Below are 57,040 nucleotides of genomic sequence, written 5' to 3'. Positions count from 1 at the left end.
TATCATGGCACTATAATGCCAAAATGTATGCTGGTCACCAGCACCAAAACACAACATATGCTGGTCACCAGCTATGCTGGTCTATGCTGTTTTTTTTTTTTTTTTTTAGCAGGGACGGTCGGGGTCTTTTTCTTTCCAGCCAGTGTTAGGAAGAGGCGGAGGAGGGGCTGGGCGGGTATAATGTTTTTATTTATTTATTTTTTTTTTAGCCGTGCTGTTTGGGGAATGATTGGTGAAAAGTCGGTTAATTTCGATTATTGTGGTGTTTTGTTTAATGTTATATCATTTCCAGGATAGACTTTGTCTAGTTTAAAAAGTATTTATATGCGATGTGAGCAGGAAGTGAATACACAAATACACACGTTAAGCAGAGCTGCTGCTGTTAATGACATGACACGGGGGGCTTTTTTAGTAATGGCGGCTCCATGCGGTACTCGACATTAAGTATCAGATGGAAAATCACTGACTGCATGTTCCGTGACTTTTCCTGGATAAATCCTGTGATTATGGTAAGCAGAATAAAATGGAGCATAAACTATGATTTTGGAGATATTTTTTTTTTATTTAGTTGTTTATTTCTTTTTATCTACAGTCTACGAGGCAAGATGGAGGACTACCGTGCTTACTAAACCTTCTGCTGTTAACCACATGTGTTCATCTTTCATCAGCAGGTGAGTTTAGAGACATACAGGAATAAATATTTAGAAGTCTGTATGATTTTGATGTTTATTAGACAGTAAGTTAGTCTTTGTAAATCACTTATCTCATACTACTATCACTTCTGTTCGCCTGGTGATCAAAGAAACACATCCTTAGGACAGTATTTAACATTTCACCTTGTTGAGATGTGATGATTTATACATTTTATGAATACCGTTTAATACGTTTAATTACATTTAAGTTTATTCCACTAGTCATAACTTCATAATCTTCAAATGTAGGACTATTAAAAATACAGTAAAATAAATAATCAGACAGTTGTACAGTTATTATAATTTACAGTAAACAGGATACAGAAACACTGGGAGGAGTTTAACTTCATCACTGTCTCGGTCAGCAAACCAGCTCTCGGGTTCAGTTTTTTTCATCAGCTTATTGTGTGCTTATTAATAAACAGGGCATGAATTATTTAAAGTGTAAAACTGCAGACGGTAAATGCAAAGCCTGGGTGTGGTGTCCACGTTTTATAACACTGAATTCAGAATGTTTGAACCAAATTAAACTATTGCTGTTGTAAGTATTTACTATTTTTTTAATCAAAGTATAATATAAATATATTGAATCTTTCCTTTTCCAGTGGATTTATAATATCTTTAGGCATAAAATAAGGTACAGTTTGCCAACTTTGATTTCAAGTTCAACATTCCATTGGGGAAAATATTATGAATAAATTATATATATTACATATTTAATAAATAACACATTAAAATAAGTAATTAAGTGTCTAAAAAAAACTAGCTCTATTTTATGCAAATTAAGTTTGTCTACTTTCTCAAATAGCCGAATCCATACTTCATAAGTATATTAAGTATTTTTTTTTAATTCAGAAATGTTTTTTTTTTTTTTTTTTTTACCTTTTAGTGCTCCGTGTTTATTAACTACATATACAGTGCCAGTCAAAAGTTTGGACACACCTTCTAATTCAATGTTTTTATTTTGTGATTTTATTTTCTATGTTCTAGAACAATACTGGAGATTTCAAAACAATGAATTAATAAAGAACAGGTAATATTCCACATATGGAACAGGGAATTAGATAATTAAGTAACGACAAGCACAGTCAGTTGTTAATTTAAAAAATGACATGAAAGCCAGCTGTTCTGGAATAGTACTTACAAGAACAGTATTGTGTCAAGTGCATTTGCAAAACCCATCAAGAACCATGATGAAACTGTCTCTCATGAAGACCCTCCTAGGAAAGCAAGACCAAAACTTAGCTCTGCTGCAGAGAAGTTCTTTTAGAGTTACAGTTACATGTAGGTATTTGGCAGCAGCTGTTATCCAGAGCGACTTTTTGTCGTATAATAGATCCTTCCACAGGTTACTAGGTTGCTACAGTACCTTGCAAAAGTATTCATTTGTCATGTTACAACCTCAAATGTATTGTACTGGGATTTTATGCGATAGACCAATACAAAGTGGCACATAATTGTGAAGTGGCATGAAAATGATTTTTTTTTTTTACAAATAACATGCATTTGTATTCAGCCCGCTTTAATCTGACACCGCTAACTAAATCTAAATAACCAATTACCTTCAGGAGTTAACTAATTAGTAAATAGAATCCAGCTGTGTTTTATTTAATCTCAGTATAAACACAGCTGTTCTGTAAAGCCCTCAGAGGCTCCATGGATCAGAATTGTTTTCCAGCACATCCCACAGACGATCTGGAGAATTTTGGGGCCGATTCAACACCTCAAACTCGTTGTGGTCCTTATCCTGCTGAAAGAGACCAACGACATCAGGGTTTCCATGAAGGGGTGTAACTTATCCTGTGACAATGTTTAGGTAGGTGGTATGTGTCAATGCCACATCCACATGAATTGCAGGACCCAAGGGTTCCCAGCAGAACATCGTCCAGGGCATCACACTGTCTCCATTGGCTCACCTTCTTCATATAGTGCAATCTGGTGCCATCTCTTCCTTCACACTGCTCCAAATAAAACAAACTGTGACGCACTGTGAATCTTTTTCTATTAGAACCAGCTTTCACTTTTCTAGCAATTCGAACTATAGGTCTCCTGTAGGTCCATCACTGACTAGGCCACCAGATCATAATTATACCAAGGGGCCGTGTGAACAAATGAGACTGGGCATGTCATCATGGCTGGAGAATTTATACATCTTAATTTTTTGCACGGTTATTTTCATTTTTCATATTGTGTCTCTCTGTCAGTCAGGTGTTGGTGACATCATGCTGAGTTTTTCAGAATATATGCAACTTTATAGTTTTATATGTTATTAATCTCTGAAACTAATGTATACTTTGACAGACACACACTCTCTGCAGTACCTCTACACTGTCAATGGGCAATCCACTGCTGTTGGCCTGGTGGATGGAGAGCAGTTTGTGTATTATGACGGCAAAATAAGGAAGCTGATCCCAAAGACGGAGTGGATGAAAAAGATTGAAAATGATAATCCACGTTACTGGAAAAGTGAGATAGAGTCTATGATTGAGCAGCAAGACAGGTTCCAGGTCATTGTGGATCGAACAAAGAAGGGAAGACTTAATCCCACTGAAGGTAAAACACATGTCATCATATCATCATGACTAGGTAATGTTATATTGTAGGCTAATGTTTTAAAGAAATGAAATAGTTAGCAATGCCACTGTCTTTATACAGTATTTTGTAAAAAATTTAAAAAATGTAAATTAAGGCCTTGTTTACACCTAGCTGGGTATTTTTAAAAACTGAGATTTTTATCTGTGGTTTTGGCCTTTCGTCTACACACAAAAGCAATTTTTGTTGTTAAAAATGGAGCTTTTGGAAAACTCCTTCCAAAGTGAAGGAGTGAACTCTGTTTTCAGTGGTGTTGTGTGTACACGAGGAAACAGAGATTTTTGCTTATTGTAACATCACCTGTGCTGATGATGTAATTGTCTGTGTGCTCGTCTCTTTATTTGACGTCAACTTTGTTTATGAGGATATTTTGTGCCATAGTGGACATACGTATAGTAAACTAGTGACTGTGTTAACGTTACTGGACTTTTTACATGCGTGTACATACTGTACAATACAGGCCAAAAGTTTGGACACACCTTCACTCATTCAATGTGTTTTCTTTATTTTCATGACCATTTACATTGGTAGATTCTCACTGAAGAAATCAAAACTATGACTGAACACATGTGGAGTTATGTACTTAACAAAAAATAGGTGAAATAGCTGAAAACATGTTTTATATTCTAGTTTCTTTAAAGTAGCCACCCTTTGCTCTGATTACTGCTTTGCACACTCTTGGCATTCTCTTGATGACCTTCAAGAGAGAGTCACCTGAAATGGTTTTCCAACAGTCTTGAAGGAGTTCCCAGAGGTGTTTAGCACTTGTTAGCCCCTTTGCCTTCACTCTGCGGTCCAGCTCACCCCAAACCATCTCGATTGGGTTCAGGTCCGGGGACTGTGGAGACCTTTTTTTGTTAAGTACATAACTCCACATGTGTTTATTCAGAGTTTTGATGCCTTCAGTGAGAATCTACCAATGTAAATGGTCATGAAAATAAAGAAAACACATTGACAGATAGATGAGAAGGTGTGTCCAAACTTTTGGCCTCTACTGTATACGCGCAATTACTCACACATTACGGTAACAAACGGAGGTGTCTGAATGTACTACAAAGCTCACTACTGCTACACTAAACTCTGCGGTTTTGGACGAGACCCATTGGACTTCTACTAAGCACAACCGTTAATGATTTGTCTGGGCTTTTGATTGGCCCCTTAACAGGGTGTTTTGCGTTTTCAAGTGGACAAAGATATTTTTTAAACGTAGGTCGTGTGGACAGAATTATTTTAAAAAGACGAAGTAGAAAAACGTGTGGACATGACCATGAGCTGTGTCTCTCATGGGAAGAATGAAGTATAACATAGTTAACCAGGAAGAATGAATAACAAAACAGTTTTACTGAATTTTTTTGTAAGAGAAGGAGGTGGAGGTGTGTGTAAGCATGCGTGTGTGAAGGGAGAGGAGGAGGAGGAGGTGTGTGTGTGTGTGTGTGTGTGTGTGTGTGTGTGTGAAGGTGAGGGGAGGAGGTGTGTGTGCGTGTCTGTGTGTATTGCTTTATGATGGTTTGGAGCTACACATACATCTCCAGAGCTCCCAGTGATCCAGTTGGCTCAGTTGTGATCATGTGACGCTTGGCATCAAAACAAGAAGCGCATGCGTGATACATGATACTCAGTACTCATAAGCCAAGACTTGTTTGTTTTCCTACTCAAAATTTATTCCAAATATTTGCTCATCTTGCGGAACACTCGCAAACCGTGAGTGAGTGGAATTTGGTTAAGATTTAAAATTTATGCAAATTTAAGTAGAGCCCCTAAGCACTGCAGGTCTTCAGAAAGACCTCAAACTCCAGAAGGTTAAAATTAATCCTCGTCCTGGGAGCTGACTTGTGTTTTTTTTAAAGTAGAGGGGTAAATTATTTGCATTTGAATGTTATTTTAAAGCACACACAGTAACACTAAAACAACAATCACCTCTAATAGAGAATTAAGAGGCGCTGATTATACTGCATCAATATAGTTACAGTAATTTAGTTACACTACCCCCTGCAACCACCTTACAGTCACTAATCTTTTTTAAATTGCATCCCCTACGCAGCAGATAGTCCACCTGAGTACATCTTCTACCACTCTTGTATGTCACCATGTGTTCCTCTTTGTTTTCAAAATATGCATGCGAAATCTACAATAATCCGTCCTTCCTCATTCAGCTCTTGGACCTCATACCTACCCATCACATTTTCATCACCTTTGTTACCTTTTCCAACATGACCATTTAAGGTCAGATCTTTCTTCTTTGGGGACAATCACTACAACTTTGTCTAACTCACTCCAATTCAATTCAATTCAATTTTATTTGTATAGCGCTTTTAGCAATTTTCATTGCCGCAAAGCAGCTTTACATAGTCAAAAGAATTATTTAGGTTTGTATGAAATGTGAATTTGTATGAATCAAAATGGTCAGTTTGTCCCTGGTGAGCAAGCCGAGGGCGACAGTGGCAAGGAAAAACTCCCTGAGATGGTAATAGGAAGAAACCTTGAGAGGAACCAGACTCAACAGGGAACCCATCCTCATTTGGGTGAAACAGAAAGCAGTAAATGATCTGCATTTATACAGTGTGTAGGGTGGGAGGCAGTTCAGCTATAATAGCTGATGTTAATTGATGTTAATATGGAGTCCAGGTAGTTATTGAAGACCCAGGTAGACTTGTAAGAAGTTCCAGTCATGAACTATTGAACTGTCAAGTCCCCAGAGAAACAGTTGCCAACACCAGTCAAGGCCAGAACCATTTTCTAGGTAGAGAGAATCATTCCCAGACACCAGACGCATCCCAGAGAGACACACGGGGCATCCATGTGACGAGATCTTCAGCCAGAAGCGGGGCACCAGGATGGGTCAGACAGGTCCGGAGGGCAGAGGGAGTCTGGATCACTGGCAGCTCAGGAACGACATGTGTAGCTCGACAGAGAGAGAGAAAGAGTGAAAGGGGGGGACAGGAGGAGAGAGGAAAAAGAAAGAGGGGGGGAAAGAGAAGAAGAGGAGAGATGGCAGTTAGGTATGGTCACAGTCACACAATGTATAATGTGAATGTATATTAACTGTAGAGTGCAAGCAGAGACTCCGGCAGGACTAACTATGACAGCATAACTAAAAGGGAGAGCCAGAAGGAAACACAAACATGAGGGCTTCCTGACATGTAAAGCAAACAATCACCTCACCGTCAGCAAACCTGAGTGATCAATGAGAGTGAGAAAGACAGCATCCAAACATACCAGTTCACCATAATACTCTACGTCCATGAGTCCCCCTGATCTGCTTCTTTACCTATGGCAAATCTATTTATAAAAATGCTCGGCTAAATAAATAGGTTTTTAGCCTGGACTTAAACACTGAGACTGTGTCTGAGTCCCGAACACTATTTGGAAGACTATTCCATAACTTTGGGGCTTTGTAAGAAAAAGCTCTGCCCCCAGCTGTATTTTTCATAATACGCGGTACTGACAAGCAGCCTGCATCCTTTGATCGAAGTAGGCGTGGCGGATCGTAAGACACTAGCAGTTCGCTCAGGTACTGCGGCGCGAGACCATTTAATGCTTTATATGTGAAGAGTAGTATTTTAAAATCAATGCGAAATTTCACAGGGAGCCAATGGAGTGAAGATAAGATAGGGGTGATGTGCTCATATCTTCTGGTTCTGGTGAGGACTCTCGCTGCTGCATTCTGGACTAGCTGAAGCTTATTTATGCATCTAGCTGAACAACCAGACAGTAAGGCATTACAATAGTCCAACCTAGAGGTGATAAAAGCATGAACTAGTTTTTCTGCGTCATTTAGCGACAATAAATTTCTTATTCTGGCAATATTTCTGAGGTGAAAGAATGCTATCCTGGTAATATTATCTACATGTGCTTCAAATGAAAGGCTGGAATCAATAATCACACCAAGGTCTTTCACTGTTGCATTTGATGGAACAGAAAGGCCATCTAAAGTTACGGTGTGATCTAAAATTTTACTCCTAGCTGTATGCGGTCCTATGACTAGAACTTCTGTCTTATCCGGATTTAGCAGAAGGAAGTTAATTAGCATCCAATTTCTTATGTCCTGCACACATTGCTCAATTTTAGTAAGCTGTTTTTTCTCATCAGGTTTTGCTGAGACATATAACTGTGTATCGTCAGCATAACAATGAAAACTAATACCATGCTTACGGATTATGTTGCCCAGAGGAAGCATGTAAAGGGAAAAAAGCAGTGGACCTAAAACTGAACCCTGCGGAACGCCAAACTCCACTAGAGAACATGCAGAATAATCACCATTTAAGTCTACATACTGATAACGATGGGTCAGATAGGATCTGAGCCAGGAGAGGGCTGTACCCTTAATTCCCACTACATTTTCTAATCTGTGAAGAAGAATAGCGTGATCAACAGTGTCAAAAGCTGCACTGAGGTCAAGTAATACAAGCATAGTTACACAACCCTGATCAGAGGCCAATAGAATGTCATTTACTACTTTAATGAGCGCTGTCTCTGTACTGTGATGAGGCCTAAATCCTGACTGATACAGTTCATGTATGCCATTTCTATGTAGATATGAGCATAGCTGCTCTGCTACTATCTTTTCCAGGATCTTAGAGATAAAGGGGAGGTTTGATATTGGTCTGTAACTGGACAGCTGACAGGGGTCGAGGTCAGGTTTCTTAATTATTGGTTTGATAACTGCTAATTTAAAAGATTTTGGAACATATCCAATGCTGAGTGAAGAATTAATTATTCTCAACAGGGGTTCTATTATTGCTGGTACTATCTGTTTAAGAAAATGTGTCGGTACAGGATCTAATATACAGGTTGATGAATTTGAAGAAGAGATGAGTGAAATTAGTTCATTCTCTTCAAGGGGAGTAAAGTATTCTAGGTTCTGGTCTGACATGGCTAGATTAACATCTGCATCAATTACATTGTTCGGTTTCAAAACCTCAATTTTATGCCTAATATTTACAATTATATTATTAAAAAAGTTCATGAAGTCCTTACTATTGCATGATGTTGTTGTGGAGATTTCTGCAGTGGTCTTCTTTCTGGTTAATTTGGCTACAGCATTAAATAAGAATCTAGGCTTATTTTTGTTATTTTCTATAAGAGTGGAGAGATATGTTGATCTAGCTACACTAAGAGCTTTTCTATAGTTCAGGATGCTCTCCTTCCATGCTATTTGAAATACTAGTAATTTAGTTTGACGCCATTTACGTTCTAATTTCCGAGCGGTCTGTTTTAAAGTGCGCGTGTGATCGTTATACCAGGGAGCAAGTTTTTTATCTCTAATAATTTTTCTTTTGACTGGAGCTACATTATCTAGGGTATAGCGAAATGTCGACTCTAAATATTCAGTCGCCTGATCGAGTTCTGTGGGGTCAGACGGTGATCTAATCGAAGTTGGGAACTCTGGGAGATTACTGATAAAACTCTGTTTGGTAGTTGATGTGAATGTACGTTTCATACGGTAGCGCGGCGCTGTGTGTACATTATTATTGTGACACACTTGAATTGAGACAAGATAGTGATCTGAGATAACTTCAGATAGTGGTATTGTGAATAAATTTCTTATACTTAATCCGAATAATATTATTAAATCTAAAGTGTGACCTGCTTTATGAGTGGGTCCTACTACACACTGATTTACTCCTACCGAGTCCAGTATAGACATAAATGCAGTTCTCAGAGGGTCTTCTGGGTTTTCAAAATGAATATTAAAATCTCCAGCAATTAACACTTTGTCTACAGAAACGACTAGGTTTGAGAGGAAATCTGCAAATTCACTAAGAAATTCCGAGTACGGCCCTGGAGGTCTGTAAATGACAATTAGCGGGATCGACTGAGCTGACTTAATATAGTTAAATACACTTATGTTACTATAAAGAATTTCAAATGAATTAAATTTGTGTCCGTGTTTTTGTACAATAGTCAAATTATCATTGTGAATAACTGCGACGCCTCCTCCTCTACCAGTTAACCGAGGCTGGTGTATGTAGCTGTATCCAGGAGGACTAGCTTCATTTAGAGCTACATACTCGTCCTGTTTAATCCAGGTTTTTGTTAAACAGAGTATATCAAACTCCTGATCTGTGATAATTTCATTAACTATAACTGCTTTAGATGCAAGAGATCTAATATTTAACAGTCCTAGCTTCAGATCAGAGGTGCCGGCTGCGCATTCAGTCTGATCCAAGTTTGTGGTCTTTATGCTAATTAAATTACTAAAACAGACTTTCTGAGTCTTTCTAAATTTGATTTTAGCTCGGGGAACAGACACAGTCTCAATAGAGTGAACCCTGAGTGACGACTCTATGCAGCTAGCAGACGGTTGGGTTAGCCTGTCTGTCTGCTCCCTGGCCTGGGCTCTGGATTGTCACAGATTAACTAGGCCTTTTCTGAGACTATGAGCTATACTACAGGAAATGAGAGCAGCACCTTCCCGAGTGAGATGGACACCGTCCCGCCCTAACAGGCCAGCTTTGCCCTCAAAGGTCTTCCAATTATCAATAAAGCCCACGTTGTTTTCGGAGCACCACCTGGACATCCAGCGGTTCAGCGACCATAACCTGCTGTAAGTTATGTCACCACGTCTCATTGGGATGGGACCAGAGCATACTACTCCATCGGACATCGCCTTCGCTAATTTAAACACCTCTATAAAGTTATTCTTACTAACCTCTGACTGACGAAGGCGTATATCGTTAGCTCCAGCATGTACTACTATCTTGGAGAACCTGTGCTGTCCTAGAGCCCTAAGATTACCTGCTATGTCCGGTGCTCTGGCTCCCGGGATACACCTAACCACTGCCGCTGGCGCCCCTAAAGGTCTAGCTAATTTCACGTGCCTCAGTATAGAGTCTCCTATAACCAGAGCTCTTTCAGGTTTCTCAGTGGGTGCATCACTGAGGAGAGCAAACCTGTTGGACACGTGAAGCGCAGAAGAGGTGTGCTCCGGTGGGCTAGCCTTAGCGTTAGCTTTGGCTGAACGAGTATGCCGCCGAGTCGTCACCCACTCGCCCCGCTGTGAGGGCTCTAATGCCGGAGTCAGGGGCTGGTTATCTCCGCCTGTGGCACCCAGACTGTCCGCTACAGGAATAACACTGCTCTTACACTCTCTAACCCTCTCTAAAGTCTGGATGCGCTCCTCTAACGCTGATATCTTCTCCGTCAGAGTGCTCACTAACATACACCTATCACAAATAAAATTACCGCTAACGACGGAGGAAGAATGTCTAAACATCCTGCACTCTACACACTGAACAAGCTGAATATTGGACATGATAACGTACCTGAGTCGGAGTTGTAGTTGTTTGGAGCTGAATTCCGTTTGTTGTTTTTAGAAAAAGAAACTCGCGCATTCTCCAAAAAGCGCAGAAAAAGGCGAAGCCAAATAGTGTGAGATGTAAAAACTAGTTGCTATTAATATTATTATTGTATAAATGAAAAAAGTATGTAATTTAAACGCTAACACAAACGCAAACTTTCGCGGCAACGATACGAAAACTCCAGAAATCTTCTTTATCCTTCACATCACATCCCACCTGTAGAGCGTATGCACTGATGACATTTATCCCTCAGTATTAGACCTACATCATTTCTCTTATTATCTACACTCTAGTGAAGCAGTTTGAACCCACCTCCAGTGTACTTAGTCTGGCTTCCCTTCCACTTGGTCTCTTGTACACACAGTCAATATACACTACCGTTCAAAAGTTTTAGAACACTTGCAAATTTCTTTGTTTTTGTTTAGTGATTTATTTTCTACATTCTACAACAATACTGGGGATTTCAAAACGTTAAAGTAACACATATGGGATTAGGTAATTACATAACAACAACAAAAACAGCAGTTAGTTGTTATTTTAAGACACAGAGGTCAGCCTTTCTGTAATAGTTCTTGCAAGAACAGTATTGTCAAGTGCATTTGCAAAATCCATCAAGCACCATAATGAAACTGGCTCTCATGAAGGCCATCCCAGGAGGGCGAGACCAAAACCTACCTCTGCCGCAGACGAGAAGTTCATTTAGAGTTATCAGCCTGAAAAAATGACCAATTAACAGCACCTCAGATTAGAGGCGTTATGAAGTCTTTACAGAGCAGAAGTAGCAGAAACATCTCAATATCAACTGTTCAAAGGAGATTAATGCATTTTTTGGACGCCTTCAGCATTCCTTTACAATGTAGAAAGAAATAAAAACCAGGAACGATCATGGAGTTAGAAAGTGACTTAAAACTTTTAAACGGTAGTGTATCTACCTTTCTCTGCTCCATCATATCAGCTAGCTCTCTCTCCCTTTACCAGTCTTTAAAAGTTCCTTTTTTAACCTCTATGCTCTTACCCTCCCTTATTTCTCTCTCTCTCTAAACACGTCTGCCCCTCTCTTTAATTATTAATATAATAATAATAATAATAATAATAATAAGCATTATTATTATATTGTCTATTTTGGAAGAAAAAGTCCTGAATGAGAAGTGAATCTTAACCCTTACAACCCAAGTGGCACAGATCCGTGCCGCCAACAAAGCACAAGAAAATGCCTATTAAAAATAGATATATAATATGTAGATGTGTGTGCTTATATCGAAGCCTTGCTGGTGTGTGTTAACTTGGAGGCTTCAGACTTTTGCATTTAGATATGTCCGGTAGAAGAAAAGTTATTATTACTTTTATAACATGTAATTTTTAGCTGGGATATTTAAATGAAGTTTCAGAAATGTAGAACTCTGAAAATGAGCTTATTATTAAAGCTTACATATTTTACTCCTTATTGAATGTGTTAAAATAATAATAATAATAATAAAAAAACAATGTTAACTTTCCAGCCATGCATAATCTTTTTGTTTTACTTTTTATGTAAAAGTGCTGCCCTTAAATTTCACTTAGTCGCCAAACCTTTTTTTTTTTTTTTTGATCTCCCATCATTCAAAGTGATTACTACATCTCTTTTTTTTTCCGGCCACATTTCTTCCTTGAAGATGAAGATGTATTTTTCCAGGTTTTAATAATGCATATTTCAGTTCTTAGCCAAATTTTGGTAGTTTCAGCAATCTTAGTTGTTTTCTTTGCTTCACGTACTGTAGGGGAATCATTTAACCTTTCTAAAACAGAGTATCATCTTTGCCACAACCACAGGATATGTCTTCTGACATGGTTGTTTATGAAATGAGAAGCCCCTCAGTGCTTTAGTTAGGGTTAAATAACTTCTTGCCGCTGAACCGTATTAATCACTGAAGTAATTTTACAATAGAAGCCTCTTAACTATTTGCTTAATTAAATCCAGGTGGTGACTGTTTTTTCTTTTTTCGACCAGTCAGTTTATATGCTAAATTAAAGAAGAAAAAATTGAGGTATTTTTTTCTAGTATGCATTCACACTAAAGACCACTCTAGACTCCCCACTTTTTCATGAATAGTGAGCTAACTGGGTCAGTTTGTGTGTAACAAATGCGAGTGTCATTAAAATGTCATTGAAAATAAAATAAAAAAGATTTTGAATGGGTGGGTGAACACGTTTTAGGCCGGTTTGGGATCAGCTTGGTCATTTTTCAAACATCATCCATGAAACTCATCCATGAAACGCATCCTAACCTAAGTGTTCATTAATGCACAAACAAGCTCACTCCTATATTCACTAAAAGGGACCTATTTCTTTTTCAGTGCATGTGTATATTTGGGTATCTGGAGTGTCTACCAGCCCACAAACTGTAAAATGAAACAATTAGGGCAGTTTTAGTACCTGACCTCTGTTAGAAACGAGCCCTTCAGATTTTAAGCTGCTTTCTACGTGACATTGAGCTGTTTTTTTGCTCGCTCATGTTATATTTGGTAACACTGTTCTGTTAGAACGAGTAATAAATATTTGAATTGAGTGTAAATGGAAAAGAAACTTATCTAAACCTTTGTGTGCAGGAGATCATACAGTACAGAGGATGTGCGGCTGTGAGCTCGATGCTGACGGCAACAAAAAAGAATACATACAGTACAGTTATGATGGAGAAGATTTCATCAGTCTGAATCTGACAACTGGAACCTGGACTGCAGTTAATGATAAAGCCGAGAGTTTTATAAACGACTGGGATCCTGAAGGCATTGAGGCTAAATACTGGAAAGACTTCCTGGAGACTGACTGTATTGATCGATTACAGAAGTTCATGTCTTACGGCAGCAAGACTCTGGAGAGGAAAGGTATCATTAATATTATAAAAAAATTAATTCATTTATTTGTATTATTTTTAATAGTAACTGCAGCTGCAGATAGACACACACTGACAAACTGATGGTGTACACTAGGGCTGGGCAATATGAGAAATATTATATATTTGTTTTAATATTGATCAATACTGACATTTATATTTTATAAAAAATTTTCAGAGACTGGTTTCTGGTCTTCCAACGTATCGATATCATTGAAAGAGCGACTTCTGACAATGTACAGACTTTAATTTATAAAAAATACACACATACTCGGGAATTTATCTACCATTTGTCAATAATTCACTTATTAATTTCTTGACAAACATCTCGTTAATGAGATCATTTGTACTGTTATTTGCTTTTAAGCCTAATATAAAGCTTTTAGAGAGGCAGGCCAGAACAAACACGTGCAGGGACAGCAGGATAGGAGGTAAAATGCTCTTTTATAAAAGGAAAAAACAGGGTGAATCACTCAGTGAGGGGAATGGAAGAATGAGGATAGGATGAGCAGGTTAAACACGATGCAGTTTCTGGGCCTTAGATGATGACAGCGGTCAGTTGAGGCAGGTCACCGGGCTGGGCAGGCTGAGACTGAATAGTGAGGAAACAGAGGAGGTGTTTGAGCCTCAGTGAAGGGCCCTTCTCAGAGGTTTGCTCTGGAGTCTGTAGGGAGCTGATGACACCAGGACGGTGGATAATAATCCGCTGCCAGATATGGTGGGATAAGCTACTCCACCCTTCCTGTGTGCACAGCCGTGACGAATATGCATTGTGTCTGTTTACTCTCTGTCGAGCAAGGACCTGCGGATGGTAAGAGATGCTGGCTAAAGGCTTGCCATCACAGCACCACCCCCTGAGCTTCAAGCTTGTACCGAGCAATGAGACGAGAGCATGGCCACGCTCTGCTCTGGCTCTGTGCAGGATTAAGAACGAGTAGTCCTGCAGTGAGGCATCTGAAGTACTGTACCAGAGGCATCTAAATGTACTGAATGGTTAGAGTTGGGGTTCTGTAGAATGGAGTAACTGGTGAGGTGGGTCTTCAGTCACTGGAATGACATTTCCATCTCCATGGTCTCCTGCACCTTTTCAGGCTGTCAGTTTCTAAGAAGGTACTGCCACAGAGGAATTGGGCACAAAACTGTGATCGTAACTTGCTAGCCCCAAAACTGTTTTTGTTGTGGACTGTGGGTGGATGTGGACTGCTTCCATTCTTTTTCTTACTATGATTTGTACGTACTGTGCTACAGTCAGTCCCAGGTGACACTTGTTTGGTTAGCCCAACTTTTCTGAGCGCTTTGAGGACCTTCAGAGGTAGTGGGAGTGGTCTTCCTAACTCCTTCAGTGGATGACGGCAGGTGGTTGCAGAGCACGATGTCAGTGAGATGTTCCATATGGTCCTGAACTACAGTATAAGGAGGACAAGTCTGATTTTTGCTTGTATGTCTTGGACGTACTCCACTTCAACAATGGAGTGCTGAATGCAAGTTGCCTTCTCTTCCTCTTGGTTGACCGAGTCACTGGCAGATGGTGAGAGAGGCTGACTTTAGGCCTTCTAGATAAATACGTCTGAATACAAAAGGCCTATACGCAGTACGTACAAAACTACTTCTGATTGGCTTTTCCTTCTCTATCAGCTGGCAATATCGACCGCATAACGCATACTATAATTTGTATAGCGCTTTTAAAATGGTCATTGTCTCAAAGCAGCTTTACAAAATCAAAGGAAAATGGTAAGAAATTAAAATTACATATAATTATATACAAATGAAAATAAATTATATAAGGGAAGCAATGTAAATAAAGGTGTTTTACTTATAAATATTATAAACAAATATTATAGTATTCATTTTTTATTTAATGAAGCATTAGTATATACCAGTTTTGTTTGTCCATTGTGTGTTTTTATTTACTTATCTAATTATCCATATAGCTCATTGTTAGACTACATCGACTAAAATTCTAATCGGACAAATCGGTCGCTTTACCTATTAACCTTTAATTACAAAGCTTCCGTTAAGCGGTCGATAGTAGTGCCACTTGATTGGAGGAGAAACAACCAATCAGAAGTAGTGTGTGGATGTCTGTGATTGGCTGGTTTTGTGGCAGTTTTTAAACACTGGACAATGTTGAGCGAGCGTACAGGCAGAGTCGAGCGCGCACAGAAAATAAACGTTGTACGCGCGTGCAGGCAGAGTCGAGCGCGCACAGAATCGAGAAGTCATGCGGAGAACATGTTAAGCGAGCAGTGGAGACATTGCACGCGCATAGAGTGCTTTGTCTGCTCTCAAAATTTCAAACCACGCGCTCAGAATTGTGGCAGGAATATAACGCCATATCTTAGTCCCTACAGCACACATGTGCACACACTGTACTTATTTCCACAGTACATTAATAAATCTGACAGTGTTATAATAGTGATTTCTGTGTGTCTCTGCAGTTGTTCCCGAGGTGTCAGTGTTCCATAAACACTATCCTTCTCCAGAGGTGGTGTGTCTCGCTACTGGTTTCTTCCCCAAACCCCTAAACATCACCTGGCAGAAGGACGGAGAGGACGTTCATGAGGACGTGGAGCTCAGAGAGACGTTACCCAACCAGGATGGAAGCTTCCAGAAGAGAAGCATTCTGAAAGTCCCAGCTAAGAAGCTGCAGAAACACACCTACACCTGCGTGGTTCAGCACAGCAGCTTGGAGAAGGAGTTAGTGCGAGAAGTACCAAAAGGTCCTAATAAACTAGAGCTGTAGAGAGTGAAAGCTGATTTCTTGCTGCAGCAGATAATAAAGACTCTGTGCTAATTTAACAGGTGGAGGATCAGATGGAGGATCAGGTGGAGCACCCATTGCTATCATCGTTGCTGTAGTCGCGGCTCTCATCGCTCTTGTTGCCGTTGTTGCTGGAATTGTGGTCTGGAAGAAGAAGAAATCTGGTTTGTGGACGTCAGGAACATTCACAGAACAGAACACACTTTTTAGTAGATAATATTAAATGAGCCTTTGATACTCTAATGATATTTAAAATTAATACAGTATTCAGTCATAATCAGAAAGTAAAGTTCTCCATAGCAAAAACACATTTTGAATTTCTGAGAGGCCATAAGATCAGATCTTAAGCAGGAAAAGCGAGCTGCTTTTTAAAAGAGGGATGATAATGTCAGTTTACTGTTTAGTCAATTGATCATTGAGTTTCTATTTATTTATTTATTTATTTTCCCCTCCTGATTTTCTCCCTAATTTAGTCGCGTCCAATTCCTCCCCGTCACTAGGGGGCTCCACATTAAGGCTACTACCACCATTCAGTCGGGAGGGCCGAAGTTTATCACTATCACAGGTTTCCTCCGAACCACGTGACGCCAGCCGACCGCATCTTCTTGCTTATGCAACTGCTCACTTTTCCACAGTTGTGGGCGGTGTAACACACTAGAAAGACAGCGCTATCCGCTCCTTCCGCTTGCGTGAGCTCAGAGATGCCCTTGATTGGCTGCAGAGCCGTGATTAATGTAGGAGCACTAAGTACCACTTATCTCTTCCCTCTGAGAGAGCTCGGCCAAACCGCTCTCTCTAGACCTCCGGCTGTGAGAGGTTGTGTTGTATTTTGGGGCCTCCTCTGCTCTATCTTACAAAATAAATAATCGGAAGTGTTTAAAAGGTAGATTTGGGCGGATCTGATGAAGTTTCCAGGATGAAAATTAGCCCCACATCATCTCTGCTGACAATCATTTATCTTTTTCTGAAGCAGGGCTCTGATCATACGTCTAGCTCTGTCATGAAAAATAAGATGAAAACGCATCATTATGCTGACGACAAAATGCAGTTCGGCTGATTAGAATCCGTGTGACTCTAATGACCTGCCTTAATTTAACCCACAGACACAGATTATCAAAATTAAACACATACACACACACCACCTTTAACATACCATCTATACACTTTAATGTGGAGGCTTCCGCTATTAACGGGACTGATTTTATTTTTTATTTATTTTTTAATCCCTGTGTAAATCCAAACTTAAACTAATAATGATTTGTATGTTTTATTTCCTCTGAAGGAGATTCTTCAACCACAAGCTTATAAAGTATGACTGTGTGTCTTCCTGCTGAACTGAGAGAGTAAGACATGATGTAGTTTACAGTCTAATATGGGATAAAAAAGTTTGTGTGGAGTAAAAAATCCTGAACTAACATTCAGTCTCAGCTCAGAGCTCATCCTGTTTCTGTCTGTCTGTTTTTCTAGGAGAGATGAGGATGGAGTTTAGGACCACGCATATGAGACTATGGAATACAATAGTGTTGTTTTAATTATCAAAATGATGACCAAAGAAACTGAATGGTTGGACGTCTGCGAGACAGACTTTTCTAAACCTGCTGCACTGCTTTTTATTTAAAATGTACAGTTGTGTTCAAAATAATAGCAGTAACCAGATTGTTTTTAGGAGAAATTATATAATGTTCATGGTAAATATTTTACTTGTACTGTAGGTGTAGTGGAGTCATAGAAAACCAACAGACCCAACAGTCATGACTTGCACACCTGATTTGGCGTGTTCAAAATAATAGCAGTGTGGAGTTCAATTAGAGAGGTCAATTATTCTGTGAAAAACAGGCGTCAAACAATTTCCTCTTATTTAAGGATAAATGCAGAAAAGGTTGTCCTGTGCATTTCCCTCTGAAAATCAGAGTAAAATGGGTCGTTCCAGACATTGTTCAGAAGAACAGCGTACTGTACTTTGATTCAAAAGTTGATTAGAGATGGAAAAAACATACAAAGAAGTGCAGAAAATGATAGATTGCTCTGCTAAAATGATACCAAATAATTTTTAAGCTTTAAAATGGAAACCAAAACCAGAAAGACGTGGAAGAAAACGGAAAAATACCATTCGAATGGATTGAAGAATAACAAAATTGGCAAAGACTCAGCCAATGATCAGCTCCAGCAGGTCAAAGATCACCTTAAGTTACCATGTAAGAACTGTTACTATTAGAAGATGACTATGTGAAGCCAAACTAAAACACATTGACTGGCCTAAAGAGAAATGGTGTAATATTTTGTGGACTGATGAAAGCAAGATTGTCCATTTTGGGTCTAGAGGCTGCAGACAGTTTGTCAGGCCCCCAAACACTGAATTCAAGCCACAGTACCACGTCTGTGAAGACGGTGAAGCATGGAGGCACAAGCATCATGATATGGAGATGCTTCTTGAACTATGGTGTTGGGCCTACTGTATTTATTACATTTCAGGGATCATGGATCAATTTAAGTACATCAGAATACTTAAAGAGGTCACGTTGCTTTATGCTGAAGAGGAAATGCCCTTAAAATAGGTGTTTCAACAAGACAACAACCCCCAACACACCAGTAAGTGAGCAGCATCTTGGTTCCAGTCCAATAAGATTGACGTTATGGAGTGTCCAGCCCAATCCCCTGACCCTAATCCAATAGAAAACCTGTGGCCCGACATTAAAAATGCTGTTTCCAAGATAAAACCAAGAAATGCAAAGAAATTGTGGCGTGTAGTACAATTGTCACAGATGTGAAGCAGTTCTCAGAAACCATAGTTACAACTAAATATTAGTTCAGAGATGCACAAGAAAGATTAAACTTTAAGATGTAAAGATGAATGATGACACTGCTATTTTTTTTGAACAGACTAATATTTGTTTGGGTTGTGTTTAGAAAAACTAATGTTTTTCTTCACTTTCTGTAAACTAATAACACATTTAGCACATTTTTCTTCATGTTGTGATTCAGAATAGAACATGCAGGGAGTCCAATGCGTTTGTGTGATTTAAAAGCTATTATATTTATATGGAGCTTTACCCACTTTTTTAACACACTGCTATTATTTTGAACACAGCTGTACGACCACAGATTAGTCTGACAACACCCCTTAATAATGTGTCTTCTTTCCTATTATTCCCTGTTACCTTTTAGGCCTTGTTCACACGGGCCTAAAATTTTTGGATAAACGAACGTGCTCTGAATGTCCCAGACGTTTATGTTGCGTTTTGTAGTGGCGATCGATTGACTTCTACACCGGCGTTCGTTTGTCTCTGTCTAACATTAGCCTGCAGCCCAAATTTAATTTTAATTTGTGTTAATTAACCTGTGGGGGCAGTGTGTCGGGAACTGGATATGAAAACCCGCCGCTACAGGGTTCACACTGACTGCACAACGTCGGATTAAAGGAAGTTTTTTTTGGTTTATGAAGGAATGCGAAAATTTCCGTGTACGTTTTTTAACAGTTCATTTTTATTTTGCCCTATGTATAGCATGTAGGATCATGGGATATACTGTATCCGGTCCTCCAAAGCGTAAAATGAATGCGAACTAGAAGCGGTTTCCTTGCGTTTGTTGGGTTTTAACGTGCAGCCGGACAAACGCATGTCACCAAAGCCCGTGTGAACACTCTCATTGACTTCTATGTGTAGAAAACACTCGTCGCTTGTTTCGTGCTCACCGGATGCTACGAACGCAAAAGAAAAACGCTCCATTTTAACGCCCATGTGAACAAGGCCTTATAGTGCCTTGTCCAGCATTCCAATCCTTTTCCTATTTATTAAAAAATATATATTTTTATTGCTTTTAATTGAATTGAAGATGCACTTATCTCAGTGTTTTTATGTTAAATGTTCTTGAAGTTTATCTGGACATGTATTATCCTCCTGACCTGCTGTTATCAAAGAAAAGCTGCCTAAATACAATGTGTTTAAAGTGTTAACCTTAACCAGACGTATAATGATAATGTATTTAAAGTGATAATGTTGGTACTAGTTTAATATTAAGTATTAATAAGTACATGCAAAACTCACTACATGCTCTGTTAAGGATATCATATTCCGTGTCCTGAGGCAACATTTTGGTCTCAGTTTGTTTACAAACCTGTCACTTAACAGAGGTTTTAAAAAATGCTCAAGAGAAAAGTGTCTGTATCCACAGAAATTAATACTTTTGTGTTTTTTGTGTATGCTGTTGTTTACTGCCTATAGTATTTTGCCCCAGTATGGATGTGATTGCTTACACTCACCACACTCCGTGTGACTGACTTCCCTGCAGACTGAAAAGACTTGACTGATGTTTCGTGTTAAACATGATGTATGCAGAAGAAAATGTCTTAGATTACAAAATGCATAGTGGACAATAAAAAAAACTTTGTTTAGAATTTTCTGATTCAACTCTTTTTGTCATTTCTTGGCTGCCATTTATTGATTGGTTTATCCAAGATGCACACAGACTGACAGAGAAACTTTAACCTTTTTACAGAATATTAATTATAGGCCTGAAAAATCAAGGAAGACAACTAAAGAGCCCTAAATTATTTCCTTGATGAAGAAAATATCTAGGCAAGTTGAGAACACACTGTAGAAGGTCTGCAATCAAGAACATCATGCAGATAAATACAGAGGGTTTAATTCCCGCAAGGTGCATATCATTGTAAACAGTCATTATGGGCAGATTAGAGCCCGTCCAGTTCTGGAACATTAACTTCTACCAGAAACATGGTCATGTATGAACTAACTCTCTCTCACTCATTCTTTATAGTGCTGATCCTGTACAGAAAGGGGGATATACAGTACTGAAATGTACAAACCTGGTTTTCATCTGTGTTTTTTTTTTTAAATAAGGACAATCTAATTATTTTGATTCATAAACATTTTTTTTTACATTTCATAACTTTTTGATTCTGTAAATCTGCTTAGTGACAATGACAATTGTTAAAAGTCCTATGAATTAAATTTCTCCTGAAAGAAAACAACATACACACTATTAGCATTTACATTTAGCATTAGCATTGACATACAGAATGCATAATGTGACTGTTCCAAGTGTGTACAGTACACAGTTCTTCACAGTTGAACACACTCTCCTTTAACAGTCCCCACAAGAAGGTATCGAGTAAGATCTGGGAAATGGGACGGGTACGGAAAGGAATATGTTCTACCACCTGTTTTAAACTCATGAAAGTCCCCTTTCATGACCACTTCCATATGAGCAGAAATAATACTCGACTATGAATACGTTTTCCCTTCGTTTCCATTTCCAACCACATCTGCACCACACAACTTCCTCTTTTAATTCAACTTAAAATTCATTTTAGACACTCTTTTTTTTTTAAACCTAACACAGTTGATGCAGATTTGTTCAGCTTTACATCCATGATGCAAATCTTCTGTTCCACCACATCCCAAAGGTGCTTTATTGGATTGTGGTCTGGTGACTGTGGAGGAGTACAGTGACCTCATTGTCACGATCAAGAAAACAGTTCGAGATTATTTTAGGTTTAGCATTATCTTGAGCATTTAGATGAGCCTTGTTTGCCAATGGGCAACTAGAGGCGCGCCACAGACACAGACAGGAGGTGAGGTCTTACAGGAAAAGGGAAGCTTTATTCAACAATAAGCAAAGGAAGGGATTTTTAAGGAGAGAGAAAGAAAGTAAGGAGAGGAGTGAGCACATATCAAAGAAGCTCTTTGGAGTGACCTTGGAGTGAAAAAAAAGATTTGGGAAACATTTCTCACGAGAGGGAGAGACAGATTTTCAGACTTTTACCATGAATTTAAGGCTACAAATAATCTGACATCCACATACTAAAGCTGTTTCAATGTCTTCCCCAGTCTCCTATTCACCCTCTGTCTACTTTATGGAATGTTTCCCCATGAGGAGTTTGGTTTCGCACTGATGATGTGTAGTGCGCTGTCTCTTTGTGTGTTATTAGTGTGTACATATGATTGGATATATGAGTGACCGGCATAACAGAGAAAAATACAGTTTTTAAACTTAATCCAAAATGTCTCGGAGGCCCTCTAGAGGCCACCTGCAGTACTCATGATTTATTTTGTATAGTGTTTAGTTGTATTTAAAAGCTAAAAAAGACTCAGATATTATTTATTTATGATAATAGCACTTTATACGAGTTATTTTGTCCATGACTCTCCTGCTCTTTCCAGCACAGACCTGAAGATCTTCACACTTAAGCAGTTAATCATCCAGTCAAATCCAGCTCTTGTTCTTGTAACCTCCTCTAATATACCCTCAGCAGGAAATTCTTTGCTCATTGTGAGATTTATTCAGTTGTAAGAGGCCATGCTATACTTCCAGCAGAGGGGAACAGAGGTGCAGAGTGAAAGAGCACATTTGATTGCACTGATTTTGATGCACTGCAGTACTTCAAGCAGCTGGTGGCCCACCAGATACTGACTGGTACTTTTGATTTTGAGCCTCCCTTCATTCAGGGACACATTGTCAAACATGTTTAGTTCATGTCTTATGGTGTTGACACTTTTAGTGTTCATACAAATATTTACACATTAAGTTTATTAAGTAAAAACAGTTAAAAGTCAGAGGACGTTTTTTTTTTTGCTGAGTATATTTATTTTCCTTTTATATACATTTTATATGAAATAAAGTGTATGTAAAGGCAGTTTGACTCTGTTCTGTGTTTAAGCACTGTAATGTTCTTTCTGCTCTCCATGTGCTGTATTTTATTAGAGTAAATCACTTTACCAGAGGTGGAAAGTAGCGAATTACATTTACTCGCGTTACTGTAATTGAGTAGTTTTTTGTGTGCATTTCTATTTTTTAAAGTATTTAAAATCTGTAATTTTACTTTGTGTTGGTTTTCACTTGGGCCTGCCGCACAAAAACCTTGTTGTCTGTGAATGTTTTTAGCACACAGCCAATTACCCATGAGTTTTGTGGTGCAGAATCATCAGTAACCAACACAATATCCCCAAGCTTTAGATTTTTCACTAAGCTTGGCCATTTTTGTCTTTCTCGCAAGTCTGGTAGGTACTCCTTGACCCAGCGCTTCCAAAATAGGTCAGCCATATACTGGACTTGGCGCTACCTACGTCTGAAATATCAGGATGTGAATATTCAGGATGTGGCACTGAATAAGTGAACAGTCATTCTGTATTCTTCTGTTTCCTGAGCTGTGGCATCTTTAGGCCCCCAAAGAAACCTTAACAGGACTTTATCCTTAGCACTTTTGTGGGTGTGGGATGTACCAGATTTTACCAGGATTTCCTTCCTTTTCACTTGCAGGAACTTTTTCAGCATGACCTTTTATTAACCTGTCAATGCAGTAATGTCCATCAACAAGGTCTATGGACAGTGATACTGACTCCATAAACTGCCTATCCTTTATAGACATTAAACATTTTTCAGCTTGCTTACACTCAGGAAAATTGTAACTCATTTGCTGTCTAACTAGGTTCTCCAGACTTACTACTGAAATCCTGTTTGCCATGGGCCACCCTGTGCTTCTGTAAGTTTGGATGTTCTTTCTCTCTAACAGTCAATTTACAATTCAGCAAATCCCCCTTTCTAACGTCACCGTTAGCCGCCGCATATCTGACATGGCAAGCGACGTTAAAGAGCAATTGCTAGTTAACATCATGCAAAGCCAGTACTATGCCCTACAGCTTGATGAGACAACTGATGTTGCAGGGCTAGCACAGTTGCTTACCTATGTCAGATATGTAAAAAATGCTTTTCTTTTCTGTCGGCCCCTTCCAGAGCAAACAACCGGCTAGGCCTTGTTTAAAGTTCTGGATGGACATGTCATGGGATAAATGTATAGGTATTTGCATGGACGGGGCCCGCTCAATGACTGGGAGGGTTAACGACCTCGTCACTCGTGTCCAGAATTTAGCTCCAGTAGCCAAGTGGACCCACTGTATGATTCATCGCGAATCTCTCGCATTAAAGAAAATGCCTGAGTGTCTTGAGACAGTTTTAAAGCAGGCAGTGCAAATTGTCAATTTCATTAAAGCATGCCCATTAAACGCACACTTGTTTTCCTTGCTGTGTCAGGAATTGGGAGCCAAACATGAGCAGCTTCTTTTTCATACTGAGGTAAACTCAGGCTCTCCAGAGGTCGGGTTTTACATCGTTCCGAAGTGAAGACATTTCTTGTAAATGTTAAGTCCGACCTGGCGTGCTACCTGGATGACCCATCTAGGTTAGCGCAGTTCTCATACCTTGTAGACATTTTCGATAGGCTGAATTTCAACTACGCTGACTGTGTGCAAGAGACAGGGATAAATATCTCTCCTTTGATTGACACAGTTGCTCAGCATGTAGAGGGACTAAAACAACAATCCGGCTGTTATTTCGCTGAGGATTTCAGTTCATTTGCTTAGGTCAGAGATCTCTTTATCTGCCCAGGAAAAGACCTTCCAGTTGACATGCCAGAGCAGTTAGTCGAATTAAAGTGGGACACGAGACTGTGAGACTTATACAGCTTTCCTTGTCTGCTGTCGTTTTAGTTGAGCGTGATGCCTGAATATCCTCAATTATCTGACGCCACCGTAAAATTACTTTTTCCATTCGCCTCAACTCATCTGTGCGTGGCCGGGTTTTCAAAATTGATGGCTTTGAAAAGACTGTGTAGAAACCTCAGGAGGGGTGGTCTTGAAGGTGTGGAAGGTCAGAGAACAGAAAACATAACAGTGTGGCAATGGAACCATCATTCAATGAGATAAACCGGCCTGAGGAGGAGTTGTGCGAGTTGGAAGTGTGACAGTCCCATTATTCCAAAATATAATGAGTTTAAGGAGAGAAAGTGTGTTTCCAGATCGGTTTTTATGCCAAAAGAGCTTGTTTATGAAATACAGATAATTGTTCAGAATTTACTATTTACTAATTAACTTTTCAACACAGAAAAACATACTGTAAATGGTGTTCAACAGTATTAAACAGTTTATAGTCAAGAAAGAAAATAACATTATCAGTGAGATTAACTCGTAAGTACTGTTTTGTGTGTCTCTAGTGTCTATGTTTAGCTTCCTGCATGTTTAGCTTCCTGCATGTTTAGGACATTGCATGTTTAGGTCCTTGTAGGTTTCGTCATTTGTCTGTTTAGCCATGAGTGAGTGAGTGCTTAGCCCAGGCAGGTTTAGCTGCTAGCAGGTTTAGCCACTAGTATGAATTAGTCGCTAGTATGGATTAGCTGCTAGTATGGATTAGCCTTATGTGTGCTTAGCCTTTTGTGTGTTCGTTCTCCCCAAGTAGGTTTAGTTATTAACCAGATTAGATACTAACCTGGTTAGTCCATCATCCATGTCTACCATTTCCAGATTAGCTACTAACTAGTAAATAAAGACTCTTATTACCATCATCCACCCTTCGCCTAAGCCTGCCCATTTAGCCCACAGCAAGTAACATCAGCCATTACCACCAATACATGACACTGACTGAATTATTTTTTATCAATAAACTTAAGTTCAAAGTCTAAGCTCTTCTTGAGCCTTTAGCTAAACAAAAGCAAACAGTTTAAAATCATTGTTAAAGAATGTTACAGGTCATATTGAGAGTTTAAGCTTTTTTATGGTTTAGAAATAAGACAAATTACACCTTGTGTTAAACGAGCAGACGGAATCAATAAAATAAGAGTGTTTTTGAGAAACCCTCAAGGAGAAAAGCACCAAATAACAGTAAATGTTTATAAAAAGCTTCTTGAAGTTAATAACACCTGTACATCTGAGTAGGGTAAATTTTTGGTTAATAAAAGCAAATTAAAGTATGGCTTTTACTATTTTGGTTATAATTAATTTTGTCTGCATAGTGCTAAAGGCAATACTTTATTGGGAATAAGTAACTGCAAAATCAAAATTCACTGAACACATTTCACCAAATAGAACATACAGTAAAAGTACCCAGGTTCATAGCGTGTCAATTAACTGCAATGAAAGCTCTGGCATTGTAACATCTGTGCCACCTCAGTCTGCATTGTAACATCTGTGCCATCTCAGTTCGCCAAGCGATGGACTTGGCGGCAGCGGTGTGGAGCGGTGGCGGGATCATGACCGCTGATTACGACCAGTTCCTCAAAAGCCTTTCGCGTGGTGTTCGATCATCCAGATCACGGGAGATCCGGGGAGCAACAACTGCTAAGGCTGAAGCAAGGTAACCAAACCATCGCGGATTATGCTGTGAAGCTTCGAATCCTGGTCGTGGAGAGTGGCTGGTGTGACAAGAGCTTGTTGGCCAGGTTCAGAGACAGGCTACAACCTAAAATTCAATTAGAACTGTCCTGTTGCGATACCGGCCTGTCACTCAACGACAGCATCAACCTGGCCATTAAGCTGGATCAGCACCTCCGTGACCAACGAAAGCACTTCCCCACAAGAGGCGCCGCGGGAAGAGCCGATTACAGTTGGGGGGGGTCGCACAGAGTCAGCAATTGTCCACTGTTTGCATGCGTGTTTGTCTTATTATAATCACACTGTGTCTGTTTTCCCCCTGATAGATTCCGGGTCGGCTGGCAACTTCATCTCATCTGCTCTCCTTTTTGCGCTAAGAGCTCCTGTGTCAAAGCTTCCATACCTGATCCCAGTTAAAGCTCTTAAAACCTTCCCCCCTTGAACACATTTCCGCGCCCCCTACGTTTAACTTTCCCAGGTCATACCAAGGAGCTAAAATTTTTTGTGCTACCAGTCAGTCGTGCTGGGTCTCCCATGGCTCAGCTATCATAATCCTAATTTTGATTGAGCACAATTACGCATCACATCCTAGGCTCCTAGTTGGGCTAAACTCTGTACACCATCGGCGTTGATGGTCCAAACAACAACAATTGAAAGTCCAAGCGCCCTAATATCAGTAATATAATATATGATATAATATATGATATTATAATATGATATAATATATGATATTATATTATGTATAATATTATACATAATATAAGATGTATTAAGCGTTAGGGCAGCAGCACGACTTCCCCTTCACCGTCCGTGGGACTGAACGATTGAGCTCCTGCCGGGGAAAACACTGCCCTGCTCGTGTATTTATCCATTGTCCGTAGTGGAAACGCGTGCCATGGAGGACTACGTAAGTGAGGATCTCCAGCAGGGGCTCATCCACATCCCCAGCTTCAGCAGGATTTATTTATTTTTTTTAAAAAGGCGGGGGACTTAGGCCATGTATTGATTATCGCAGTGTAAACGCAATAATAGTAAAATACAAGCACCCACTGCCACTGGTACCGGCCGCTATCGACCAACTCCGAGGCGCTTCCATCTTTACTAAACTCGATCTTCGCAACGCTTACAATCTCGTTCGTGTTTGTAAGGGCAATGAATGGAAGACTGCGTTTAGCACCAATTTTTTTTTCCCATAAGAAATAATGGAAACTCAAATTATTCGTTTTACAGCCCAAAAAAATAAATATATACAAATAATTAATACAAAATATAAAGTAAAAATAAAACAAATTAACCTTCACTTTACCTTTAAAAAAAGTAAAAATAAATACCGACAGATAAGTGTTTCCCTAGTGTGACTAGTGATGTTCCTTGCTAACTTTTCCAATAAAACAGTCTCTCTGTTAAACACACACACACACACACACACAAACACACACACACATTAATGGAGAGACTGTTTTATCGGAAAAAGCAGAGAGAGAGTGTGTGTGTTGTCATGAGTGAAGGAGCTCGGTGTCAAATTACACACACACACACACACACACACACACACACACTCTCTGCCTTACATAGAAACTCTGCTCTGTTGCGATTCTTTTTCAAAAGTAAAATGAAACAAGATAGGCTGATACAAAGAGGGAGAGAAAAAATGGCTCTTTACCCTCTAATGAGATTTGATTTTGCTTTATACACGCACTCACACATGCGCGCTGTACAAACACGCTTAAAAACACAAAATAAAATCCGTTTCACACACGCACACATGGTCACAGTGTGTGTGGCCAACAGTACACGCGTTCATGGATGTTAATTATACCAGTAAGAGACGAGCACTAAGACCCAGCAGGAGAGACAATTATCTACAATTCCGCAGCGCAAGAGAGAGAAAAACCACTGAGTCAGTTGTGAGCATGTGACGCTCGACGTCAAAACTAGAAGCGCATGTGTGATACATGATACTCAGTGCTCATAAACCAAGACAATGCTCGTTTTTCAAGTAAAAAATGATTAAAAACCTTTGCTCATCTTGCGACACACTCGCAAACCACGTTACTCGTAATCCGAGGTTCCACTGTATTAAAAAAGTAACTATACATTTTTGATACTGGTTTCTGGCAGGGCAGGAAAAATGTTTAACTTCAGCGAAGAATACAGTCTTTGCAGCTGCATGGGCCTTTTCAATTTTGAGCCATATCTTTTATCTCCTTTTGAGAAATCTTCCTTGAACTTGAAGCATCAGTCTTTTAAACATGGCAAGTTGTAGACACTTTAGGATCCGTGCACTGTGGATCCACCACTTCAGACATGAGTCTTGCAGGACAAGGGTATTTTTATTAGGAAAATAAGGGAAATGGGGAATTAAGCAGGAAGGAAGGGAAGAAGGAAAAGTATTATGGTTGTGCGTGTGCAAGCCTGAAGCAGTGGCATGCAGGCACAGTCTAGCTGGCATGCAGGCACAAGGCTGGCAAGTGATGGCAGTGGGAAAGTGGCCTAAAGCAGGCACCAGTTTACTCAGGCTCCTCAGCAGCATTTTTTTTTTACAGTAGTGGCAATTTGGCCCTGTCCAGGTGAATAAATGGCTGCGTACAATCCACCTGCCTTTAAAGTCCCTCCGCACATGCCAATTTTTCTTTCGAACCAAGAACTGAGCTCCATGCCTTCCTTTTAAAAAGCGGCGATTGTGATGATATCCTACCATCTTTGCAAAATTTAATGGCTTCTGAAGGGGAGTCCACATGTCAAGTGAGCTCCCTGGAGTGTGTAAGGAGTAAAAAAATATTTCACAGGAGAATCCCTGACAACAAGCAAAGAGAAGGAAATAATATAAAGGGAACGTAGGGTAAAAAAAAATCACTAACGCAGACTGCATTTGAGCTTGCAGAAGCGCAGATTTTTGTTTTTCAAGTAGTGGCTTGAATGTATGTTAGTGTGCTTTGCGTGAAGGGCTGCAAAAACAACTGCTTCCCACATTATTCGAAACAAGCTCAGGGGCTTAACTATCAGATAGACAATCACTGATCGCATGTTCTGTGACTTGTACTGGACAAACCTTGTGATTATGGTAAGCAGAACAAAATGGAGCATAAAAAATAATTTTGGAGATATTTTTCATTTAGTTGTTTATTTCTTTTGTTGACAGTCTACAGGACAAGATGAAGGACTACAGTGCTGTAGTAAACCTTTTGCTTGCTGTCACATGTGTTTTTCATTTTTCATGGGCAGGTAAGATAGAGACATACATTAATATATAATTGGAAAGCTGTATTATTTTAATGTTTACCAGACAGTAAGTGAGTCTCTGTAAATCACTTATCTTATACTAAAATGAGTATATATATATATATATATATATATATATATATATATATATATATATATATATATATATATATAGTTTTACAGTTTCCTTTACAGTATATTAAAACATTGTATAAATATATTAAATACTTCTTTCTCCAGTGGATTTATGGTACAGTTTGCCAACTTTGATTTCAAGTTCAACATTCCATTGGGAAAATATTATTAATAAATTCATATTTAATCAATAACACTTAAATATAAATAAGTGTCTGAAAAGATAACTCTGTCTCATACAAATAACACACCATTTGACATATTTCAGAGTTTGTCTATTTACTTAAATAGCAGATTCCACACTCCATATATATTTGTTGTTATTTAGCAAAAAAACGTTTTTACCAAAAAAAAAAAAAAAAAATTGTGCTGCCTATTTATCAACTACTGTACATATACAGTACTAGTCAAAATTTTGGACACACCTTCTAATTCAGTGTTTTTATTTTGTAATTTTATTTTCTATGTTAAACAATTATATAACACATATGGAATAGGTTATTAGGTAATCAAGTAACAACAAGGACTGTCTGTTGTTATTTTGACTGTTCTGGAGCAGTTTTTGCAACAGTATTGTCAAGTGCATTTACAAAACCCATCAGGCACCATGATGAAACTGTCTCTCATAAAGACCTTCCCAGGAAAGCAAGACCAAAACTTAGCTCTGCTGCAGAGGAGAAGTTCATTTACAGTAACAGTTACATTTAGGTATTTGGCAGGAGCTGTTATCCAGAGCGACTTACAATTGTAGTTTAAAGGTTCTGTTATAGAATAGATCTTTCCACAGGTTACTAGATTACTACATTGCCTTGCAAACTTATTGTCACGTTACAATCCCAAATGTAAATATTATGTTGGGATTTTATGCGAGAGACAAACACAAAGTGGTACATACAGTAGTTGTGAAGTAGACGGAAAATGATAAAAGGTTTTGGATTTTCTTTAACAAACAAAAATCTGAAAAGTGCCACCTGCATTTGTGTTCAGACTGCTTTAGTGTGATACCGCTAACTAAAATCCAGTGATACCAATTACCTTCAGAAGTCACCCCATTAGTAAATAGAGTAGAGATGTGTGTAATTTAATCATGTATTTATATCTCAGTATAAATACAGCTGTTCTGGGAAGCCCTCAGATGTTCCATGGATCAGACTTGTTTTCCAGCACATTCCACAGACAGATTAGGGTCTGGAGAATTTGCGGGCCAATTCAACACCTCAAACTTGTTGTGGTCCTCAAACACCCATTATCCTACCTCTAATGAATCACCTTCTTCATATAGTGCATCCTGGTGCTATCTCATCATTCACACTGCTTCATATGCAGAAACCTGTGATACATTGTGTTCTCCTTTTCTATCAGAACCAGTATTCACTTATCTAGCTATTCAAACTACAATAGCTCTCCTGTAGGACCAGACTACATGGTTCACCTTTTACTTCTCACGTGCATCACTGACTGGGCCACCAGATCATCATTATACCAAGGGGCACTGTGAACAAATGAGACTGGGCATGTCATCATGGCTGTAGAATGTATACGCCCTTATTTTTTGCACAATCATTTTAATTTTTCATATTGTGTCTCTGTGTCAGTAAGGTGTTGGTGACATCATGCTAAGCTTTTCAGAATATATGCAATTTTATAGTTTTATATGTGATTAGTCTCTAACCTATGTGAATCTTACAGGAAGTCACTCTCTGCAGTACCTCTACACTGTCAATGGGCAATTCATTGCTGTTGGTCTGGTGGATGGAGAGCAGTTTGTGTACTTTGACAGCAACGTCAGGAAGATGATCCCAAAGACAGAGTGGATGAAAAAGATTGAAAATGAAGATAAACGTTACTGGAACAGTGAGACAGAGTCTATGATGGAGCAGCTAGACAGGTTCAAGGTCATTGTGAATCGAGAAAAGAAGAGAAGATTTAATCCCACTGAAGGTAAAACACATTCAGAGCTTTCAGCATTAATACACATTTTTTCATAATACCCTCATGAATTATATACTTATACTTTTCATTGATTTCTCTGTGAGGCAGAGGCAGTAGACTCACTGTGCTGTTTTGACAAGACTGATTAGACACAGTTAATATTATGTCATCATGACTAAGTTATGTAATATTGTAGGCTAATCTTTTAAAGTAATTAAATAATTTCCAGAAGAATGGAGTATAATATAGTGAGTAAACCAGGAAGAATGAAAAACAAAACAGTTTTACAGAATTTTGCTGTATTTGTTAAAAAGGGCCATGGGCCATGAGACACAGTAAGTTTTTAAAAATGCATATACCTAAATAATAAACGCCCTAGAACATGTTAATGTATCCTAACATAGTATGTTTGACATTGAAGTAGTTGACTGCGTACTGTATGTATAATTTTACATAGTTGCCCAGGTCATGCAGTTTTTAGATCACTTATTTTCATAACTTTAAAGCACAGGTGACCTGCTTTTCTGAGCGATTACCTTCAGCAAGCTGAAATTGTAAAAATTTATTACTACTAATAGTAATAATGATAATGACTTTTTTTTTCTTCTTCTATCGGCTGCTCCCATTAGGGGTCGCCACAACGGACAACTTCTTTCCACCTAACTCCCCTACTTCTAACTTCTGTTCCCATATAACTTTAACCTCCTACATGTCCTCCCTCACCAGATTCATATACATTCCTTTTCTCTTCCTGCCTGGCAGCTCCATCAGATATACCCCTCATCCCTCCTCTGTACACGTCCAAACCATCTCAATCTGGCCTTACTAACTTTTTCCCTGTCCTACATGCACTGTCCACTGACTAACACTGTTAAGCTCACTCCAGAAATCTTCTTTCTCCTTCACAGAAGGATAAAGCTCCTGTGGAGCATATGCACTGATGACATTTATACCTCAGTATTAGAAATGGATTTATTATTTGCACCATAGTAAAGCAGTTTAAACCCACCTCCAATGTTCTTAGTCTTGTCTCCCTTACACTTGGTTTCTTGTACACACTGTATATCTAGCTTTCTTTGCTCCATCATATCAACTAGCTCTCTATATTTACCAGTCATAGTTCGAACATTCAAAGTTCCTATATTATACTCTGCAATTCTACCATTACTTATTTCCCTCTCTCTCTCTGGACACGTCTGCCCCCTCTTTTTAATTATTATTATTATTATTATTATTATTATTATTATTATTATTTTGTCTATTTTAGAAGAGAAAGTCCTGAATGAGGAGTTAATCTTAACTCTTACAAACCAAGCAGCACAGATCCGTGCCGGCAACAAAGCACAGGACAATTACTATTTAAAAAAATGTGTGCTCATATCACACTTGCGTCTTGCTAGTGTGTATTAACTAGCAGACTTTAGACTTTAAACTGTGTATTTGGGTTTTCAAATATGTTAGGTAAAGAAAAAAGTTATCATTACTTTTATAATGTAGAACTCTGAAAATTATTTTATTATTATTTTATTTATTATTTTGTTATTATAAGGATTTATTATTATTAGTTTTGGGTCATAGAAATAACCGAACACAACCACAATGTGGTTGTGTATCTTGTGTGATTTTCCTCTGCAGAGAACTCTTAACTATTTTCTTAGTTACATCCAGTGGGGACTTTTTTTTCGTAGTATTCATTCACCCTAGAAATTACACTACACACTTTTGGATCGGTTTGCATCTAATGAATGTGAGTGTCGTTAAAATGCCATTAAAATTATTATTTGAATTTGTACATGAACATGTTTTAGGCTGGTTTGGGATTATTTGGGTATATTAATATTATGTATATGTGGGTATCTGGTGTGCCTACCAGCCCACAAACTGTGAAATAAAACATTTAGGGCAGTTTTTATTAGCTGACCTCTGATAGAAACGGGCCCTTTAGATTTTAAGTTGCTTTCTACGTAAAATTGAGCTGTTCTTTTGCTTGCTCAAGTTGTCTTTGAGAGCTCTCTCATTGTTGTTATAACAAGCAATAATTATTTGAATTGAGTTTAAATGGAAAGAAAATTCATCTAAAACTTTTGTGTGCAGGAGATCATACAGTACAGAGGATGCATGGCTGTGAGCTCGATGCTGATGGCACCACTGGAGGATACATACAGTACGGTTATGATGGAGAAGATTTCATCAGTCTGAATCTGAGAACTGGAACCTGGACTGCAGCTAATGATAAAGCCGAGAGATTTATAAACCACTGGGATCCTAAAGGTGCTGAGGCTAAATACTGGAAAGACTTCCTGGAGACTGACTGTATTGATCGATTAAAGATGTTTATGTCTTACGGCAGTCAGACTCTGAAGAGGAAAGGTATTATTATTATTATTATTATTATTATTATTATTATTATTATTATTAACAGTAACTGGAGCTGCAGTTACTAGGGCTGGGCAATATGACAAAAAATTATATATATTTTTTATATGGATCAATACTGACCATTGATATTATATTTTATTTACATTTTTCTAAGACTGTAACATAAAGATATCATTGAAAAAGTGACTTCTGACCAACACAAAAACTTTTATTTATATATTTGTATTTACATTTTTTCATTAATATATACAGTTGAAACCAGATATTTACATACATTTTAGAAAAAAGCACAAAAACATTTTTTCCTTACTGTCAAACATTAAATCAGGGTAAACTTTTTCTGTTTTAGATAAATAAATATTAACATATTTTTTTGCATTTGTTAAATATCAGAATCGAGCAAGGAAGAATTTAATGTATTTTTTTTTTTGATCACTTTCATCAAAGTCACTAGTATACATACACTTCCTTAGAATTTGGTAGAATTGCCCTGAACCTGTTTCACTTGGTCCAAACATTTCGAGTATCCTTCCACAAGCTTTCTACAATCATGTGCTGGAATTCTGGCCCACTCCTCTTGACAGAACTTGTGTAACTGGATCAGGTTTGTAGGCCTTCTTTGCCCGCACTTGTCTTTTCAGTGCTCCCCACAAATTTTTTATGAGATTGAGATCAGGGCTTTGTGACGGCCACTCCAATACCTTGACTTTGTTGTCCTCAGGCCACTTTGCAATTAATTTGGAGGTATGATTGCGGTCATTGTCCATTTGGAAGACCCATATTTGCCCAAGCTTTAACTTCCTGGCTGATATCTTTAGATGTTGCTTTTATATATCAACATTGTTTTCTTTTCTCATGATGCCATCTGTCTTCTGCAGCAAAGCAGCACCACAACATGACACTACCACCCCCATACTTCACAGTTGAGATGGTGTTCTTCAAAGCTTCGCCCTTTTCCCTTCAAGTATACTGTGGCGTGGGCGGGGCGGCGGCTGACGACCAGCATGTCTTGCGGGGATGTCGGTGTGTTCACCATGATGGGGAAAGGTGTTTGGGTTAGTGACTTCGGCCCTGTTGTGTGTGTGTTGAGGTGTGTGACGTGTGAAATGTGCTCCAGTTCAGGCTGATGCTGAATTGGATGTAGGCTCCTGAGTGAAGGTGCTGCTTATGCCATATCTGCTGTGTGCTAAATAAAGTACTTCCAGCCATTGCATTGGGCAGCAAATAAGCTCACTCGTCTCTCCAGCATTCTTTCCGGCGTAAAAACGCTACATTGGTGTCAGAAGTGGGATGGAGAATAACGGGTTCGAGCGCACAACGGAGGACCTTCAGAAAATCCAAGCGGGCCGCCGAGTAGCGGAGCGACTACTCGCGCAGAAGAAGCGCTTTCCTGACGGAGCTAGCGCGAGCACACCACGTCAGCCAACGCGGAGCGGGAAGAAGAAAATCCCGGCGCTGGATCTCGGGGCGGAGGCTGGCGCAAGATACAGCTCCGTGCGCCGTTAGCCGGCAAAGCGTCCTGCCGCTGCGCGAGGCCGAGCGCGCTGAGCTCATATCGGCGGTACATCACGGCGGACGAGCCGAGCGACCGCCCGCAGCTCAGTGGCGCTCGGTTCGTGAACCTAGCCGGGGACAGGGCTACCCGTCGCGGTTAGGCAACGAGCAGCGCTCCGACGTTTCGCGGCGAGGCCGAGGCACGGGACAGCGTACACCAGCAGCCGCTAAACTAGCGCCAGGAGGACGCTTGGGAAGCCGCGCTGGGCTTTACATTAACTGTGTGCTGGATGGCGTCTTACTGCGGGCGCTCGTGGACACCGGCTCCACTGTTTCGCTGCTGCGCTCTGGAGTACTGGGGCAAAGCAAGCGTGTTCGCCGACGGCCTGATCCTGCCTTCAGCATCCGCACCGTTGCTGGGGGCTGCGTCAAGGTACGGGCGTGTCGCACAGCGCGAGTCCAGGTGGGTGGTCGAACTTTTACACACGAGTTCTTAGTGGGGAATGTCGAGGAGCACCAGCCGCACGCCGATGAAACATCGAACTCTGTGGAGGCCGGACCGCCTCAGGACTATGTTCGCGTTTATCCCTCACCTGCCAAAGGACGCCGGCGTTCCCACCGCCAGCGCCGACCGCCTCCACGCCTCTTTATGGTGGTTTAGAAGTAATGGCTTTTTCCTCCCTTAATAACCTTTCAGCTCATGGTGGTACAGGACTCGTTTTACTGTGGATAATGACAACTACCACGTCTTACCAGTTTCATCCAGAATTTTTACAAGGTCTTTTGCTGTTTTCCTGGGGTTGATTCACACATTTTAGAACAAAAAAACGCTCTTCTCTGAGACTCTGTCTCCTCCTGAGCGGTATGATTGTTGTACATTCCCATGTTTTTTATACTTGCGTATTATCATCTGAATGGATGAACGTGGGACTTTCAGTCATCTAGAAATTTTACCTAAGGATGAGCCACACTTGTGGAGGTCCACAATTCTTTTTCTGATGTCTTGGTTGATTTCTCTTGATTTTTCCATGATGTCAAATAAAGAGGCTCTGTGTTTGAGGTGTGCTTTTATATGCATCCACAGGTGTGTCACCAATTAACCCAAATGGAATCAATTAACCTATCAAAAGCTTCTTAAACTCAGAATGCAATCATTCTTTTTGTTTAAAGACAAAATAAACTTAGTGTATGTGTACTACTGACTTGATGAAAGTAATAAAAAAACATTTAACATTTAACAAATGCTAAAAATATGTTATAATTTATTGATCTAAAACAGAAAAAGTGTACTCTGACTTAATGTTTGACAGTAAAGAAAAAAAAGTTTTTTTCTTTAAAGTGTATGTAAATATCTGGTTTCTAATGTATATATAGTGGAACCTTGGATTACAAACATAATTCGTTCCAGAAGCGGGCTTGTATATCAAAACACTTGTAAACCAAAACGAGTTTTCCCAAAAGAAATAATATAAACTCAAATTATTTGTCATACAGCCCCCAAAAAATAAATACATAAAATAATTAATACAAAATATAAAGTAAAAATAAAACAAATTAATCTGCACTTTACTTTTGAAAAAATCGATACAGAGCAGTGTTTCTGGGTAGAGCAGAAAATGTGTGTGTATGAAGGCGAGAGGAGAAGGGGAGTCTCCAATGAGACTTGCTTTTGCTTTACACATGCTCACACACATTTCTTATAATAAACAGAACATGCGTGCTGTACACACACGCATACAAACACAAAATAAAAGATGCTTTACACAAGCACACACATGGTCACCGTCACCCTTGGCTTACTCATCAGAGACATTTCATTCATTCATCTCATTATTACCTAGACACATTTTTCTTACACATACACAATTTATTATTATTATAATTTATTTATTTATTTATATTTTTTTTTTAAATTGAAATTGAAAAAAATAAATTTCTTTCATGTTTGTGAGGCTGCTTTGAGACAATGACCATTGTTAAAAGCGCTATATAAATAAAATTGAATTGAATTAAATAGAATTGAATTATAGTAAACTGTACACACATACATGGATGTTGATTATATCAGTAAGAGATGCGCACTAAGACCGGGCAGGGGAGATGATTATCCACAATTCCGCAGCACAATAGAGAGAAAAACCATTGACTCACTGCTGCTGATTTTATTCTAGCTATATGTGTATACAGTATATACAGGTAAAACTAATATATGAGAGATTACATGTAAAGCAAGATAGTTCAAGCTCATGGTGTACAGCTCATGAAAACCCCAAATTCACAATCTCAGAAAATTTGAATATTACATGCAATCAATAAAACATGGATTGTACATAGAACAATATTGGACCTCTGAAAAGTGTAAGTATGCATATGTACTCAGTACTTGGTTTGGGCCCCTTTTGCAGCAATTACTGCCTCAATGCGGTGTGGCATGAAAGCTATTAGTCTGTGGCACTGCGGTGTTATGGAAGACCAGAATGTTTCAATGGTGGCATTCAGCTCTTCTGCATTGTTCGGTCTCATGTCTTTCATTTTTCTCTTGGCAATACCCCATATACTCTATATAAGGTTCAGTTTGCTGGCCAATCAAGCACAGTAATCCCATGGTCATTGAACCAGGTTTTGGTGCTTTTGGCAGTGTGGGCAGGTGCCAAGTCCTGTGGAAACTTCACACTGGACTTTAAGCATCTTGCAGTGTATGCCTCTCCATTCTTTCTCCAGACTCTGGGCCCTTGGTTTCCAAATGAGATGCAAAAGTTGCTCTCATCAGAAAAGAGGACTTTGGACCACTGAGCAACAGACCTGGGGCCAGATGTACAAAGACTTGCGTTGAATTCATACTAAAACATTGCGTACGGACAAAGCTGTAAATGTGCGTACGCAGTAAAAGAATCTGATGTATGAAACACTGCGCACGCGGAATCCCACGCATATTCTCTTTGTACATCCGAATTAACGTGAAATTGAGCGCACAGGCACGAGCGCAAAACCCCTCCCTGCCTCCTCCTCCGTATAAATATGTTAATGACTCCACTTTGGCAAAACCAAACGAAAAAGCAATGGCAAAAGAAAGTAAGAAGAGAAACTTCACAGAATGTGAATTGGAGGTGCTCCTATCGGAGGTAGACCGGAGAAAAACTTTGTTATTTGCAAGTTTGTCCTCCGGAATTAATAACAAAATTAAAAAAAAACTTGAGCTGGAATAATATCTTTAAATACATCACTCACCAAGAAGCCACCCATCGCGCACCCTGCCACCCTGGAGCCTCATCCCAACCATGCTGTTTGTGAGGATGAATGAATCATGGGTTGACCCAGGCCACCTTGCCACAATATTTGTTAGGCGCATTTGAGCATCACATATTATTTTCACATTTATTGAATGGAAATGTTTCCGATTCACGTATGCAAATTCGTCTTCAGATGGTGCCTTTATAGTAATGTGCGTGCAGTCGATCGCTCTGATTACATTAGGAAAACCGGCGATCGCTGCAAATTGCGCTTTAATGTTTGGCTGGTCAACTGCATGGTATGGAAACCTTATATACCTGCTAGACATGCGGATGATCCCGTCCCATACAGCTGGCATTGCACGGCTCAAAGTCGACTGGCTTAACCCTGAGCGGTCTGCCAGTTCCCTTTGGAAACAACCAGTTGCCAGGAAACCAAGTGTTGTCAGCACCTGTAAGGGAACGGGTAATGCGTGGCTCCTCGCTGTCTCTCTTTCCTAATTTGGACCCAACTCAGCACAGAGCTCCAAGAGGATAGCTCTTGGAAATCTGAAACGGCTAATAAGCCAGTCATCATCGTGGGCCAGAAAATCACTGTGATCCCTAAAAACGCGTCCCTTCGGACAATGTCCTCTAATAAGGCCAATGTCCTCTAATAAGGCCAACACTGCCATTGCCATAGACTAAGGGTTGTATACATTTGCAAATGCTTTTATATGTTCTAAATCACATAATTGGTAGAAAAATATTGTGTCAATTAACCCATTTTATCAATTATAAATTAATAGCAATGTTTTTCATGTGTTGGTGCGATACTTTGTAGTGTGCAATTTAACATAATTGCCTCTAGGAGTCGCCAACAGAAATAAAACAAACAGACACAAGAAATACACGTACACCAGACATGAAGTTGGCGTGGAAGAACGCACATTCTCACGTTAATTTCACTCTTAGTAAATCCAACCGTGAGCGTGAAAACTGGCGTAAGCAAAGTTTTTGTGCATACGCAGCGTTGATACATGAGGCCCCAGCTCTGCCGGCTTGACTAGATGAATACGACATTTGAAGCCCTTGTTCAGGATCTGTCTGTGTGTGGTGTAAGCCATAAACAGCTCAATTATGACAAATCATGGTTTAAACTATTTTGCTTTGCATAAAATGAGTCTATCTCATATAATTTAAGCATTTCTTTTACATTTATTTTAATATATAAATACTAAGATTGAGATCATTTGAGCCTAGGATAAAGCTTTTAGCAGGGCAGGCCAAAACACAAATGCACAAGGACAACAGGATAAAAGGTAAAATATGCTTTTATCAAAGGAAAAAACAAACAGTGAATCACTCAGTGAAGCTTCAGGAAGGGGGATTAAATAAGCAGGTTAAACAGGGTGCAGTTTCTGGGCATTAAATGATAGCATCGGCAAGTTGAGGCAGTCCACTTGGCTGGGCTGGCTGAGACTGAATAGTGAGGAAGCAGAGGAGGTGTTTGAGCTTTGGTAAAGCGCCCTTCTCAGAGGTTTGCTCTGAAGTCTATAGGAGTAAATACACAGAGAGAGATCTGTAAGTCATGTACAGTACCAAGAACATACCTTCGAGCTTGTACCGAGCAATGAGAAGAGAGCATAACGTCTGGAGAGGCCATCTGCATGGCCATGTTGTGCTCTGGCTCTGTGCAGGATTAAGAATAAGAATGTAGTCCTGTCCTGAGAGAAACCAGCAGGGCATGCGAGGCTTGTTATTTTTAACCCTTTCCATACTAGGGGAAACGGGGTCGGTAAGCAGTGTGAAGTGTCATCCTGCTTAACCCCTCTACAGTCCATTTTATGTCAAGGCCTCCACACTTAGTGGAAGCATATTTCTGTTCTGCTGGTTCTTCCTACTCACATACACTCACATCCTACAGTACTTTACCATTAAAATCTTGGGAAAGGATGGCTCTGAGCTAGTTTTCTGAGACATTGAATGTACTGCACCAGAAAGAGACAATTAAAGTTGGGGTTATGTAGAATGCGGGAACTGGTAAAGTGGGTCTTCAGTCACTGGAATGAGGTTTCCATTTCCGTGGTCCACTGCATCTTTTTGGGCTATCCATTCTTAAACAGGTACTGCCACAAAGAATTTAGGTACAAAACTGTGATCGTAACTCGCTAGCCCCTAAAACACTTTTGTTGTGGACTGTGGGTGGATGTGAACTGCTTCCACTCTTTTTTATTACTGTGCTTTGTACTGGTACTGTCGTCAGTTCCAGATGACACTTCTTTGGTTGGCCCAACATTTCTGAGCTTTTTGAGGACATTTTAGAGGTGGTGGAAGTGGTCTTCCCAACTGCATTAATGGATGACCACGTCATCTGGATAGGCTGCAGAGTACGCAAGTGGTGGCAGGGCACAATATCAGTTAGACATTTCATATGGTCCTGAACTATAGGGAGTACATGTCTAATTTTAGCTTGTATGTATTTAGAACAGAATACTGAATGTGAGTTACCTTCTCGTCTCTTGGTTGAGCGAGTCACTGTTGATGAGATGCTGACTGTGGGCCTACTAGATAAATATGTCTAATACAAAGTGACACATTTAATAGTTATATATCACAGGTTAAGTTGCAGATGCAATATTTGTCAAAATAATCGTAGTATGATTTTTTTCATCAAATTATGCAGCACAATGTATAATTTGGGAATGCCACGAGTTGAAATAGTATTCAAAAGTCTGATGCGGAAAGCCCAAAGAAAGATTGCTGGTTATTTAAGTACAAATAACATTTATTAACATTTTTGTTCAGAATTCCTAACATTTATCTGGTCAAACTTGCTTTATTCGCCTTAACAAAACAGGACAAAACAGGCAAGCTTGCCTTGTGACTAAAAGCTGTGACAACTCTCACAGATTTCTTTATCAGGACAGTAAACATTAAAATTTAGGGATTTAATACTGTGTAAAAATTGCAACCCAAATGAGGCTTTATCACTTTTCTCTCCAAGTGAGGAGAAAAAAATAACAAAATTAAAATTGTCCCTGTCACATACACAACATATGCAGTATGATCTGCAGCAAAATTATGTTGTCCTAAATTATAAAACATTAATCTACATAGATTGAAAATACTGCACTAAAATACAATTAAACTAAAGATAATGTAAAGGATTGCAGTAAAAAAAATTATTTTAAGCTGGAAATTGTTACAATATTAAAAAGAATTAAATAGAAATTTTAATTACACAGTTACAAAATAAAAAAAATGTAAACTGTAAAGTTTAATAGTATAAAAATATAAATGTCTGGAAAAATATATATATAATAAAAATATAAAAATATAGTGTAGGCATGACAGCAGCAGTATGATTCGAAACAGGGAGTGTAAAATAATATGAGATGTTTGTCATCACTCTGATTGTTCAAGCGCAAGTTAGTTTTCATTTTATGTGCAAATGAGCAGTGAGCAAACTGCAAAATGTTTTGTGTATTGTATGAAAAAAGTAAATCGATTAATATTGTCCTTTGTGGAGTTCTGGTTGAGGGCATGAACAGCCAGTGGGAAGAAGCTCCTCCTTAGACTCTCCATGCTGGCCTTCAGGGAGTGGAACTGCTTTTAACTAAGAGCAACAGAGAGAAGGGTAGCTGAGATCCTTCACTATCTTTGTGGTCCTTGTGCTGAAGTACAGTCCTGGCCAAAATTGTTGGCATCCCTGAAATTTTTCCGAAAAATAAATAAATAAATAAATAAAGTATTTCTCACATACTGTACTGCATTAACTATACATATAAACTATACACATGTTTATTCTCTTTGTGTGTATTGGAACAAAACAAAAAAAGAGAGGGAAAAAAAAGCTAATTTGACATAATGTCACACAAAACTCCAAAAATGGACCATTAACTAAATATTTGGTTGTACACCCTTTGGAAAAAATAACTCGCTCGAAATCATTCGCTTCCTATAACCATCAATAAGCTTCTTACACCTCTCATCCAGAATTTTGGACCAATCTTTCTTTGCAAACTGCTCCACAGGTCTCTCATATTGGAAGGGCGCCTTTTCCCAACAGCAATTTTAAGATCTTTTCACAGGTGTTCAATAGGATTTAGATCTGGACTCATTGCTGGCTACTTCAGAACTCTCCAGCGCTTTGTTGCCATCTATTTCTGGGTGCTTTTTGAAGTATGTTTGGGGTCATTGTTCTGCTGGAAGACCAAAGATCTTAGACGCAAACCCAGCTTTCTGACACTGGGTCCTGTGACCCAAAATCCTTTGGTAATCCACAGATTTCATAATGCCTTGCACACAGTCAAGGCACCCAGTGCCAGAGGCAGCAAAACAACCCCAAAACATATTTGAACCTCCACCATATTTGACTGTAGGTACTGTGTTCTTTTCTTTGTAGGCCTCATTCTGTTTTCGGTAAACAGTAGAATAATGTGCTTTACCAAAAAGCTCTCATCTATCCACAAGACATTTTCCCAGAAGGATTTTTGATGGTACATTTTGGCAAACCGTTGTCTTACTTTTTTTTGTCTCTGTGTCAGCAGTGGTGTCCTCCTGGGTCTCCTGCCATAGCATTTTATTTTAATTAAATATTGACAGATAGTTCGCGCTGACACTGATGCTCTTGTTTGGGGCTGCTTATCCACCATCCGGACTATCCTGCATTGCAACCTTTCATTAATTTTTCTCTTCTGTCCACATCCAGGGAGATTAGCTACAGTGCCATGGGTTGCAAACTTCTTGATAATGTTGTGGACAAAGGCAAATCTAGATCTCTGGATTTGTAACCTTGAGATGGTTGAAAGTTTTCCACAATTTAGGTTCTCAAGTCCTCACACAGTTCTCTTTTCTTCTTTCTGTTGTCCATGCCTAGTGTGACACACACAAACACACAATGCAAAACTAAGTGAACTCCTTTTTATCTGCTTTCAGGTGTCATTTTTATATTGCCCACACCTGATGCAATAAACAAAACCCCTGTTGAGTTTAAAGGAGCATCACATGCTTGAAACAATCTTATTTATTTACAATTTTGAAAGGGTGACAATATTTTTTCCAGCCCATTTCTTGGAGTTTTGTGTGACATTATGTCAAATTTCCTTTTCTCCTTCCTTTTTGTTTTGTTCCAATACACACAAAGGAAAGAAACATGTTGATAGCAATCATCATAACATGTGCTAATACAGTACTTTTCTATGAGAAATACTTGATTTTAAAATTGGAAAAATTTCAAGGGTGCCAACAATTTTGGCCTTGACTGTATCCTATCAACTCCTTTGACTTGCTGAATTTCAGGAGGAGTTTGTTTCTCTGCCAACAGTTCTGCATGGTTTTATTGTTCTCCAGGGAGGACTTTTGACTCTGAGTTTTGTCAGAAATCAGGCCCACCACAACAGTGTTATCAAACTTGCTGAAGGTGTTGGAGTTGGGATGCATGAGTGTGCAGTGAGTGCAACAAAGGGCTCAGGACACAACCCTGGGTGGCTTTGGTGCTGAGGGTGAGCAAGGCTGAGACATGCTTTCCCTATGTCTTTTATGGATAATGACAAGGCTGAGCTTAGAAGAAGCTCAAGCAGTGTAACAGTGGTCTAATAATCTTTCAGTTCCTAGTGGGGCAGGTGATGTGTTGATAAGAGTCCTGGTGCTGGGTGAAAAAAAGTTATGCGAAAAGAAGAAAAAAAGCATTAACCTTCCTCTTATGTTAGCTTTCTGTTACTATCTCTGATGTTAACGGGTCGGTTTTGACCCGTGTCTTTAATCAGCCACATTACCCTCAAAACAATTATTTATCATCCATTTTTTTCTCATCTCTTAGTTACTTTGTTACGCTTCCTTGTCCATTAAAAAAATGTTTTTAATAGTTTTGCTGCTTTGAGCTTTTACTTTAACAGCATACCTCCCGTTTTCAATTTTAAAAAATTATTTAATGAACCTCAAGGAAATTATTTAAATAAATAAAAGGTTATGTTACCCTATATTACCTAGGGGGTATTAGAACACATCTCTTTAATAAATTTGTTATATATATTTCTTTTTATTATAATATTAATTACTATAGTAACATCTATGGTGTTACAGGTTAAATTTGACCCATATACTGTATATTCATTTCAAAGAAAAAGGCAAAAAAAATATTTTCAAAAATAACTTTAATATAAATGGAAAGCTTAACAAGTAAATCTCAAAATGTGGATTTGCAAGGTCAAACAAGCAACGAACAATCAAGCAAATCAAACCAATAGAAATGAGGCACTAGTTCCAAAAAACGTCTTTGTGTGCAAGAACATGCATGTGCATTTACTGTATGCATGTTTGGCAAACAGTGACACTTTTAGTGTGGTCTTTGCAAATATATTTTTTTGCAGTAGAAGCAGAGTTTGTCTTTCTGTCTTTACTGCTAGGGCAGACCTGACACCTCTTTCTTTTAGAATCAGGTGGCCTCAGTGGGGTTGTGACTGTGGCTGTGTAGGTCGATGTCGTGGCAGTGCTGGCCGAAAAGGATGCTAGAACTGATGCTCTTTGTGTTGCTGATGGTGTGGAAGGAGTGCTACGTGAGCTCTGCATCTGTCTGACGGGTCCTGCAGTGGCTGGGTCCCGGGGCTCCCGTTCCCTTCGCTCAATGTGTGCCTTGACAAGGGAACTTCCTAACTTCTCAAGAAACATTCGCCGCTTGTTTTTTTTGGTTGAGTTCCCTACCCTAGGTGAATGTGGGTCCACAACACTAACGCATTGTATGCAGACACATCTAGAATGTTATAAAACACAACCATTGGCCATCTCCTGGTAATTCTCTGGCAAGTGTAGGTGGCACTCAGCTTGTCCAGGTTGTCCACTCCACCTTTGTGTGTATTATAGTCCAAGATAATTATGGGCTTTTTGTTACTTGCTGATGACACAGCTGCGTCTTTGTGAAAAGTGAGCATAAGTATCACACTCTGGTGTTTTTTTGGACAATATGAAACAACCGTGGTGATGTCTGTAAAAGCAAATTTTAAAGAAAGTGGAGCCCTGTGCTTCACCTACAAAATTTCGGCAGGCAGCTCAGGTTTATTTATTTTTTTTACTGTGCCCACCATGGTAAGGTTCCACCTGAGAAGTTCTTGTCCAAGGTCATAGCTGATAAAGAAATTGTCACATGTGATATTGTGACCCCACAGTCCAGTAGTCATATAGAGGACTACACAATTTCCTTGATTTTTCTCAGGAATACCAATTGCATGTTTGCTTGTGTAAATATGCAGATTCCATGCATAGCTGGTTTTTGCATCACAGGCTGCCCAAATTTTTATGCCGTATTTCCCTGGCTTACTAGGCATGTACTGCCGGAAAGGGCATTTTCCACAGAAAGGGACAAAAAGTTCGTCTATGTTACCTCTGGCCCTGGGTTGAACATCAGTGGAAGGAGCTGCACCCACCTTTCCCAGACATCCCTGATGGGAGCAAGCTTGTCAGTATTTCCTCTAGTTTTTCTGTTGTCAAATCTAAGGACTCTTGATATCATTTGAAATGACTGAAGTGACATTGTTGCCCGGAAAATATTTCTCCCTGTCGACGCATCCCAGAGACTATCAGTGGCCTCATTGCTGGATTTGTAAACACCAGCAAGAAGAAGAACACCAATATACTGTAAGCATCCAGGTATTCCTCATCAATGTCATTCCACATGTCAAAATGAACCTTTTTTCTTCAAGGTTTGTCATAGCAATCATGACTTTCTTTAGTGACAATGGCATAAACAGATCAAAACATGTCTTGATGTCACTTGCTCTTATCACAGCAAACCTTGTGACTCCAGGAGTCATTTTGATGACATTTGCAGCAGCTGCCCTGCCATGTAAGTCAGGAGGTACTGAGCTCCAACAGATGTTACCACTTTTGGATTTGAACGTTTCAGTAGGAGTGAGTGCACCCACACGGAAAAAACCTATATAAAACATATATGTTTTAATATAGGTTTGATATAGGTTTTTAATATATGTGACATATATAAAATTGGCCGTTTTCCTATATTATATGTACATATATGTACATATATGCGTACATATATGTGCGCGTGCATATATGCGTGCATATATGTACCTATAGACATATATGTGACATATATAAAATTGGCCGTTTTCCTATATTATATGTACATATATGTACATATATGCGTACATATATGCGCGCGTGCATATATGCGTGCATATATGTACCTATAGACATATATGTGACATACATAAAATTGGCCGTTTTCCTATATTATATGTACATATATGTACATATATGCGTGCGTGCATATATGTACCCATATAGACATATATAAAATTGGCCGTTATCCTATATTATATGTACATATAAGTGTACATATATACGTGCATATATGTACCTATGTGCATATATATGCACCTATATTTTTACCTAGATATTAGTAAAATTATTAAAATCCATAGCTGTTAGACAACATAAATAAAAGCCCAAAATGTAGAAATTTAATTTTTTTATTTTTTTAAGAACAATCAAATAGTAAAAGAACAAAAATAAGACAAAAAAACTCAACAGGAAGAAAACATATATATATTTTGAGGACCTTCTCAGCTTCGTGAGCTTTGAATTGATAGATGTGCCTCTCTCGGGTGGCTGCCGGCCACTTCTTCAATGTAGCATCTTAAAAAGACAAAAATAATAAGACAGTATAATAATAATAAATGATTATTTATTAAAACATTTATAAACATCTGTAAACTCCATAAGGCATTAGCTTAGCCACCGGGAAATATCATGTTTGTGCTACATACAGAAAGGCAGCATGTTAGCATGATTTACCTAAACTATGTAAATGGCATTGAAAGCCAATGTGTCACACAAGCTGACAAGAGCTAGCTGAAGTGAGGAAAATATTTACTAATATTAGTTTATTATTATCAGAATAAGAGTTATATAAGACTTAATAACTTACCCAGTGTGTCCTCCTGGATTCTCTCTTCAAAATGGTAAATTACCTTCTTCTGAGGTAAATGTAAACTCCTCCCACTTTCCAGAACATTCTGAAGAGTTTCCTTGTCCGGGGGGCGTGGCCTAGTATGTAAATTAGCCTCGGGTCATTAGCAGATAACTCGACAAAAATTCTAAAATGTGTTTTTTATTTAGTTAGTTCTTAGTTATTGCCTTGATAATAGAAAATGTGAGTGCATCATGTATGACAGTTGCCAAAGTGAGATATGAGCTAAAATGACCAGATCCTGCCATGAGCTATATAGAAGACATATCTTGTATGTACATATAGGGCTTATATGTGGATATAAAGAAGCAATACAGGAGACCTATATGGCCTGTATATGCACATATATGCACCTCAATTTTGCCTATATGCAGCATATATATTATCATATATATGCATTTATACTGCATATAGGCTTCATATATGCGCATATATCCTCATGTAGGTCAGGATATATGTGCATATATACTGCATATAGGTGAGGATATATGCGCATATATACTGCATATAGGCCTTCATATATACTGCATATAGGCTTCATATATGCGCATATATCCTCATGTAGGTCAGGATATATGTGCATATATACTGCATATAGGTGAGGATAAATGCGCATATATACTGCATATAGGCCTTCATATATGCGCATATATCCTCATATAGGTCAGGATATATGTGCATATATACTGCATATAGGTGAGGATATATGCGCATATATCCTCATATAGGTGAGGATATTTGCGCATATATACTGCATATAGGTTTCATATATGCGCATATATCCTCATGTAGGTCAGGATATATGTGCATATATACTGCATATAGGTGAGGATATATGCGCATATATACTGCATATAGGCCTTCATATATACTGCATATAGGCTTCATATATGCGCATATATCCTCATGTAGGTCAGGATATATGTGCATATATACTGCATATAGGTGAGGATAAATGCGCATATATACTGCATATAGGCCTTCATATATGCGCATATATCCTCATATAGGTCAGGATATATGTGCATATATACTGCATATAGGTGAGGATATATGCGCATATATCCTCATATAGGTGAGGATATTTGCGCATATATACTGCATATAGGTTTCATATATGCGCATATATCCTCATGTAGGTCAGGATATATGTGCATATATACTGCATATAGGTGAGGATATATGCGCATATATACTGCATATAGGCCTTCATATATACTGCATATAGGCTTCATATATGCGCATATATCCTCATGTAGGTCAGGATATATGTGCATATATACTGCATATAGGTGAGGATAAATGCGCATATATACTGCATATAGGCCTTCATATATGCGCATATATCCTCATATAGGTCAGGATATATGTGCATATATACTGCATATAGGTGAGGATATATGCGCATATATCCTCATATAGGTGAGGATATATGTGCATATATACTGCATATAGGTTTCATATATGCGCATATATCCTCATATAGATTCTTTCCATGTGGGCAGCTTCAGCATCAGTAACCTCCTCATCAGACTCATCAGATGTGTCCGTGCCTTCTGGTAGATACACAACAATGTCTTCCTCCTCGGAAACCTGCTCATCTCCATCACTATGCTGTTCTGATCCAGAGCTTGGTTTAGTGCAAATCTTCTTTTCATTTTTGACTGCTGCAAACAGGAGATGTGTACTCTGCAAGTCACCAACGCTAAACTAAATTTGTCTTACATGTCCGAACATGTCTGTCTTTTTTGTTTGTTTTGTTTGTTTAGGTAAGGAGACACAGGCAAAGAGAAAAGCCCCTCAAAGTGTGTTTAGGATTTTTGTTTTGACCCTAACTATTGTTTTATAACCTTAAATTATAACTGGGTCAAAACTGACCCTAAGAACACAAAGGTAATAATTTTCACCAGAGCATTTTATAATTTAGTACAATGTTTTTTGTTTGTCTCATTTTAATTAACTTCAGATTGCTGACAAAGTCAAAAAACCTTGATGCAAAAAACAAAATTAGGTAGTAGTTTTATGCATTTAAAAAGTAAAACGGGTTGGTGCTGACCCTAACACAAGAGGAAGGTTAAAGGTAGATGCTGTAAAATGCTTCAAATGAACAGATTATGCCTTTGGCGTGAGCGGAAGTTCTGCAGGCTCTGACAGCTCTAGCATTACGGTCAGGGATAGCGAGGCTGGATCCAGCAGCAGGGTCAGTGATGAACCAGTGCCTGTTGATGAAGACCAACAATTTTCCCCTCCTCTACCCAAGCCGAGTAAAAAGGATAGTAAACTATAATTTTTATAATTATTATGGTAGTTGATGTTCATTAAAAATAATGCTGAGAAACATTATTTTGAAATAATATTGACTACCATTACAATTACTAGCATGAGCTAATGCTGCTACTGATTTTATTCCAGCAGAGGAGAGGTGTTATCATACCCCTGACCAGCTAAAATATTGTCTTCATAATGTTATGTGTTGTTTCTCATTGTTAATGTTCTTTCCTTTCTTTCTTTCTTTTACAAATATGACCCAGTATATGTTCAGTAATACTTTAAATAATATACACTCAGCAAAAAAAGAAACTCTGACTTTCAACTGTTTTTACTTTTAGTAAACTTAATGTGTAAATATTTGTATGAACACTAAAAGAGTCAACACCATAAGACATAAACTAAAAATGTTTCCCAATGTGTCCCTGAATGAAGGGAGGCTCAAAATCAAAAGTACCAGTCAGTATGTGGTGTGGCCACCAGCTGCTTGAAGTACTGCAGTGCATCTCCTCCTCATGGACTGCCTATTGCGGACAGTCTGAGCACTGATGGAGGGATTGTGTGTTCCTGGTGTGACTCGGGCAGTTGTTGTGGCCATCCTGTACCTGTCACGCAGATGTGATATTCGGATGTACCGATCCTGTGCAGGTGTTGTTACACGTGGTCTTCCACTGCGAGGATGATCAGCCGTCCTTCCTGTCTCCCTGTAACGCCGTCTTAGGCGTCTCACGGTGCGGACATGGCGATTTATCGCCCTAGCCACATCAGCAGTCCTCATGCCTCCCTGCAGCATGCCTAATGCACGTTCACGCAGATGAGCAGGGACCCTGGGCATCTTTCTTTGGGTGTTTTTCACAGTCGGTAGACAAGTCTCTTTAGTTTTCTGCGTTTTTAGAACTGTGACCTTAAATGCCTACTTTCTGTAAGCTGTTAAGGTCTTAACGACCATTCCACAGGTGCATGTTAATTCATTGATTATGGTTAATTGAACATGCATGGAAAACATTGTTTAAACCCTTTACAATGAAGATCTGTAAAGTTATTTGGATTTTCACAACATTATTGTTGAAATACACAGTCCTGAAAAATGTTTTTTTTTTTTTTTTTTTGCTGAGTATATTTAAATAGCATTTGTTTCTGTATTGTGTTATATTTTTATTCTAGTAGGTGGTGTTAAAAATCAATCTCCACATTAATGAACCAGTGTATTATGATGTGAGATGTGAGAAGTCCAGGGCCACTTTTGGTCCCAGTCCACCCCTGCTTTTAGCTAATATTAACTAATAAACATGAAGAGCAACAACATTTTTTAAACAGCGAAAAGGGAACATTTTGCACAGATGTAATGTTCATTAAACAATAATACTAATCGCTAGCACTGCACAGGTACAGTGTGGGTCGATTGTAAAAGTGATGAAGCCTCAACATATCCTGCAATAATATACTGTATTAACGTCAAAGCTTTTTAATTCATCCATATTAATACATAACATTATGTATAGCTATAACACTCTGGCAATTCTATACGAGCTACAATTTAAGTGTTAAAGACCCAAAGACCATATCAATCTGTGCTTTGTCACTTCAGTACGGTGGAACCTTGAATTGCGAGTAACTCTGTCTGCAAGCATTTTGCAAGACCAGTAAAACCTTTTAATAAATTTTAACTTGATAAACAACCAAGGTCTTGATATGCGCTTTGTCTGCCAAGCATCACATGATCACAACTGAGCCAATGGTTCTCTCTCGCGCGCTGTGGGATTGTGGGTAAGCGTTGAGTGTCATTAGAGAGTGTGTGCCTCCATCCTCCTCATCTCACCTTCTCACACACACACACACACACACACACACACACACACACACGCTGTAACTGCAACTACTGAGCTGTTGTCTGTAGCCATTAAAACCCAGAGCATTTAAGCCATTTTTGTTTTGCTGTTTTTGTTGTTTTTGTTGTTCTTTAAATAAACATATATGAGCCTGTAGGCAATATGATGAACTGAATTTTACCTATCATACCTTTTTATAATTTTAACTTACAAACATGACTGAGCAAAAAATGGATTTTTTGAGAATTTTTACAAATATTTTTGTAATGTCATTCCCATCTACAGTGCCTTGCAAAAGTATTCACCCCCTTGGAATTTTTCATATTTTGTTGCCTCACAACCTGGAAAAAAAATATATTGTTTGATGATTTGCATCATTTCATTTACTGAACATGCCTACAACTTTTTTATTGTAAAGCAAACAACAAATAGGACAAAATAACAAAAAACTTTAGCGTGTATAACTATTCACTCCCTAAAGTCGGTACTTTGTAGAGCCATCTTTTGCATATATATTATTGTCATTGACCTACATATGCTGTGTTGCCGCTTTGGTTTATGTTGCAGAAAGAAAAAAAAAAACATCGCCCCCAAGTCTAATCTTTTTGCTCCCTAACAAATTTAAGTCCTTTTTTCTGATGAGTCTCAATAACAAGTGTTTTTTCTTATGGCTACATAGCTTTTAAGTCCCAATCATTTTTACTGTGTACGTATGGAAATGTTCATACTTAAACTATTATACATAGCTATAGGTTTTTATTGGTGACTTTCTACCATGCAAGTGAACCAAGTGTTTAAGTGATTTCCTGTAATTGCATCACAGTCCTTCACAACACACACTCACACAGGGTACACTTCAAAATTCAAAAACTTCTTTTACATTACACATGCACACTTCTTCACTCTGACAGGGCACACGCCAATTCATCACAGTTCATCTTTTCAACACACACACACACACACACACACACCTAGACACTCCAATACAGTCCTTTAAAACATATGCACTTATAGTATCCACACTATGATCTGCCCCCCCCCCCCACACACACAATGAGCCTACGATGTACAGAGTAATTACATTCAGCACACATGTGAACACACTGTAGTTATTTTTACAGTACATTAATAAATCTGATAGTGTTGTAATATTGATGTCTCTGTGTGTCTCTGCAGTTCGTCCCGAGGTGTCAGTGTTCCAGAAACACTCTCCTTCCCCAGAGGTGGTGTGTCACGTTACAGGTTTCTTCCCCAAAGCACTAAACATCACCTGGCAGAAGGACGGAGAGGACGTGCATGAGGACGTGGAGCTCAGAGAGACGTTACCCAACCAGGATGGAAGCTTCCAGAAGAGAATCATTCTGAAAGTCCCAGCTGAGGAGCTGCAGAAACACACCTACACCTGCGTGGTTCAGCACAGCAGCTTGGAGAAGGAGTTAGTGCGAGAAGTACCAAAAGGTCCTAATAAACTAGAGCTGTAGAGAGTAAAGCTGAGAGATTCTTGCTGCAGCAGATAATAAAGACTCTGTGCTGATTTAACAGGTAGAAGATCAGATGGAGGATCAAATAGAGCACTGATTATCACTGCTGTAGTCATGGTTCTCACCATTCTCATCGCTCTTGTTGCTGGAATTGTGATCTGTAAGAAGAGGAAATCTGGTTGGAGGACGACAGGAACAGGTATATTTTATTTACAGAACAGATCCCACTGTTCAGTTAATGACAGTAAGTGAGCCTTTGATACTATAATGATATTTAAAATGAATACAGTGTTCAGTTGTAATCAGTAAAGTTCTTCACAGCTACAACATATGGATTCCAGAGAGGCCATGTAAGAGATCAGATCTTAAGCAGAAAAAAGTGAGCTGCTTATTAAAATAAGAATGATAATAGTGTTAGTTTATTGTCCAGTTAATTCATTATCACTGAATTTTCAAATAATTTCAGTGATCATTTTGAAACTACTCCTCCATTTATAATCACCTGGTCGTCCAAGTGTAACATTTTTGCTCTTCCTGAGAAGTCCTGTTCATGTGTGTATTTTACTAGTAAATGTCAAACAGGTCAGATTTTTTTTTACTTTGACTTCCTGTGTTAATCCAAATAGAAACTAATAATGATTTGTCTGTCTTATTTCCTCTGAAGGAGATTCTCCAACGACAAGCTTATAAAGTGTGACTGTGTGTCTTTCTGCTGAACTGAGAGAGTAAGACATGATGTAGTTTACAATGTAATATGGAATAAACACCTGTGTGTGGAGTTAAGCAGGTAATCCAGCAGAAAAGCCTGCGTTAACATTCAGTCTCAGCTCAGAGCTCATCTTGTTTCTGTCTGTCTGTTTTTCTAGGAGACATGAGGGAAATGAGATGAGGATGGAGTTTAGGATCGTGCATGAGAGACTACGGAATTAAAAGTGTTTTTTTAATTATGAAAATGATGACCAAAGAAACTGAATGGTTGAACGTTTGTGAGACAGACTTTAGTAAACCTGCTGCACTGCTGTCTATTCAGAATCTACTGGCTACAGATTAGTCTGACTACACCCCATAATAATGTGTTTACTTTCCTATTATTCCCTGTTACCCTTTATAGTGCCTCGCCCAGCATTCCAATCCATTTCCAATTCATGGAAAAGATTTTTTTTTGCTGCTAATTGAATTAAAGCTATACTTATTTCAGTGTTTTTATGTTAATGCATGTTCTTGTATTTTATCTGGACATGCATTGTCATCCTGTTCTGAGCTGTTACCAAAGGAAAGCTGCCTAAACGCAAAGTATTAACCTTACCTATTTTCATAATAATGATAATGGATTTTAAGTGCTAAAGTTGGTACTCCTAGTTTGATATTAAAGTACATGCAAAACTTAATTCATGCTCTTTTAGGGAAAAAAGCTTTATGCTTTTATACTTAAAATTAAGGTCAATATTAGGGTTCTTCAAGTCCAGTCCTGGAGGACCAGGGTCGAGCACAATTTATAATTCATTAACGTGTAAAAACACCCACCAAATATGGCAATCATAACAGATTAGTTGAATCAGCTGTGTTTGAGCAGAAAAATCACCGAACTGTGTCGAACACTGACCCTCCAGGACTGGACTTGAAGCCCCTGGTCTATTTCATATTCAATGTCCTAAGGCCGTATTTTGTCACTTAACACAGGTTTTGTAAACTGATCAGGGAGAGAGTGTCTATCACCACAGAAAGTCATACTTTTCAGGGTTTTTTTGTTTGTTTGTTAGATTTTGTGTAACGTTTGTTGTTTTGTTTTCTGCCTATAGTATTGTACTTTACATTAGATAGTATTTTCCCCCAGTGTGGGGGTGAATGTTATAGTAAACACCATACAGGTCACCACATTCTTAGCTAAAATGACTTAAGAAAAGTCTGTGTGACTGTTATTTGATCCTTTACTCCTGAGGTGTGAAACCTCCCAACAGACTGAACAGACTTCACTGATGTCACATGTTAAACATAATGTATGCAGAAGAAAACATCTTATTAACAATAACAAAATGTATAGTGAACAATAAAAGAAACTCTGTTGTACATCTTTTAGAATATTTTCTGATTCCTGGAAAACTCTTCTTGCTATTTCTCTTCAAGGGTTTATTTGAGATCCACACAGACTGACCCCCGAATAACGTATCTACAGACTGCAAATGTTTAAAATGGTAAATAAGACAATTAAGAATCTCAAACCTCTTCACAGAATATTAATTATAGGCCTGAAGGCCTGAAAAATCATGGAAGACATTTACAGATCCCAAATTGTTTCCTTGATGAAGTAACAACATCTAGCCAAGTTGAGAACACACTGTAGGAGTTACATTTACATTTACATTTACGCATTTGGCAGACGCATCTTATCCAGAGCGACTTACATCTCATTACACATCTGAGCAGTTGAGGGTTAAGGGCCTTGCTCAAGGGCCCAACAGTGGCAACTTTGTGGTTGTGGGGATTTTCTATAGGGCTGATCTTGTACTGTATATTTTGGCGCATACCTGTACCACACTTTATAAATTATTGTTCTTTCGACTTCTCCTCATAAGGGTTCACCACAGCAGATCATCTGATCTGCACATACAGTTAAAACCAGATATTTACATACACTTCAAAAAAAAACACAAAAACTTTTTTTTTCTCTTTACTGTCAAACATTAAATCAGAGTAAACTTTTTATGTTTTAGTTCAATAAATATTAACATATTTTTTACATTTCCTAAATGTCAGAATGACACGAGGAAGAATATTTATGTTTTTGTTTTTTTTACCACTTTCATCAAAGTCAGAAGTATACATAAACTTCCTTAGTATTTGGTAGAATCACCCAGAAACTGTTTCACGTAAGCCAAACGTTTCAGGTATCCTTCCACAAGCTTTCTACAATAGTTTGCTGGAATTCCATTTCTATGGGATCGAGATCAGGGCCTTGTGATGGCCACTCCAATACCTTGACATATTGTCCTTATGCCACTTTTTCTCATGATGCCATCTATTTTGTGAAGTGCACGAGTCCATTCTGCAGAAACAAAGCCCCACAACATTATACTACTTCACAGTTGGGATGGTGTTCTAAGGCTTTAAATGTTGCCCTTTTCCCTTCAAATATACCGTTTAATTGCACCTAAAGATGAGCCACACCAGTGGAGGTCCACAATTATTTAATGAAAGTAATAAAAAAAAAAAATTCTTGCTCAATTCTGACATTTAACAAATGCAAAAAATCTGTTTATATTTATTGATCTAGAACATAAAAAGTTTTTTTCTGAAGTGTATGTAAATATCTGGTTTCAACTGTATACACAGTACACTGACTTGCCACTTCATTAGGTACATCCTGCTAGTATTGGGTCTGACCCACTTTTCCTTTTAGAACTGCCTAAATTATTTGTTGCATGAATTCAACAAGGTGCTGGGAACATTTCTAGTAGATTTTGGTCCATTTTAAAATTATATCATCATATAGTTTGTAAGGTATTGTAATATGATGAAAAGATTCCAGTTGCCCTGAGAACAGCCACATTACTGTGCTTCTTGACTCCTTATGTGTTAACACCTCTTATAGCCCTTATCCAGACAAATATAGATCCAAACAGCCTGTCTGGTAAAATCCTTTTGTTTAAATAGAACAATGCCAATGTATTTCCTATCACCTGTCTGTCTCCTGGTCGGTCTATGACTGACATGTTAATGACTGGTTCTTTTG

General features: G+C 38.7%; 2 protein-coding genes across 5 annotated transcripts; both read left to right on the top strand.

The window, feature by feature from the left end:
• The first annotated feature begins 228 nt into the window (after positions 1–228).
• Positions 229–20,601, top strand: LOC128509135 (DLA class I histocompatibility antigen, A9/A9 alpha chain-like). Of its 2 annotated transcripts, none has more exons than XM_053480721.1 (8): positions 229–509; positions 593–671; positions 2,994–3,245; positions 13,174–13,446; positions 15,893–16,174; positions 16,257–16,379; positions 17,498–17,558; positions 17,683–20,601. In XM_053480721.1, the coding sequence occupies exons 1-7, from the start codon at positions 426–428 to the stop codon at positions 17,521–17,523; spliced, it is 1,119 nt and encodes a 372-aa protein (XP_053336696.1). In that variant the 5' UTR covers positions 229–425; the 3' UTR covers positions 17,524–17,558; positions 17,683–20,601. The 2 variants fall into 2 exon arrangements, with proteins under 2 accessions (XP_053336696.1, XP_053336695.1); XM_053480720.1 differs by having other exon boundaries at positions 13,171–13,446.
• An 8,740-nt stretch (positions 20,602–29,341) lies between these two features.
• On the top strand, positions 29,342–55,528 carry LOC128509137 (BOLA class I histocompatibility antigen, alpha chain BL3-7-like). 3 transcript variants are annotated; one of them, XR_008355995.1, is made up of 7 exons: positions 29,342–29,436; positions 29,515–29,597; positions 31,419–31,670; positions 33,756–34,031; positions 53,006–53,287; positions 53,372–53,689; positions 53,978–53,994. XR_008355995.1 is itself a non-coding variant. In XM_053480724.1 (7 exons), exons 2-7 carry the CDS (start codon positions 29,528–29,530, stop codon positions 53,998–54,000), a joined length of 1,041 nt encoding a protein of 346 aa, XP_053336699.1. In that variant the 5' UTR covers positions 29,342–29,436; positions 29,515–29,527; the 3' UTR covers positions 54,001–55,528. The 3 variants fall into 3 exon arrangements, 2 of the variants coding, with proteins under 2 accessions (XP_053336699.1, XP_053336698.1); XM_053480724.1 differs by having other exon boundaries at positions 53,372–53,509; positions 53,978–55,528; XM_053480723.1 differs by having other exon boundaries at positions 53,372–55,528.
• The last annotated feature ends 1,512 nt before the right edge of the window (positions 55,529–57,040 follow it).

This window comes from Clarias gariepinus, chromosome 21 (assembly GCF_024256425.1).
Source record: "Clarias gariepinus isolate MV-2021 ecotype Netherlands chromosome 21, CGAR_prim_01v2, whole genome shotgun sequence".
NCBI lineage: Eukaryota > Metazoa > Chordata > Actinopteri > Siluriformes > Clariidae > Clarias > Clarias gariepinus.
Note: the sequence above shows the minus strand (reverse complement) of the source record. Positions and strands in the feature narration are given on the sequence as shown.

Bases quoted from the DNA above. Each gene is read 5' to 3' on its own strand.
- LOC128509135 (XM_053480720.1), top strand. From the start codon at position 426: ATGCGGTACTCGACATTAAGTATCAGATGGAAAATCACTGACTGCATG. The intron at 3,246-13,170 runs GTAAAACACATG...CTTTGTGTGCAG, and splicing joins AAGACTTAATCCCACTGAAG to GAGATCATACAGTACAGAGG. The intron at 16,175-16,256 runs GTCCTAATAAAC...CTAATTTAACAG, and splicing joins AGTGCGAGAAGTACCAAAAG to GTGGAGGATCAGATGGAGGA.
- LOC128509137 (XM_053480723.1), top strand. From the start codon at position 29,528: ATGAAGGACTACAGTGCTGTAGTAAACCTTTTGCTTGCTGTCACATGT. The intron at 31,671-33,755 runs GTAAAACACATT...TTTTGTGTGCAG, and splicing joins AAGATTTAATCCCACTGAAG to GAGATCATACAGTACAGAGG. The intron at 53,288-53,371 runs GTCCTAATAAAC...CTGATTTAACAG, and splicing joins AGTGCGAGAAGTACCAAAAG to GTAGAAGATCAGATGGAGGA.